The sequence below is a fragment of the Xenopus laevis genome, chromosome 2S (genome assembly GCF_017654675.1).
Source record: "Xenopus laevis strain J_2021 chromosome 2S, Xenopus_laevis_v10.1, whole genome shotgun sequence".
Taxonomy (NCBI): Eukaryota; Metazoa; Chordata; class Amphibia; order Anura; family Pipidae; genus Xenopus; species Xenopus laevis.
Window position 1 is genome coordinate 76437151 of NC_054374.1, and position 65889 is coordinate 76503039.

At 37.8% G+C, this 65889-nt stretch overlaps 3 protein-coding genes across 4 annotated transcripts; all 3 read left to right on the plus strand.

Moving 5' to 3' along the window:
• The first annotated feature begins 6203 nt into the window (after nt 1–6203).
• On the plus strand, nt 6204–8253 carry LOC121400601. 2 transcript variants are annotated; one of them, XM_041584015.1, is made up of 3 exons: nt 6204–6629; nt 6708–6751; nt 6816–8253. In XM_041584015.1, the coding sequence occupies exons 1-3, from the start codon at nt 6591–6593 to the stop codon at nt 8125–8127; spliced, it is 1395 nt and encodes a 464-aa protein (XP_041439949.1). In that variant the 5' UTR covers nt 6204–6590; the 3' UTR covers nt 8128–8253. The 2 variants fall into 2 exon arrangements, with proteins under 2 accessions (XP_041439949.1, XP_041439948.1); XM_041584014.1 differs by having other exon boundaries at nt 6204–6751.
• Nucleotides 8254–29212: 20959 nt separating this feature from the next.
• snip1.S (Smad nuclear interacting protein 1 S homeolog) lies at nt 29213–37183 on the plus strand. The gene is given in 4 exon segments (NM_001093245.1): nt 29213–29424; nt 31273–31384; nt 33241–33794; nt 36307–37183. Coding segments are annotated over 4 exon segments (1104 nt in total). The 5' UTR covers nt 29213–29251; the 3' UTR covers nt 36572–37183.
• A 9673-nt stretch (nt 37184–46856) lies between these two features.
• Nucleotides 46857–56386, plus strand: meaf6.S (MYST/Esa1-associated factor 6 S homeolog; the record flags this gene model as incomplete). Its single annotated transcript, NM_001096556.1, is given in 5 exon segments — nt 46857–46953; nt 52114–52229; nt 52757–52844; nt 53725–53770; nt 54306–56386. Coding segments are annotated over 5 exon segments (567 nt in total). The 3' UTR covers nt 54533–56386.
• Nucleotides 56387–65889: the final 9503 nt, after the last annotated feature.

Below are 65889 nucleotides of genomic sequence, written 5' to 3' on the forward strand. Positions count from 1 at the left end.
GGGTTAGAAATATAATTGTTAAAATAATTGTTTAATTGTCCAAGCACATATGCCTTATAAGAGATATTGTGGTGTCAGTGGTGTCAGTGGTTTTGGGCAGTTGCGGTTCCAGACAAAGTGAGAAGCTACTGTCACTACTGTAAATGTTAGAGAAAGTAAGATCTTTCTAGTACTAAAATGTGAAATGATAACTTTCTCTTGTTCCAAAATAAGATGAGTACATTCATTTTCACATATGAAAATTCATATTTCATCAATCAAGTTTTTGTACATGAAAATAAAACGTTGGTTGATGGAGATGGGCAAAAGTATTTGTATGCATGGCAATTGCTGCTACTTTGCCCCAAAACCTAAAATGTGAAAAATAAGTTCTCCCTTATACATAGTTAATCATATAAGTAAATCAATTAGTTTGAAAAGGTGAAACAGGAGCTTACTATCTAAAGAACATCGATGGGGCACTCGTGATCATCCAACCAAGATGGTTACATCCTGATGTAGCTGCCATCCTCTCAGCTATTAAGCCCCACAAAGCACCAAGCAGCACTTTACTAGGTAACCTTGGAGACAAATCAACAGGGGTTCTTTCTCTGTAATCCATATGGTCCACAAATGCCACAAGGGAGAGAAGAAAGGACTGCTAACAGACTTGCAGCGTACCATGAGGAGTGTTGTGTCCTTCCTCAATAGACCACAGGCCACATCCCCCCCCCCCCTTAATGGTGTCTCAAGAAGATTCCTGGCTGGGCCCGGACTTTCAACTGCCAGAGGACAATATTTGAATGACTCCCTTTTGTCAGTGACCTCGACCTCCCCCCATCATGGATAGAAGTCAATTGGTCACTGACAACCATAATAATCATAGTATTTTTGCTTTTCAGGGTTCACTACAAAAAGTGGAAAATAGGAGTCTTGTTTTCTGTTTTATGAATGCTACTACTTATTACTGCATAACAACCCCCCCCCCCCGGGGTCAGGATCCTTGGTAATGCTTCAAATTTTGAGTTTCCAACATGAGCCAACATTTGCCTCAGTTTAAGAAGGCATAATCTACCTTCAGGAAACTAATTTCTCTAAAACGCAATTTCCTAAGTTTTTACACAAAAAAAACGTGTATATGGCTAACAGTGACGCCAAGACAAAGGGAGTTGCTACCGTATCTGTATTAGAGCTGGTTTACCATTACAGGTTGAGGCAAATATGAGGATGCCTGGGTCAGATTCCTGGCTCTAAAAATTAGATTTAATGATGTTAAGTTGATTCTGGTTTCATACTATTCTCCCAACTCAACTCAGTTTAAATTTTTTGAAATGTTAACTGCTTTCCTGTCTAAATCGGCTGAAGGTAATATAATACTTGGAGGTGACTCTAATGTTATATTTGATAAATATTGGGATAGACAGTCAATTAATCTGCCATCTAATGTTGATCTATTGCTTTTTGTATCCCCAAAATTGATACCCAAAAATTATACCAAATGGCGCTTGAATGAGCGCCTACTAAAAACTCCGGAATACTATTTACAACTCAAAACCCTTCTTAAAGACAACTACTTCAATAATATAGGCTCAATACCATCATATGCTACATTATGGGAAGCCCATAAATCGGTTATTAGAGGGCACCTAGTCCAGCTGGGAGCTTATAGGAAAAACTTTACAATGCTGAAATAATAAAACTAACTAAACAGTTTGAGGAATTACTATCTTCCCAAACTGCCAACCCTAGTATTGACCTCACTAGTCAAATTCAGAGGGTCAAGACTGAACTTGATTAAATACTTACATCTGAATCACAATATGCATTACAGTGGACTCAGCAACAGTTTTATTTTCAGTCTAACAAACCGAGTCGACTTTTTGCATAAAGATTAAGAAATAGACTTCATTATCACATCAGGCCAACTTTCCAACGCACTCCCTAAAATTCTGCTAGAGTTCTACAAATTTTATAAACAGCTCTATGTTTCCACAGCCACTATATCTTAAACATAGCTCACCAAGTTTATCAGAAACCTACCTATGCCCAAAGTTTCGGACAGTAACAAATCTATAATGGACTGGGAAAAACTGAAGATAAGGTCAAAACAGCCATACAACACTTTCAACTTTCTAAATCTCCCAGGCCAGATGGGTTCTCTACCCTTTATTATAAAAAATGTTTACATGTGCACATTTTAATTCCTCACCTCACCAAAATGTTCAACCATCTGATAGCTGAAGATAACTTCCCACAACAAAGCCAAGCACAGAATTGCAAAAATTATCACCCCATACTCAATATAGATATAATTATCCTAGCTAAAATATTGGCTGAGCATTTAAATCGGATCCTCCCCTCTGAACTCCATAGAGACCAGATGGGATTTGTCTGTGGAAGACAGGCGGCTGACGCAATCTGAAAACTCACAATCTTGGCAAATCAGGCCCTGAAAAACAGGAACACCATCTATGCTTCTAAACTAGACATAAGGAAGGCATTGACTCTGTTGAATGGCCTTACCTTTACTATATTTACAGCAATGAGGCTTCGGCCCTAAATTCATTACACAAATCAAAGCATTTTATCATAAACCAATAGTTACCAAAGGCCCTCACTCCTCTTCAACTTTCCTTATAGATAGAGGCACAAGATAGGCCTGCCCCCTGATATTTGACCTGGTAATATAACCACTAGCTATAGCAATAAGGGAAGACCCACACATCCATGGACTACAAATGGTTACATACTCTAAATCTGTTCGCAGACAGATCACCAAATGTATATAAAATGTTCTATCTATTTCTGGCCTAGTGACTAATCCCACAAAAACAGAAGCTCTAAATATCAATTTACCTGCGGAGATGGTTAAGCTTTTGGCCATAACTTTGAAGTTCAGTGATGCAATAAGCATATTACTATATTGGGCATAAGATTTCCATATCATACAGCCAATTATACCAGGCTATAACTGGCTGTTGGAAGATTGCAGCAAGTATAATATTTCTTGGGTAGGTAGGATAACCGCAGTGAAGATGACACTCCTCCCGAAATTTCTATATCTGTTTAGAGTGCTCCCTATAAATATCAGCTTAAAGGACCTCAAATATTTTGAAAAACATATCATCTCAGCGAAACCCCCAAGAGTAAACAAGTCAACGCTACAAAGGAGACCCCAGGAAGGAGGTCTGGAACTCCCTAACTTAATAAGTATTTTATAGCATTCCAATTTACTCAGATCCCCTTATTACACCTTCAATATTCGCCTCCATAATGGGTTAAGTAAGAAAATTTTCTGACCCACCCATACTCAGCTGAAGCTTTAATTTGGGCCCCTCCAACTGTACGACCCACAAATACAAAGTCCATGCTTACAACATACACTGACTTAATGGGATCAGAACGCTATATGATATGCTCAGGTATCCCCACATATACCAGTAGCACCAATTACATGAAACCTATTTTTCCTTCCAGGTGTACAAGCCCACTCTTTTGCTTGGTGGTCCTCCAAGAAATTGATTAGAATGACGAAGCTCCTTGCAGAAAGAGGATCCATCGCACTCACTTATCTGATAATTATAATTTACCCAGGACAAAACATTTTAGAGCAGCTCAACTCTCTATACAGTATATAGGTTTAATGGCACTCCCCCACCCGCCTACTTACACTTCAATGACAAGAATTCCCAATATAGATAAGCGGAGCAGCTATTCAACCCAGACAGTCAAAAACAAACTCTATTAGTTAAGTTATATTAGTTTTGTGTTTATTGCTTTACTTTTTCTTTTGTTCTTTCTAAGTTTTATTGGTGATTTTATTTCTGTAACATGATACTTTAACTTCACAAAATCTTCCATGAAACAACAAGTATCCTTCACTCCTACCAGAAGTTGATTACTGGTACACGATACTCAGCAGATTAAAAAGGTACAGAATGTTGCCACAACATATGGAACTGTTAATGTTGTCTAATGGGAAAAAAACCCAGTTAATCAAGAATACTAGTAAGTAATGTTTAGCTAAGATTTGTAAAACTAAATGATGATCACATCTGTCATAAGCTTTGTCAACTTATTTCACTAAATGTTTATGTATCTTTATAATGGCTATGATTGTGAAAAACTTTTAAAATAAAAATATTAAAAAAAAGAGAACAGCGACAATACTAATATGGCCTGAAAACAATAGACAACGACAGTAATGTATTTTTGTCTTCAAACAATGTACACAATAGTTTTTGTGCTGAAGCAGACCCTTTGTGTGAAGTGCTGTCACTGTCTGTGCAGCATTGGGGCTGTATTAGATTTTTTCTATACTAGACCACATCACTGAAAGGGATAACAAATCATTTTAAGTGAACAACAAGTGAAGAAAAAGAGGTAAATTATTCCAATGTGTTTTTGACATGCCTCGAGATCATTTGACTTTAAATAATAACTAATGTCATGAACATTCGAAGCTTTACTTCCTGAATATCCTAATGGGGATATATGTAAATCATGCTGTTTGGCAAAAAAATTAAGTTTTTACATGAAGGTTCAGATTTAGACAATAATGTATTCTAAATGTCATATTTCACAATATTGTTAGAAGATGTGTGTCAGAGTCAACTTGGGATTTACTACTTACTGAAAGCAATGATGATGCTTGTTTCCTGGAAAGTTCTACCCATTTTTTTTTACAAACATTTCAGAATAATTATAGCTTTGTCCAAAATAAAGGAATATAATCATTAACTATATTAGATACTTAGGATACGTTGAGCTTTTTACATTGGAATAGAATTTTGTTTTAATTTTTAGAAAAAACATTGAGCACAGAAACGGAAACAATAGGCGGCCTGAAGTGCGGGTTTAAACATGAATATTCAAATAATAACTAGTGATTCCTTAATAAACAATAGGTATCAGACTTGCTCTTTCTGGGCTTTGGCAATAACACTAGACTAGAATTAGAACTAGTACAAGATATATAGGGAGCCATATATTGTAGAATAAATAGTATAGTAGTGTATAGTGGTCAGCATTGCACCTTTCTTGGATTCAATTTTGACCAAGACACTTTCTGTGTATGTTCTTACTGGTGAAGTTCTCCCACTTAAATGGTGAAGAGCATCATTTACATCAGATCATTAGTCTCAGCTGGACCCTACAGTGTGGAGGAAGAGAGTGATGTTGCAGAGGCTGCTAAAAGTCCAAATAAAAAAGTACTCCATCTCAAACCTGCCGAGTTCATGTAGAAGTAGAAGGTTTTTCCATATCGATTTTAGCTTTTTTGCATGATTTATTGGCCTCCTTGTACCTGATAAACGTTTCAACTGTCCAGGCTAACTTGAAAGCCTTAAAAGTACATCTTGTCTTACCCACCTCAACAGCAACACTGTCATTGAACCAAAAAGGTTTTGTTTTGCAACAATGTTCCATTGAACCCTAGCAACCTGATTGCTGAAACTGCAAACTTGAGAGCTGCTGAATATAAAGTTAAATAACTCAAAAACCACAAATAATAAAACATGAAAACCAATTGCAAATTGTCTCAGAATATCACTCTCTAAACCATACTAAGGGGCAGATTTATTAAAGGTCGAATAGTAAATTCGAATTCCAGTTTGAATTTTCAAAAACAATTTTGGTGTCACAGTTCACACATTTAAATTTTTATCCCCCAATTCGAATGTAAATTAGAATGTGAGATTTATCACATCTCGACCATGGAAATAGTTCTAATTTGAATATTTGCCACCTTCTTGAGGCTGCATGCAAGAGACTACTACTTTGGAGTCTGCAAAACTGGCATCTCCACACATCTGTTTTATGGCACATGCAGCAAATTGCCATGTTTCTCCTCCAAAGGGCTCGGGGTTCGAGCTCCAGCTGGTAACTTTTGGAGGAGGTTACCTTTTAATCCATGGGAGCTCAGAAACCTGCACAATTAGCATCAGAATGTAATAATAGGTTCCTGTAGGGGACCCCCCCCCCTACAGGCCAGCCTTAAGGGTTGGGGCAACCCATTGGCTGAACTATATACAGTATTGCCTAACTATTTACAATTTAAAATATTATATATTTTACCTCATTACACGCTTATAAATATGCGATTCCCTTTACTCTGGCCTTTGACACTATTACTAATATGAAGCAATGGTTTTCACCTGAGGACATCTAGGAAATAATTGCTATTCTCAAAAAAAACTGCTTTTATTCAACTGCATTGGAAAAATCTTTCCTGTCCTTCCGCATGGCAGTAGGCACTAATGGGTTAACTCCCTCGCACAGCGGAAGTACAGGAACCAATAAACCTAATTCCCAACCCCCTTACCCCATCTCTTTTTTTCCTGTCCTCGCATCAGGAAGGATTCCCCTGTGCCGGTGTGGTTCCTCTCTGCCTCACCGAAGCGACCGGTTCACATATAGCCGGTGGAGCCTGGTAGCTGGGCTTTTAGAACGCGGTAAGACGCGGGGTGTGCAGTAAGGCGTTCTGAGTGCAGTAAGTCGGATCCCGCGGTAAGACACTGTGTAGACTCTTGATGATGTCATCTCTAGGCGCCCTTGGCTCTTAAAGCGCCCATTACCTGTTGTACAGCAGGAGCAGGTTTTGTTTGCAGTACATGCAGCAGGAGCCGTTTGCTGGTTGGGAGAGCCTGAATGTAAGCAGTGTTGCAGGCCTACCGGTTGGGGACCTAGGTGAACTGTACAGCTACTTATATTTACTCCTCTTTTTTCAGAGCATGAGTTCTAGGAGCCGGAGATCCCGGTCATCCTCTAGGGGGTAAGTGTATCAGAGAGATGTGTGGTGACTCCTATGTGATGGTAACAAACTCGTTTCTTTGTAGGTCACCTAGAAGGAGGAGTCATCATTCAAGGAAGGCGGTGGAAAAAGAGTGTTCAATATGTGATAATCCAGCGATGCATAACAAAAAAGTATGCCTAATGTGCTGGGAATCTATGTCTGGCAAAAGAGCAGATGATCAATGGAGTGCTATGAGAGACTGGTTTAAGGAGTCTATGTCTAAATCACTGGAGGACCTAGTAGGAACTGTGACAGCTAATGTGATACAGAAAGTGGGTCCCAGTGCCCCAGTAATGGGGAAAGAGAGCCGTGATCCTAAGGTGCCTGCGGAGTGTGAAGCACGTCAGCAGGGGGCAGCAAGGTGTAGCCTTTCGGCTACTTCAGAGGAGGAAGAGGAGCTAATTGTATTGGATGAAGATTCCTCGTTTGATTTGGATCTAATAGAACCTCTAGTAAAAGCTGTCCGGAAAGTATTGGAACTAGAGGACACTGAACAAGAGAAAAAGCAGGACAGAATGTTTAAATCATCAGGAAAGAAAGATCTGGTATTTCCAGTCCACGATGTACTGAAAGATATTATTAAGGAAGAGTGGGCAGTACCAGATAAAAAGTACTCAGAACCTAGACACATGAAGAAGATGTACCCGTATGCGGAGGGGGATGTGAGTCGGTGGACCAACCCCCCCAAAGTGGATGCTGCCATCACAAGGGTGGCTCGTAAGACCACATTGCCAGTGGATGAGGGGGTTTCCTTGAAGGATCCTGTAGAAAGGAGACAGGATACAGTGCTGAGGAAGGCCTATTCAGTTTCGGGGTTACTCTGCAAGCCAGCGGTAGCAGTCACGTGTGTGGCAAAGGCATCCAAAATCTGGCTGCAAGAGATAGAAACTGAGCTGCAGCTTGCTGGAGACAAAGACAAGGTGGGTCACCTAGTGGGTGATATAAAGGTGGCTATTGATTTCATCACGGACGCATCATTGGAGGTGCTGAAATTGGCAGCCAGAAATATGGGGTATGCAGTGGCAGCTAGGAGGATGCTGTGGCTAAAACATTGGCAAGCAGATACCCCTTCCAAGTTCAATCTGTGTGCGCTCCCTTTCGAGGGGGAGTTGCTGTTTGGGCCAAAACTTGACAGTATTATTTCTAAGGCTTCGGCGGGCAAGAGCTCCTTTTTGCCGCAAGAAAGGCGTGTGAGACGTCAGCCAGTCCGTGCAGGCTGGGCGGACAGAATGCCGTTTAAGGATGCCAAGACCTATAGGCCTGGAAAGCAATTTGATAGGCAGCCCTTTTGGAGAAATCGCGGGCAAAATCAGCTCAAAAAAGAGTTCAAGCAGGGAAAGCCTAAATCGTTCTGACGGTGTTCAGGCCCAGCTGCCGCCAGTAGGGGGAAGACTACTTCAATTCCAGGCAGTCTGGGGGAAAACTACGATGGACAGTTGGGTCCGGGAAGTGGTATCCTTAGGTTACCACTTGGAGTTTTCGAAAAAACCAAACAGAAGTTTTTTTGTGGAATCAAAGGTTCCGAAAACGCTGGAAGCTCATCGAGCAATGAATCACATTTTATTAGATCTGTTGGAAAAGGAAGTAATTTTAACAGTGCCGGAAAGCCAGAAGGGACAAGGTATCTATTCTCCGATCTTCCTCAGGAAAAAGGCGTCGGGGGAGTTCCGAGCTATCTTAGATCTCAGAGGATTAAATTCGTTCCTGAAGGTAAAGTCATTCAAAATGGAGACATTGAGTATTATTTCGCAGAACCTACGGGTAAACGATTGGCTAGCAAAGATAGATTTGCGAGATGCATATCTTCATGTCCCTATTCTCTTAAGTCACCAGAGATTCCTCAGGTTCTCGGTAAGGGGGGAGCATTTTCAATACCGAGCACTTCCCTTTGGGCTAGCGTCTTCACCGAGAACCTTTTCAAAAGTTCTGGCTCCAGTCATAGCCGCCCTACGCCTGCAGGGCATACAGATCTTCACCTATTTGGACGACCTGCTGATAAAGGCCTCAAACGAACAACTGCTGAACCAGCAGGTCCAGGTGACCATTACGGTTCTAGAGGAACATGGATGGTTAATAAATTTCCAAAAGTCACAACTGGTCCCGTCACAACGGATGGAGTTCTTGGGGGTTCTAGTGGATACCAAGCAGTCGCGACTATATCTTCCCCCAGGCAAAGTGGAAGACATTATTCGAAGAGTGCAGAGTGTTATCAAATTTCCTTATACCACGGCTCTGATCTGTCAAGAGATAATAGGGAAACTGGTAGCTACGAAGGATGCCGTCAGGTGGGCAATGATTCATCTTCGACAGCTCCAGTTCGGGTTTCTTCAACAGTGGAAAAGAGTTACTCAGTCTCAAATCATTATTCTGTCACGACAAACAGTGAAGAGCCTGGAGTGGTGGCTAAATCCGTTCAATCTTTCTCAGGGCAAGCCAATAGATTGCTCATCGTGGCAGATGGTCACGACGGATGCCAGCAGCCTTGGATGGGGGGCTCATACGGCATGTGTATCAGCACAAGGCATATGGCCACCGGAGGCAGTAACGTGGTCCTCGAACTTCAGGGAACTGAAAGCGGTGTTGCAGGCGCTAGTGAGCTTCAAAAGTCAGCTCAAAGGGACAGCAGTCCTCATTCAGTCAGACAATATAACAACGGTAAAATATATAAAGAAACAAGGAGGGACTCACAGCAGGAAATTGTTGAGTCTGACTTTGGAGATTTTCGAATGGGCAGAGAACAATCTCCTCGACTTGTCAGCAACTTATATTCCTGGTCGTCAGAATATTCTGGCAGATCTGTTGAGTCGGAGGACACTCCACCCAGGGGAGTGGGAGTTGTCGCAGGGGAGTTTCCAAACGTTGGTGAATCGTTGGGGCCTCCCTCAGATAGACCTCATGGCTACATCCAGGAACAGGAAGGTGAGACTGTTCTGCTCCTGGTACCCGGAGAGGCAAGCATTGTGTCAGGATGCTTTCAGTCTGAAGTGGATGTTCAAACTGGCATACATTTTTCCGCCGATCCCGATCATATCAAGGGTATTGAACAAAATTCAGAAAGACAAAGCTACAGTTATAGCAGTAGTGCCATGGTGGCCGAGAAGGCCTTGGTTTGCCCGGTTGTGGGAAATGGCATTGGACAATCCAGTCAAGCTACCCTATCACCAGGGTTCGCTATGCCAAGGCAAAATATTCCACCCAAACCCACAAAAATGGGCTTTGACGGGGTGGCTTTTGAGCGGAAAGAGCTGACAGAGCTTGGGCTCGCAGAAATGACTATTGACACACTGTTGGCAGCTAGAAAGCCATCAACAGAGAATACCTACCATAGAATTTGGGAAAGATTCAGGGAATGGTGTACATTGTCAGGAGATTCATTTACATCACCAACCGAGTCGGCAGTAGTAAATTTTCTGCAGTCAGGCTTAGAGAAGAATCTCAGCTTGGCTACCCTGAAAGTGCAAGTGTCAGCCTTGTCAGCATTGACGAAAGTCAAATGGGCGGAGTATCCATTAGTGACCCGCTTTATTCAAGGAGTCAAACATCTGAAACCGCAAGTGAGACCAATTTTGCCATCATGGGATTTGAATTTGGTTCTTCAGTCTCTCATGACGGAACCATTTGAGCCTCTGGAGTCAATTAGCTTGGACCTCCTGTCAATGAAGACTGCTTTCTTGATAGCGGTAACGTCAGCACGGAGAGTGGGGGAGATACAAGCATTGCTGAGGAAAGAACCATATCTGAAAATGTTACATGATAAAGTAACGTTAAGGCTACCAGAGAAATTCCTCCCGAAAGTGGTATCCTCCTTTCATGCTAGTAAGGAGATTGTGCTGCCGGCTTTCTTCCCTAACCCCGCTACGGAAGAAGAAGTAAACTGGCATAAACTGGATTTGGTGAGGTGTTTGTCAATATACTTGCGAAGAACCGAGGCATTCAAGAGGTGTGATAGTCTCTTTTTGCTATTTAAAGGATCTTCTATGGGCCATCAAGCTTCTAAGCGTGTGATTGCAAGCTGGATAAAAGCTTGTATCAAGAAGGCGTATTTACTCAAAGCTATGCAGGCTCCCCATGTTAAGGCTCACTCCACTAGAGCGGTGGCTGCGTCCTGGGCGTTCGAGGCTCAAGCTACGCCGGAAGAAATTTGCAGTGCAGCTGCATGGTCCTCTATATCTACTTTTGTTCGTTGTTATAAGCTTGATGTTTGTTCCGTAAACAAAGCTGGTTTCGGGCTTAAAGTCCTCTCTTCAGTTCAATTTAATAAATGATTTTCCCGCCCAAAGTCTGTACTGCTTAGTTAATTCCCATTAGTGCCTACTGCCATGCGGAAGGACAGGAAAATGGAAAATTCTATCATACTTACCGTAATTTTCCTTTCCTGGACTGAAGCATGGCAGTAGGCACGACCCACCCCTTCAGTACCTGAGCTCGGACAGGGAAAGAGATGGGGTAAGGGGGTTGGGAATTAGGTTTATTGGTTCCTGTACTTCCGCTGTGCGAGGGAGTTAACCCATTAGTGCCTACTGCCATGCTTCAGTCCAGGAAAGGAAAATTACGGTAAGTATGATAGAATTTTCCATTATTGTATAAATATCCACTGTCATTGTCAAAACCTAAATGTTTTTAACATTCTAATCTAGGGGCAAATGTCCCTTCATCCAATTAAAAACGATTTGCTGAGTCAAATGACAATTAAGTATCCATTACATTTTTATAGAATGGATGAAAAATGTATTTAACACGTAGGGGCAGATTCATTAAGGGTCGAATTTCGAAGTTAAAAATACTTCGAAATTCGACCCTCGAATTGAAATCCTTCGACTTCGAATATCGAAGTCGAAGGATTTAGCGCTAAACATTCGTTCGATCGATCGAAGGATTTTTCGTTCGATCGAACGATTAAATCCTTCGAATCGAACGATTCGAAGGATTTTAATCCAACGATCGAAGGAAAATCCTTCGATCAAAAAAAGGTTAGCAAACCTATGGGGACCTTCCCCATAGGCTAACATTGACTTCGGTAGGTTTTATCTGCCGAAGTAGGGGGTCGAAGTTTTTTTTAAAGGGAAAGTACTTCGACTATCGAATGGTCGAATAGTCGAACGATTTTTCGTTCGAAACGTTCGAATCGAAGTCGAAGGTCGTAGTCGAAGGTCGAAGTAGCCCATTCGATGGTCGAAGTACCCAAAAAATACTTCGAAATTCGAAGTATTTTTCATTCGAATCCTTCACTCGAGCTTAGTGAATGGAAACCCTGTATATATTTTTTCATTCAGATAAGCCTTCAAACGTAACAAAGGCTGATTAACTAATATGCCACAATGCCAAAAGACTAACCAATTTACTTTATATTTACACTGCTCACACACCATACTTTCTGAAGCTATTTCACCCCAGATGTGTTTTGCCAAGTGTAGAATAATCAACAGTACTTCATACAGTTAGGTTTTGTAGTAAAAATCAAACTATTCCTTTATTATATATTATATTATCAGACTATTATATTATATTTATGTAATTTTACCAGCCACTATACCTTCCTTTGCTTTTATAGAGATCCACAGAGATATATTATTTTTAACCTGTACAGTGCAGTTATTTTAGTGCCACATCTCCCAGGTAACATCCATTTTGTTCCTAATGTCAGCCTACAATATCAACATTCAACAAGTTTAAACAACAAAAAAAAAATAATTTAGCCTTAATCCAAGTTGTTTTCATGAACCAGAAGCCAAAGAAAATGTTTTTTGTGTACAAATAATGTTAATATTAAATCATTTCTATACATATCATTTCTATATCATTTAGGGAGGAGCCATAAAATATGGCCCAGATAAGGGAATTTTTGGGGTGGCTTTGTATATGCATATTTGGTATTAACAGTAGTAATGCATCTTTTTATTCCATTAAACATAAAGGGCTGTCAAAAACTATAAATTCAGGCAAACTCACCCATTTAATAAATGGATAAACAATTACAGGAACTGAAATGGAGCAGCATCAAGGTTAAATTCTTACTGCACTGCTGAATTAAACTTTCCTTAAATCTACAGACTCTGCTTGATCTGTGTACACTCTAAGGGGCTGATTTTTTAAACCACGGATTTTTTGGGTCAGGCTTTTTCGACAACAAAAATCCCAAAAAGTTTGACTTTTCCATAATTTATAATGCGACAAAACAATTCTTTTTTTTTGTAACTTATTTTTTATTGATTTTCATAAAAAAAAAAATACAGACATTTCCAATTGTGCCAGTTATCTGTGTTTGCTTACGATTGTACAATACTGCCAATTACATTTTACACATATAACATGTCCGTCTGAATAAAAATCATAGACAGTAGAACAAGTGGGATAAAGGTTAACAGAAAAAAGGAATGAGCCCCATAGAATGGCATTAAGTACACTTGAGGGAGGTGGAATAAGCGGCCCACCTCTTTACATATATGTATCAAAAAATCATTTTTCAGCAATCTTGGGAGTCAGCTCCTTTGAAAACAATTCTAAATATGAAAATACTTCAGCTAAAACCTGTCAAAATCATATAGAAGTCAATGGCAGATGTCCCTTTTACAAGTGGAAGATCTTTCTTTGGTTTGTGGTTTTAGAGGTTTCTGGGACTGGCTGTTGTGTGTTAATAGGAAAAAAGTCGTAGTTCTTGTGTGACAAATCAAAAAGGCAATGTTTTCACAACTTTTCTGCAATTTTTTCCATTTGTGCTTTTTCAGGTTGAATATTTTAATAAGTTTCATGACACTTTTGGCTTTATAGAAAGTGAGTTTAGTCGTGAATTCAAAAAGCTCTAAAATCATTAAAATGAGACTGTTGATAAATAGGTCTCTACAAGTCCTACCCCTACTTCTTTAACCTGACCCTTCCATATTAGGGTTGCTCCACTGTAATTTTGACATTCCACCTATAATGTTTTAAGCATGATGACTGTGGTTCAGCATCCACTACTGTGGTTCAGCAACCTGGAGAGTTAGACCAAGGATGACAAATCAGCCACCCTAAGGTAAAATTACTGTAGGCTAGATGATTGACCTGTTTTAATTGTACAACATTCTCAATTTCCAGTTATTTTGTTATTATACTCAATGGTTGGGGAACATTACTTTTAAATAAATACGTCTGCACTATTTAATATTTTTTCTTTTCATGAATATTGCTTGAACATTTGAGGACATCTTGGACTCAGCATGAGCTTGCTTGATGTGTACTTACTTTGAATGTCTGGTGAGTAGGTAATTTTACTATAGGGTGGCTGATTTATCATCCTTGGTCTAACTCACCTAAAGGGTCTATAGCAGTGATCCCCAACCAGTAGCTCGCGAGCAACATGTTGCTCTCCAACCCCTTGGATGTTGCTCCCAGTGGCCTCAAAGCAGGTGCTTATTTTTTAATTCCAGGCTTGGAATCAACTTTTGATTGCATAAAAACCAGGTGTACTGCTAAATAGAGCCTCTGGGATTCTGCCAGTACACATAGGGGCCGCCTAATAGCCAATCACAGCCTTTATGTGGCCCCCCAGGAACTTTTTGCATGCCCGTGTTGCTCACCAACTCTCTTTATTTTTGAATGTGGCTCACGGGAAAAAAAAGGTTGGGGACCCCTGGTCTATAGTAAATGGCACTTTTTTTAGCAAGTCACACAAAATTAACACAGCACAGTGATTTGCACTTGGCACTTTATTATACATAATTTAGGGTACTGCACCATAGTATCAATTTCACACTTACCTAGAGATCTGTTTTGCATTGGAGAGTCCAGCAGAGTGGACCAGTAAAGGGCAGCTGCAATCTGAAACCTAATACCAATTGAAGATTTTACAGTATAAGTGCTGAATGAACTTTGTTTGTATTGGCAGAGAGAGTTTATTCATAAGAATCTCATTCCCATTGCATCCCAATACAGGTTAGCTCCTGGGTTTTGGAAGAACCTCTATGTGCATATGTTGGTCAGATCCAAGCTACAAACTAGTTATTATTGTAACACAAATCAAACTAACTGTCATACACAAAACACATATAACAAGCAACAACTTTATCATAGCAAGCTCACTATGTTAACAGCAAGATGACTGATATACTACTGTCATTGGGAGAAAAATATTCTCCTGATATTCTCCTTGCACTGAGATTGCTTACAGAGACAGTTTGGCTCAGTAGTGAATATTTCAAGTGGGGAAATGTAATTTTAGGAATAGTGTCTGGATACTTTTGCACTTTTTTCACATATAGGGGCCCATTTACTAAGGGTCGAAGTGAATTTTCGAATTCTATACGTTGAATTTCGAAGTAATTTTTTGGGTAAATTGAAGTACTGTCTCTTTAAAAAACTTCAACTTCGACACTTCGCCACCTTAAACCTGCCGAATTTCTATGTTAGCCTATGGGGACCTCCTAGAACCCATAGCCAACATTTGGCTAAGTTTTTAGAGTTTTTTAAAGTTTTTTTTTTTGAAAATCGTTCGATCGATCAATTAAATCATTCAACTCGAAGGATTTAATCGAACGAACGAACAAACGATTTTACTTCGATCGAATATTCCCATATTCAATCAATAAAAAATTTGACTTTGAATATCGAACTACTACAATTCGATGGTCGAATTTCAAAGTTCTTTTCACTTTGAAATTCGAACCCTCATGTGCCCCTCGGTGTCACAAGATAGCAAATTAAATAGTAAGTGTAACTATACCTGCAACAGGGCCTAACTGTATGAAAATAAGATTAGGTGCATGGCCTTTTACCCAGCAACTATGAAATAGAAAATGTAGGGTTTTAAATATATATTTTTAATTATATTATTATGGGACATGTAGGAGCACTCACCAAAAAAAACACAGCATGCCTGGATGTCTTGGCTGGAAGAATCTTTCAATGGTATAGGAAAAGGAATAAAGGATAGTAAGCGACACAATTTTACTAATTTTTATAAATCATATTCACAAATAACTTTAAAATCATTGCAAACTTGAGCTCCATGATGTATTCATAACAGCAGGTCACGGGGTCGGGTGGGGGGGTTGGTTGGTTTTTAGGGGTCTGCTTTATGGTAGACCATCTTTCCAGGTCTCTTTGAAGATCACATTTTCCATCTGCTCGTTCATTTGCTGTTGTAGACAGATTTGGACACAGAACATTATTGACATTTGGCTACTGAAGCTCTGGGCTGAACAATAAGTTCACAATATAAAACACAACATTTCTAGCCTATAGCTTTTGAGCCTATACTTGCCATATGTCCACTATTGTATATGACTAAAAACGAAAAAATAAAAATAAAGACACATCTATCACATACATCATTTAAATAGTTTTAAAACTGGCATACATAATATCAGTGATCTCCAACCAGTAGATCGTGAGCAACATGTTGCTTTCCAACCCCTTGGATGTTGCTCCTAGTGGCCTCAAAGCCGGAGCTTATTTTTCAATTCCAGGGTTGGAGGCAAGTTTTGGTTGTATAAAAACCAGGTGCACTGCCAAACAGATCCTCAATGTAGGTTGACAAGCCACATACGGGCTACAAAATGGCCAATCACAGCACTTATATTGCACCCCAAGAACATTTTTCATGCTTGTGTTGCTCCCCAACTCCTTTTACTTCTAAATGTTGCTCACGGGTTCAAAAGGTTGGGGATCCCTGCATAATATGAAGAGCCTTTTTCATGTTTTGAGTAGTGTCAGAACTAAGAACTACTAGAATACATATTTTGGGTTTAAAGGTTATAAAAATGTACGGGTATGCTTACTTTAGATAAGCCATACAATATCAGCACATTAGGGAATGAAGCTCTTTTAAAGCTATCTGGAAAAAGATATTAATACTTTCTAATTAAACAGACTGTGAGCTACAACTTAAACCAGCGGACAAATTGCCAGCACAAAGATAATCATTCATTTCGGGCAACCTTGTCCTTCCTAACCCAAAGTCAATCTAATAGTTAACAGTTATCAGGTATATCAGCCTGCAACACATCAGGGAAGTTTTGCTTACTTTTCTGGCAGGCATGTTTAGGACATCCTGGCTAATATGAAGCCTCTCACTTCTGAAGAAGTGAAAGGCATAATCATTTGTTGAATATTTGCAGTGACATTTGGCTTCAGCTAGTGTCTCTCTCATGATTAATTCAACCATATGGAAGTGTAAAGGAAGTGTAAAGTGAGATGTGGTGAACTAAGTTGTAAACATACACACAGTTGAACAGAAACTGAGCTGTGTCCTAAGTAGTTTAAGAAGTACAAAGTGGACATCTCAGTTAAAATATGTGCAAAATGTATAAATAAATCTGACCCCTAAGAGAAGTGTAGTATTGCTAGTATCTTAAGTGATTCTTGGGTTTTGTATATTTCATTGTTAATAGGTTTCCAAGAGTGCACGGGATGAAAATGGTCTAAAGTTGTGGGTGATAAGTAACAAACCATTATCATAAATCATTAGTCTGATGTTCATAGCTCATCCATCATTTTTAGCTGCTTAATATTTCCCCTCTAGTCTGAAAAAAGAGGTGGACCAAAAAAAAGCAGAATATGGAGTATGCAGTCCTACACAGAGCCAGAGAATCCAGGATTTAAACTGGCAACAATTAACTGTGTGTAATAGGTATAAGACTTTAATAGATCTCATTGTATCTAATGCAACCCAATTTCAATAATTCAAGGTAGTATCAAGGATCTGTGAATAACATATTAAAGGGATTCTGTCATGATTTTTATGGTGCAGTTTTTTATTTCTAAATTACACTGTTTACACTGCAAATATCCCAACAAGTATATTTTATTGTTGCAATATTGGTGTGTAGGCAGCCATCTTGGGTCATTTTGCCTAGTCTGTGCTTTCAGAAAGAGCCAATGTTGCACTATGGAACTGCTTTCTGACAGGTTATTGTTTTTCCTACTCAATGTAACTCAAGTCACATTGGGACATGGATTTTTACTATTGAGTGCTGTTCTTATATCTACCAGGGAGCTGTTATCTGGTTATTTTCCCATTGTTCTGCTGATGGGTTGCTGGAGAGGGAATGGAGTGCATGATATCACTCCAACTTACAGTGCAGCAGTAAAGAGTGACTATAGTTTATCAGAGCATAAATCACATGACTGGGGGCACCTGGGCAACTTACAATATGGCTGGTCCCATGTTGGGTTTCAAAATGAAATATAAAAAAATCTGTTTGCTCTTTTCAAAAAAAAGGATTTCAGTGTAGAAGTCTGCTGGAACAGCACTATAAACTGATGCATTTTGGAAAAGAAACATGTTTTCACATGACAGTATCCATTTAACATTTTTAGCTGTTAATTTAAAAACGGTTTGTTTGAGGACTGAATATATACAGTACATTTAAGTAACATTTGTCAATCTAAAGTTTTTACAAAAAAATGCCATGCCTTATCCTACAAGGACACTGAAATACTCAAACAAAAGAAAACATTACCAAAATAAAAAAGTTAGGTTTCAGAGTTAAATGACTGAATCATCTTTACCCAATGCTGTTTACTATACCTATTTTTACAAGCTATTTTTATAACCGCTGTCTTAAGTTTTATTCCCTTCATAATTACAGCACTGTGATACAATACAGAATATGTTTATTTTGCACCATACCCCCATGGGGTTTGCTCTATCCATAACAACCTTTCTTGATATGCCAGAAATCTGGAGATTCCATGAATTTTCTGGACAAATCCAAAACTTACATCAGAAATGGAGCTGTAAAAAATCAAACAGTCTAAATTGATCCAGTTTTTGTTTAATATCACAAATCTGCCATAAATGATTATGCAGAAAGGTGAAGGATATATTCCTTTCCTTGAATCTTAATTGTCTCATTCTTCCTACATGGCACATTCTACTGTCTGAATTACGCAGTTATATATAAAAGTTGAAAAGTGGAATTCTTTGCAAAACAATGATGCTTTCAAGAAACATTATCTTTCCCACACATAAAACTATTTATAGATCAAAAAACTAGAAACCTCATTTCCTTGGGTTTCAAAAGGAAGGTTTTTTTATGTCAAAGCTGACGCCAAATTTTTCAGTGCATAGGTGGGGCATTGGCAGATCTAGAAGACAGAAGGAAGCCATTTCTTTTCAGATCCAGTTGTTTGGAACATCAGTCAAATCAGAGAATAAATGATGCTAGGTAATCCATGTAGAAGGCCAAATTGGAGAAATAGTAAAGAGATTCAGCAACTGCCCTATAATAAACTGAGACTTCAAAAGATTATGCATACAGACTGATCAGTTACTAAATATTGTGCCTAATTTTGAACTAAGATGGAGACTATGTCCAGTAGATAACTCATCGCATGATATACTGGGGGAAAAAAACAATAGAAGCAGTCTCTTCTTGCAATGGAAATAAAGTTTGCCAATGTAATAGAAAAGTCAGAAAAGAACAATATTTTTTGGCATAACAAAAACATGAATGCAAGTAGTTTTATTGTCTTAGAAAATTATGAAATCAATATTCATAATCGCATAAATATAGATTAAAAGACATATATCCAGTTTCCTTACACTCTCTTACTTGAACCTTTCACTTTTGGTGTACAGAGCAGAGACTTACAACTCCTATAGGAACTCTGTAATAGATAGTCCAATTTTTGTACAATTCCCTTATATATTTATACATAGATAGAGACCAAAACTGCAAGGGATATTTTATGTGGGACCCTATCAGCGTTCTGTAAAGTGTAAAGAATCACTCTCTCCTAAAGAATCTATGCCCCTTTTAATCCAGCTCAAGACCTTGTTTATCCTTGAGATTCTGTCTGGCATTGCTTGCTACAGCCAAGTTTATTATACAAGAACTCCAAGGTGCTTCTCCATTATGAATTTGTCTAGTGAGTCCCATAAAAGGTATTGTGGCTTTCATATTTTTACATTTCATTACATGATCTTACTAGCCTAGCCTAGCCGCCCAGCTGCATGGATGTCACGCATCCTGGACAGAATTAATTGGACCAGGGTGTCTGGGACCCACCGGGGCTGGTGTCTGGGGCCCCACACCCCAGTTGCCAGCACTTACACCACCCCCTCCTACCAATATGACCTGCAGACCCACCCAATAATATGTCTACTCATTCCACCACATTACAAATCCTAGCACAAGGTAATTTAATCCCCTATATCTATAACCTGCTTTCCTCCTTAGCACTCCCCCTCCCCACCTGTATTAGAGAATCTGAGAGTCAACCTGCTCCATACATTTCCAGTTCAGAGATATCTTCTTCAGCATCATTACCCAAAATAGAAAATCTGTTGGACAAGCTGTGGACCAGCCCCTTTGCCCTTCCATCCTCTACTTCCTCTCTTAACTGTAACAAACCTGTTATTATCCTCCAGTGTTCATTCTCCATCCTCACTTAACTGGCCCCTGCCAGTGGTTGCTCAGTGAGCCTTCTATCCTCCCATGTTTGCAGGCCCCCTCAATGCTGAAAGCTCCCCCCCCCCTAGATTCTGCAATTCAGATTCCAAGAGTGAAACCTTAAAAATATACCTTGATTTTTTTCACCAAACAACATAAAACATTCATGTAATTGAGCATATAAAGCATATGTTATATTTACATTAATTTAATAATAAACTTACAGTAGCCTACGATTTAATTTGGGATAGCAATGGATCACTGACAAAAAAGACAAATATAATAAAGGTGAAGAAAATCAGTGTGGTAAATATAATTTAATCCCTAAAATAGTAAAGCGTGAAACAGAAATTACATAGTGTTGATGCCATGGTAACCACTTACCTGTGTTAGTAAATATTTGGCTTCAGGGGCCAAATTCTGGGGAAAGTTTGCTTCATAATTGAGAATAGCAACCACTATATGTACTCACTTTAGGAGTTTCTAATGATGTAGAGAGCCCAGACAGGCCACCTAATCAAACCCCTTGGAGTGGCCATACCAAAAAGGAAATGGTTCTCTTGGATGTATTGAGCTTCACTGCTTCAGACAGCCATCTTCGGGGGGTTCCAAAGCTACAACTGTTTTGTACTGTGTTAACTAGCTGGAAAGTTATAGGGTAAAACTTTTGTTATGAAACATACCCTTTACATCACATTTGTTATATTTTATAGCAAAGTTTTACCCTTTAAATGGTCTTAGCAACTGCATTTCATTAATTACTTATTTACATATGAGATTTCTTGTACTGACAATGTATTTATATTAAAATGCTGACTTTGATTAAAGTAATTACACTGTTGTAAGATGCCTGGAAGTATTTTGTGCATCAATAGAGTTGGTGACAGCACACAATTATTTTGTTTGTTGTGTGCTGCAATGAGTTTTAAACCAAAACTGCCTAAAGGTTATGTTGGCCCTTGTTTAAGTGAAATATATTTCAAATTAGAATCAGATTTTATCTTATGTGTTTGAGGTGCTGTATAGCTGATGTGATTAATTTCAGTGGGTCCCGAAAAAATTGTTAGAAAAACTATACATCTGAGTGTGACAAGTATTCTCAACCTCCCTACTCTGGTATCATTATGTTCTTGTTTTGGTAACAAGAAGTCCTATTCTGAAAAGGTTGCGGCATGCTGAATGTTCCAGTTGCAAGTACTAAGGCTAGGGGCAGACGATTGCGAGAATACACTCCTATGCCTGCACCCTGAAGTATTGTCTTCACTCAGGTGCAGGCAGACACAGTGTATTTCACTGCCGAAATGCAACATTTAGCATTTTGTGATTGGATCTGCAGTACCTGGAAAAAAAGAATCAGAGCAATGGGGCAGTGGCTTTTTCCATCTGCGGAGAATCCATTGTTGTATGGTCCTAGCCTTAATCATGTCCATTCCACAAATAGCAGAATATGTTATTCATGATAAATCAGTGCTCTGTCTATGTCACCCCTATAAAATTCCAGGGAATTTTGTCCATCCCTATGCAGTTTAATTGTCTGTGGTCCCTGTAATGGGAGATTTAACAAATGGTATGCTATTGTGACCAGAGTCTTGTTGGCCAGATGATCTCCTTGGCAGTGCCGATATTAGAGAGATAACTGAATAGTCTATGTCTTAAACGAATACTATACAACCCTTTTCATCATGAGTTGAATAAGTAGAACTTTTGCTCAACATACTTTTAGCTTACCGTAGTTATTGTTGTAATTAAGAAATAATTTTGTTTTTGTTATTTCTGGCACTAAACAAGAATATTAAGCCAGTTTCAATTTAAAACATCCCCTTTAACTGCTGTGTGGTTTTTCCTACATATAAATGTGGCCAAAGACACTTAGGGGCAGATTTATCAAGGGTCGAATTTCGAAGTAGAAAAAGCTTCGAAACACAACCATCGAATTGGAATACTTTGACTTCGAATATCGAAGTCGAAGTTTTTTTACATCGAATTTGGCCATTTGCGGTCAAAGTAAAATCGTTTGATCGAACGATGAAATCCTTCAAAGGATTTCATCCATCGAACGAACGATTTTTCTTTGACTTCAAAAAACTTAGAAAACTGCTCTAGAAGGCATAGCACTTCGGCAGGTTTAATTTGGCAAAGTATTGAAGCTACGTTTTTTTAAAGAGAAAGTATTTCAATTATCGAATGGTCGAATATTTGAACTATTTTACTTCGAATCGAATTTGAAGTCGTAGTATCCTATTCGATGGTTGAAGCATCCAAAAAATTACTTCGAATTTCGAATTTTTTTACTTTGAAAATTCCCTCGAATTCACTTCTCAGTTCTTCACACCCTTGATAAATCTGCCCCTAATATGTAGTTTAAGGAAAACTATACCCCCCAAACAATGTAGGTCTCTATAAAAATATATTGCATAAAACAACTCATATGTAAAACCCTGCTTCATGTAAATAAACCATTTTTACAATAATATACTTTTCTAGTAGTATGTGCCATTGGGTAATCATAAAAAGAAAATTATAATTTTAAAAAATAAGGGCCACCCCATGGCTCCTAGGATTCACAGTGTACACAAACATACCAAACAAGCCATATATGTTAGGTCACACGAGCCAATAAATGGACCAAGTTCTGTCTTTTGCTTCCACACTTCTTCCTGTTACAGTTAGAGTTGTAGTATTTCTGGTCAGATAATCTCTGAGACAGCACACAGACCATCACAAAATGGTGGTTCAAGACAAGAGATGTAAAAGAGCAATATTTATTTAAATATATATACCAGTTTGGTAAGATTCTTTAATATGCCACTTAATTTGAAATAAACCTATTGCTTAATATTAAATGTGTGTGTATAGTTTTCTTTTAAATCTGTATCAACATTTTGGGTCTATTTTGGGGAAAAATCTGTTAAACCCTGTAGAAGTAATTACTTTTGTATTTGGGTCATTGGACGTTTTTTTTTTTAGTTACTAACACTGTTAGACTGGATTAGAACTGTGAGCTACACATCCATACCTCCAAACATTTAATAGAGAGAGGGGCAAAAAGATCTGCCGCTCTTAGTAGGAATTGCCAACCATGAGGGGCAATGATGCTTTGTTTGTCTATATCTTCAAGCTGGCAAACTACATCAAAGTCATTACTGGCCAAACAGAGACACATACACTCTCTCATTTTATAGTGTTTTTGTTCCATCAATGTATAATGCAAAATCAGTTTTCCTGATATTGCATTTTCCAAGATTTTACAAAAAATGTTCTAGTCCCCTGGAAGAACACTCAGTTTGTATAAGCTAATTACCTGAGCGCTGGGATAAAAAACGATATAACCACATAAAACTGCTCTCACATGTCTTGCCAAGTGAAAAAAACATACCACCAGATGGTGGTAGAGACCAGATTCCCAGAGAACCAAAATACAACATAAAATGCACATTAGGATGCTTACTTATGTACAAGACATGTTCTACTTGTTTGTAATAAACACTAATTGCCTAACTTGAAAGTACATGTAGGGATACTGTCATGGGACAGTTAATAGTGCTGCTCCAGCACAATTATGCATTGAAATCCATTTCTCAATAGACAGATTTTTTTTATATTTAATTTTGAAATCTGACATGGAGCTAGACATATTGTCAGTTTCCCAGCTGCCCCAAGTCATGTGCTTTGATAAACTTCAGTCACTCTTTACTGCTGTACTGCAAGTTGGGGTGATATCATGCCCCCCCCAGCAGCCTAACAACAGAACAATGGGAAAGTAACTAGACAGCAACTCCCTAACACAAGATAACAGCTACTGGTAGATCTAAGAACAGCACTAAATAGTAAAAATGCAGGTCCCACATTCAGCTACATTGAGTAGGACAAACAACAGCCTGCAGAAAGTGGTTCCATCCTAAAGTGCTGGCATTTTCTGAAAGCACATGACTCGGCAAAATTACCTGTCTACACACCAATATTACAACTAAAAAAATACACTTGCTGGTTCGGGAATGAAATTTTATATTGTAGAATGAATTATTTGCAGTGTAAACAGTGTAATTTAGAAATAAAATAATATTGAACGCACGCATATTGTAATTACTTTCAAACACTCTCCTTTTTTTGGTGTTACTGTTCCTTTAAATGATCGCAAAGTTAAGATACAGTTACAAAGTATTTGATATACAAATGTATTGGATATTTTTAATGTTTAAATTATTTTAAGCAGATCCAAATTACAGAAAGATCCCTTTAGTAAAGATACAGTTCCAAAGTATTTGCCAGACAACAATTGTGGCCAGTGCATCAAAACACAATCACACTTACGCTTTGCAGACACGATTGCTGTAAATTGTAGAAGCCCCTGCAAGTGTGTGCTGCACCCTTTGAGGGGAAACCTGGAGCTACCGCCTGGTCTGGAGGTGGTGGTAGCTCTGAGTTCCTCTCGCAATACATGCAGCAGTGCTCGATTTGGAACAAGAAGGCAGTGGCTGCAAGCGCAACAACCTGGAAGTTCAAGAAGCACATTTTACCGCAAGTGAAATAGGGATTTTATGCAAAACCGACTGCAAGGAAAATCTTTACAACTACAACTGAGTTGTGGTGATAAATGGGCCCTTGCAAATACAGGTATAGAATACATTAACCAGAAACCTGTTCTACAGACAGCTCTGAATTACAGGAAAGCCATCTCCAATAGACTCCATTTTAAACAAAATTTAAAAACAGATTTTTCTCTGTTATTAGAACACAGTACCTTGTACTTGATCCCAAAGAAAAATATAATGTATAATCTTAAAGATAAAACAACCTTTTGGATATTTTTAATGTTTAAATTATTTTAAGCAGATCCAAATTAGAGAAAGATCCCTTATCCGGAAAACCGCATGTCCCGAGCATAATGGATAACAGGTTCTATACCTGTATCAATATCTGGGTAGTTTTTACTGCAGATGCGCCATCTAATGGCGGAATCTGTCACCAAATTAGATTTTATTAGTCATTTGTTTTACAGTGAAGGGAAATGTCAGGTTTGATGCAACGTTACATACAGGACTATATTGCATAGATAACAAACCCAAATGATTTCTTTAAGAAAAGCAGGTCTGAAATGTGTAGCTGTTCTTTATCTCTCCATATACAGGCAGTCCCCAGGTTATGTACGAGATATGGTCTGAAGGTTTGTTCTTAATTTGAATGTAAGTTTAAACATATACATTTACTTATTAAATGCAACAAGACAGATGTTTGTCTTAATATTGTATTTATTTTTACCTTTCTGTGCATATGTATTTTTACTTTTCTGTTCTCTGCAGTAGACAACACATGCCAGAGGGGAATGTGGCAGGTTGTTTATTAAAGCTAAATGATTATAAAGGCCAAGCAAACCACAGTACATTACTGTAATAGCCTCTGTATGTAAGTATGAGTTGTATGTAAGTCAGGTGTATGTTACTCAAAGGACTCCCTGTATTTTTCAGGTCTTAACTATGTTATTTCATCTACGTATATGTTGTGGTATAATTTATATAATTAGTGCCATAATTAATATAATTCTAAGATGGCTGGTATAATTGCTTCCAGTAAATGCTGTCATAATTGAATGTGTCTGTTGAAACTTGCTGTCATTTTTATTGTGGTGCAGTATGTGGACGGAAGAGTTCCACCCTGAATAGTGCATGTCAGCTACCAAGATTAATTCTTTCTTTAAAGGAGAAGGAAAGGCAAAAAACATCACCTATCTACCTCTAATGTACTCCTCAATATCTCCTAAATCGCTAATGTTTTAACTCACCCAATCCTATCGTTTGAAATCCGTCTTGTTTTTCTGGTCGCATTTGTAAAACACAGGTGCCATGTTTGTGAAGTACAGGAAGCTTCCCTCTGCCTCATGCTTCCACATAGCAGCAGGCAGACAACTTTGGAAACCCGCAGTGAGTTATCTGTACACCAGTCTTAAGGTAGAAAAGCATTTATGTTTTGCCTTTCCTTCTCCTTTAATATATTACATTTTTTTGGCATAGTCTACTGTTTGGATTAATTTTATGTTATGCATCAAAATAATACTATTTGATGTAGTGAATTGTCGATTGTTTAGAGAATCAAGCAGTGGTATAACAAATTTTAACTTGAGCTACCATTTTGTGATGTTCAGTGAGCTCCTTCATGAAACCCCTAAAAGGAAAAATGCAGGTTCTAACTGTAACACAGTAAAAGACATAGCTTTCTTTCTTCATTGCTAATATAACCTAGGATGCATGGTCTGAATGTGAACGCAATGCCTCATTCAAACCAGAGGGTAGAGTTTGGTAGTTAAAATTGGAATATCTCAGTATGGATTGTCCACTGGCACACACAATTAGAGATGCATATATTTACAGAAAAGGTGTTATTTATATGAAACAGTGGTTTAAATGTGGGCAGTTATTATATATATATATATATTTGTTATTTTATATAGAGACCTGCAATGTTCAGAAGTATAGTTTTCCTTTAAACTCCAGCATATGTAGACAAAGTTTATGTCTATTGAGATGCAGTAAAGGAATCCATTTTCTTATTTACCATAACTTTGGGCTTGTATCCACTAGAATACAATGTTTGAGAATGTTCAAAACATCAAAATGACATTCCCAAATGACCGGCAGACCCTTAATAAAAGTTCTTTTTGAAATATGTCCATCTCAGAACAGATTATTCCAAGTAGTAAGAATGAATGCTTAGCAGAATACAGGAGGAATCTTGGTCCCATGTAGATAAGGGAACGAAGGATACACTTAATAAGGAATATTTAGTGTTATGACAACAATATATAGTGAATAAAGTACCCCCTCTTGTAAAATATAAGGATATTATGAGTTACCGAGGAGTTTCATGACCATATAAAAACACGAGGCCGTATATATGACCATATATATGACCATATATATGGTCATATATATATATATATATATATATATATATATATATATATATATATATATATATATATATATATATATATATATATATATATATATATATATATATAGTCTGTGTCAAACGACCGCACTCTGAAGACCGGAGTATGATCTTTGTGGGTGCAGGGTCCAAAAAATTCATATAGAGATTTGTGCTTAAGGATCCGCACACCACTGTTTTTCATCAAAGTAAGTGTTTTATTCGGTACATAGATCTATGTACCGAATAAAACACTTACTTTGATGAAAAACAGTGGTGTGCGGATCCTTACGAACAAATATATGGGCATACTTAGTGCCTTTTATTGCATAACTCCAAAGATTTATTCACCCATGATCATCATAAAGTGTTCATAGAGGAAGATTTCCTACAGAACATTATTTTCTAAGCTAAAATTAAAATGTATTCTTGTCATCGGTCCTTTGCTGTTTTACAAACACTTCATACAGACAGGGTTGCCAGGTCTAATTTTCAAAAACAGCCAAAGTCAGCTACAAGACCAGCCCAAAACTAGCCAAGAGGCTAAAAAAAGTAGAACAATTTGTGCAGTGAAAAAGTAAACAAATATACATGAAAATATAGCTTTTTCAAATTTTTCTATAAAGTAAAATGGGACAGATTTGCCCAACACTAGAGGCGTAACTACAGAGAGGGGCCCAGGAGGTATAGGGGCCCCATACAGCCCTAATACATATACAATTTCAATAAATATTAAAAAAAAAACACTTTGATGGCCAGCAGATTTTTGCCCCAAAATTCTCTGAAATTGAGGAAAGTCATCGGAAAATGTGAGAATGCTTTAAGGGGTTGTTCACCTTCCAAACACTTTTTTCAATTCAGTTGTTTTTAGATTGTTCCCCAGAAATAAAGACTTTTTTTTCAACTACTTTCCATTATTTATTTTTTACTGTTTTTCAAAAATCTAAGTTTAAAGTTGAATGTTCCTGTCTCTGGTGTTGAGTCTGGCAGCTCAGTAATTCAGGCACAGACTCTAAACTGTTACAATTTTGCAACATTTAGTTGATACATTTCTCAGCAGCATCTCTGTAGTATTAGCAACTATTGTATCAATTCTAACAGCTACCTGTAATGAAACCCAGAGATTCTGCTCAGTAGGGGCAAAGATAAGAAATGTATCAACTAAATGTATCCATTTAGAACATGTTACAGGGTCGGCGACCCCCCTCCCAGAGCTGCTTCAGAAGGTAAAAAATGACACTTTACACTTCAATATTAGAAAAACGGTGGCACATAGAAAGGAGAAAGTCATTGGAAAAAGTCTGGTGATCTATCTGAAAACAACTAATTGTTTGAAGATCAACGACCTCTTTAAGAGTGAGAGACTAGGGTACAGAGCCCAAAATCTGGGAACTCCTGACTTCTACACAAGTCAGTCCCATTGCATGCTGTCTTACATTAATCTTGGCAGTCTGGAAATTGTTAAACAAAAACTACATTACCCAAAATGCATTGGGAGATGCAGGCTTGGCACATTAGGGCAAGATAAACACTTTGGCTGGTTTCCAAAGTACAAACCAGCCAAAAGCCCAAACTATAGCCCAAATCCGTATCTTGCCTAGTTTGTACTTTCAAACCCCACCTGGGCTTTAAATGAGTAGCCCAATTTGGCTGGAAATCCATCTCTGTACAGAGAAGAAAATGTAAGCAAAACAATGATATCGTATAACTTATTAAGCGCATGTATTTCACAAAACCTAGAAACGCTGCTTCCGCCAGACTACTCATTAACACCACTGTAACGTGAAACCATTCACACTACTTTCTTCCAAAAGCCGGAACTGGAAACCAGCAGCCGTACGGCATGTTGGGAATTGTAGTTTAAAGCCTTAACATTGACGTCGTGGTGACTAGCGCGACAACAACTTTTTTTTTTTTCTTTTTAAGAATTGAAGTTTAATTTGTTCGCGAGTAGTCGATGGAAATTTCGATTTCGACGCGCCGGCGCTACTCTGAAGTGAATTTTGTGACGCTGCTAAAGCGTAGCTGGAAACTACAAGTCCCGAGAATGAATGAGGAAAGGGAATTGTTTCCGGTTCGAAGGTAACGTTTGGGGTAACTTCAGTAGCTTCCGGAGAAGCAAGATTACTTAATTTCTTGGTAGTGCTCGGATTGAGTTTTGCGAAAAGGTAATATTGCCAGTATGAAGGAGGAAGATGATAAACGACGGAAGCAGAGAGCGCACAGCCCAGAGCCAGTCACTATCAAACAGGAGAGGATAAGTCCCGTCAGGCAACACCGCACCCGGCGAACTCCGAGTCCTAGAAGCAGTGATGGGGGATCGCCTCACCGTCACCAGGGGCGCAGGCGTAGCAGGTAATTCCCGCATAGTAGTGCCAGTGTCAAGACAACTTTGTATTTATTCTGGGTTTTTTTTATACAAACAGAGAGCAAAACGTGTTTTAAACAAATGACAATATAAACTACTGTTGTACGCCCCTGGTAAAACTGGTGTGTTTGCTTCAGGAACATCAAAGAAGAAGGAAAGGCTTTGTACATTTGGGGTTGCCAAATGTTAGGCACCCCCAAGTGTTTGTATTGACTTACCTGAAACCCCGGGCCTGTGCTCCTATGAGCAGAAAACTGCACCGGCCCGGGGTTATACCAGTGAGCACCACAAAGCCATCTTCTTCCGTCTTCCTTTTTCCTTCGCGCAGCTGTGCAGTAGAACAAAAAGCTGAACGCAAACTAAAAAGTCGACTATTTTGTTCTACTGCACATGCCTTTGCCCCGGGAAATTTGAAGAAAGAAGAAGATCGCTCCGTGGTGCTCGCTGGAAGAACCCCGGGCTGGTGCAGTTTTCTGCTCATAGGAGCATTTCACGTAAATAAATACAATCACTTGGGGGTGCCTAACATTTGGTACAAAGCCTTTCCTTCTCCTTTAAACACACTGCAGAAATCAATTACCTGATTTCCAGGGAACGTTGGTTTCCTAATTTAAAAATGCCTGATTCAGACAGAACCGCTGGCTCTTTGCTTGAAATGTTCAGAAAATGTTAAATATCCACCTGCTGTAACAGTGTTTATGCAGTTATACAGGGAGTGTGGCCCATCCATGTTCTTTGTGGGATTAAATATTGACACGTTTTACCAGTGGAGATTTTCATTGTTTATCATCCTAGTGAGAAGTTCTTTTCTGATTCAAATCGGTAAATAACTGCTAAGGCTTGGCTGATGGCTTGATTTTAAAGTTAAATATAAAAACTGTTATGCATTGATACATTTTGAAAACCTGTATCCTTTTTAAAGCTATAAAACACAGAAGATTTTATCATTTCAACTTGCCCTGGACCCCCATTATTTCCGTTGCTTCTCATTGTAGACCAGGCAAATTAGGGCAAGTCACATTTTTATTTTATCACAACAGAAGTACACATCATTTTGTTCAAAACATTTAGGGGCACATTTACTAAGTTCGAGTGAAGGATTCGAAGTAAAAAAAAAAAAAAAAACTTTGAATTTCGAATTTTTTTTTTTTTGGTACTACGACCATCGAATAGGCTACTACGATCTTCGACTACGACTTCGATTTGAACTAAAAATCATTCGACTATTTGACCAACGATAGTCGAAGTACTGTATCTTTAAAAAAAACTTTGACTACCTACTTCGCCACTTTAAACCTACCGAGCTACAATGTTAGCCTATGGAGACCTTCCCCATAAGTTTTCTAAGCTTTTTTTTGATCTAAGGAAAATCCTTTGATCGATGGATTAAAATCCTTTGAATCGTTCGATTCAAAAGATTTAATCGTTCGATCAAAGTATTTGCAGTAAATCCTTCAACTTCTTCGATATTCGAAGTCGAAGGATTTTACTTTGAGGGTTGAATATCGAAGGTTAATTAACCCTCGATATTCGACCCTTAGTAAATGTGCCCCTTAGTCTGACATGAGCATTAAAAGCAAAGTATATTGGACTTGGCTTTTTGCTGTTAATATGATTAGCTTCTCAAATAATAGGCAACTGTTTTGCCAAGAAATTCATCATTTGTCACAACTACTTTTCCAGGAACTTTTAGCTTCATGTAATTGTGTCCCTGTCCCCTTATAGGGGCTACTGAACACTTTTTAGTTGAGTTTACTTTACCCTCAAAATGCCACCTTTGTGATGCTAGACTATCAGACCAGTCCATCTAATTTTATATCTAATCTTATTTATAGATCACCTTCACGGAAAAACAAACCATCTTTCAAAAGAAGCAAATCGCCCAAGAATAAAAGACACAGAAGCGACAGTAGGAGTCCACCTCCCTTGGGGGTTAAAATTAAGCAGGTAGTCTGAGAACATATAATTTTTTTTTATATATATATAAATATTTTGTTAAATTGTTGTCACACTTCAGAACCACAATTCAGTTTGCTATGATTCCAATTGATGGTACACCATGTGATTACCATGCATTTTATTTGTGTTTTGTGAGTATTCCTCATTTAATTAGCCCCATGCTTTTTTGGAAGGCTCTGTTTTATATGCATTATAGGAGAACTAAAGCTTAAAGAGAAACTGACATCAGATAATAACCTATCATAACATTGTCTTTGAATGCTATTTATAATTTTGCCATAAAGGTATTTGCCTGATGCGTTTACCTTTCTTACTACCCTGTTCCTCTGTGAGGGAGCTGCCATATTTGTGCAGCAGTAGTCCATTTGCATTCAAAACTCTGACAGGCTGAGAAGGGAACTTCAAGTGACAATTACTTACAAAAGCAGCGAAAATCTGTGACAAACATGTCAACATGACCTATAGGTGACTTTTGATGTAGAATAATATTTTGAAAAGAACATTTTTAGTGTCAGTATCACTTTAACTAAAGAATTGGCCTAGAAATGTTGTATATTATGTTTTGGGCTTCTTTACCAGCCCAAGGCAACAACAGCCTGTGCCTCTGAACAAGCTCCTCATTTTCTTTTCTGTTCATTCACTGCAAATGCTCTGTGCTGCTGTCACTTACTGAGCTTTTGGACTGACTCAAAATATACAGTTCATATAGTATATAAATGTCACAATATAAGGCTGATTAGTAATTTATACAGATAATTACTACATGACAGCACATAAACCTGTACAACCAGAATTTAATAAACGGCCTTGTAGCATCGGCTTATATTTCAGGCCAACCTCATTTTCTGCTTGATAATTTGCAGCAACCCCTAAGCTGCTCAGAGCCCACCGAGCATATGAGTGTCGCAGACACTTTCCAAGATGGTGATCCCCTGCGACAAGTTTGAAGTCCTATTAATTTTTAGGCTTTAATTTTCCCCCCTCTCCCTACTGTAGTTTCACATTAACAGATAACTATTTTAATTTTGTCCTATTCTCATATTTATGATCTTTCTAAAATGTCATCTGATTAATCATATTTGTTGTATTTTCATATAGGGTTTTACATTAATTTGATATACTTACAAGACAGCCAATGGTAATTCATTGTAAGCATAATGCATGCTATAGTCGTGCAACTGCAGAGATGAATTCTTAAAGGGGTGGTTACCCTTTGCTTTAACTTTTAGCATGTTAATAGAATGGCCATTTCTAAGCAACTTTTCAATTGGTCTTCATTATTTATTTTTTATGTTTTTTTTTAATTATTTTCCTTTATCTTCTGACTCTTTCCAGCTTTCAAATGGGGGTCACTGACCCCATCTAAAAACAAATGCTAAGTAAGACTACACATTTATGGTTATTGCTTTTTATTGATCATCTTATTATTTATGCCCTCTCGTATTCATATTCTAGTTTCTTAATCAAAACAGTGCTTGGGTTGCTGGGGTAATTTGGACCCTAGCAAACCGATGTCTAAAATTGCAGACTGGAGTGTTGCTGAATAACTCAAAAACCACAAATAATAAAATAGTAAAAAATCCAATTTCTAGATATGTTGCCCTGATTAAAAACTGTACACTGCTTCCAAGGCCCCTTGTCACCTTACTGAAAAAATAAGTACATGACAGAGCTGCAATTGTCAAAGATTATATAATATGAAACAATAATTATAGTGCTGGACATAAATGAAGATGTGTACATTTCTTAACTGTTGTTTCTCCAGCAGTTTTAAAAATATAATCTACAAACTTGTATAGATATTACAGATGTAGCTCATCTGTGCTTTTTTTTTTTTTTAATAGGAGAAAGTAGAGCACTCTCAAAGGCCATATCGGGACAGACCACACAAAGACAGAGGACAGGAGGATCACAGAAAAAATAGAAACCGAGATCAAACAGATCAGGATCGATACAACCGCCCTCGCCCCAGAGACAGAGAGAGAAATCGAGAGGAACAGAATTTCAGAGATCAGAGAGAAGAAAGGGAATTCTACAATGATCAGAGGAGGGAAAGACGTCAGCGAGATGATCAAGCTGTGGAGGAACAAAATGAAGATGTGAATAATTCCACCGAGGAAGGAAGTTCAAACAAAGAAAAGCCCAATTTTGAACTATCTGGTGCCTTATTGGAGGACACAAATACATTTAGAGGAGTTGTAATTAAGTACAGTGAGCCTCAAGAAGCACGTATTCCAAAGAAGCGATGGCGTTTATACCCATTTAAAAATGATGAGGCCCTCCCTGTTATGTACGTTCATAGACAAAGTGCCTATCTACTGGGCAGGCAAAGGCGCATCGCTGACATTCCTGTAGACCATCCATCTTGCTCCAAGCAACATGCTGTTCTGCAGTATCGGTGAGAACTATAAACTTTCAGATTGGTAAAGTTCTACCCGCTAGTATATTTTGGCACATATTTAAAAATCTTTCTCCATGTCCTGTCCTGCAATGTATTATCTATCCTCCAGGCTAATTGGTTAGTACTTGATATGACAAATGCATTCATCACTAACTGATATAGCTGTGTTCCATTGTGCAAGACTTCATGTATGTGACCATAATATCCAATTGCTTGGCATCCTTGTGCAACAGCCCATGTGTACATTTATTTACACCGACAAGAGGGCATTAGTAAAAGAAGGGAAAGCTAAAAAAGAAAAAATAACGTATGCAGAATCTGCAAGCAGAGTATTTAATTCCTTAAGAGCATGGGAAAGCTCTATAGCATAAATATTATACATGATTTATTTTAATATTTCCATTAAACAGAATTCAGACATAAAATGGAGGTGAGCCAATTGGGTTATTGAGCCCAGCAGTGGCCTGACTTATGTTAAAACATACTGTTATCTGATATAAAAACGGTGGGGTAGATTTATTATACACATGAGCACTAATGATTTATACTGTATCAGCAGCCTGATTTACCAAACTGTTAAATGATTTAACAATTCTCTCCAGGGCTTTTCCAGATTAACTTGCCTTGCATTACATTATATCACATTTTGGAGGGTAACAATTCAGTGGGGTGAGCTAGAACAGCATGACCTTTCAATGCAACAGGAAGGCATTTTGTAAAAGGGGTAAAATTGAAACTGTTGTTGTTCTGGGTTGTTCACCTTTAAGTTAACTTTTAATATGTTCTAAGCAAAATTTCAATACATTTTTTTTTTTTTTTATAGTTTTCAAATTATTTGCTTTCTTCTTCTGATTCTTTTCAGATTTCAAATGGGAGTCACTGACTCTTACTTAAAAGACTAATGCTCTCTAAGGCTATAAATGTATTGTTATTGCTACTTTTTATTACTCGTCTTTCTATTCAGGCCCTCTCCTATTCATATTCCAGTCTCTTATTCAAATTTGTGCATGGTTGCTAGGGCACTTTGGACCCTAGCTACCAGACTTGAATTTGCAGACAGCAGAGCTGCTGAATAAAAAGCTTAATAACTCAAAATCCACAAATTATAAAAAAGGAAAACCAATTGCAAATTGTCTTAGAAAATCACCTTACAGTATACTAGAAGTTAATTTAAAGATGAGCAACCCCTTTAAAGGGGAACTATCGCGAAAATGGAAATTTTATATAAGCTTCCTCGTACTGAAGTAAGACACTTTCTAAATACAATCAATTAAAGGGGTTTTTCACCTTTAAATTAACCTTTAGTATAATGTAGAGAGTATTCTGAGACAATTTGAAATTGTTTTTTATTTTTATAATTTGCAATTAGTTTTATTATCTCAGTTTTTTTAGTTATTTAACTTTTTATTCAGTTGCTCTCCAGTTTGCTATTTTAGCAGTCTGGTTGCTATGGTCCCAATTACCCTAGCAACTATGCATTGATTTGAATAACAGACAAGAATATGAATAGGAGAGGACTTAATAGAAAGACGAGTAATAAAAAGTAGCAATAACAATACATTTGTAGCTTAACAGAGCAATTGTTTTAAGATGGGGTTAGTGACCCCTATTTGAAAGCTCGAAAGAATCAGAAGAAAAAGGCAAATAATTTAAAATCTATACAAAATATATAATGAAGACCAATTGAAAAGTTGCTTAGAATTGGCCATTCTATAACTTACTAAAAATTAACTGAAAGGTGAACCACCCTTTTTAAATATTCTGCATTGTTCATGAAATAATCAAGTTTATATTCACTATTCTTCTCTCAGCATCTGTTTCTCCATTCTGTCTTCATGCAGCAGTTTGGTGTCAGATGAATGATCCAATGAATAAGAGCTCACTCAAAAATAACTGATTTGTGTACAAACACAATCTAACAATAAATGCCTTTTGCACAAATACTGCATGTAGAGAGACAGGATTTCTGGTGATTTAAATAGAGTGAGCTCTAATAAATCTTCTAGGCAAAAGGAGCCCCCCTATAAGATATAATGGATGTAACTGTCAATAAATATCTGACACCCAACTCCTGCATAAAGAGAGAATGAAGAGAAACAAATGCTGAGAGAGTAATAGTGAACATAAACTTGATTTCAGAAACGGTAAATATATTTAGAAAACTTCTTATTTCAGTGTGCTCAAGCTTATATTTGATTTTCATTTTTGCGATAGTGCTCCTTCTGTTTGATCAGGCCCTAACTGAGCTTACAGTTTTGCAATTGTCATCTTATGTGATACACTCCTGCATCCCAGAAGGTTTAGAAGGCTGAAAAGAACAACAGATCTGGAAAATTCTGTATACAGTTAGGGAAGTTTCAGGCATTAGCGTAAGGTTAGAGCATTTTCGCAGGTACTTCTGCTCAAACAATCCACAAAATAATTGTGGGTTGGATGGAGGGTTGGCATAAGACCATGGAGAATTGTCCTAAAAACGAATTCTTATTTTTTTTATGTTACCACTTTTCAGGATGGTTGAGTTCACCAGAGCAAACGGCACAAGTGGACGGCGAGTGAGACCTTACATTATTGATCTTGGTTCTGGCAATGGCACCTACCTAAATAATCAGCGCATTGAACCACAAAGATATTATGAATTAAAAGAAAAAGATGTTTTAAAATTTGGATTCAGCAGCAGAGAGTACGTCGTCTTACATGAAACCTCCGACACATCTGAAGTCGACAAAAAACAAGATGAGGATGAGGACGAGGAAGATGAAGGGACAGACAGTTAGCAAATATATATATACGTATACGTAATTTTGATTTTGTTGGATGTACTTTTATTTTCAGCAAACAGAAAACGTATTTACTAAAATGCAACACCAGTGCTTGCTGTAGTACCAGTTCCTGTTGGAAATTTTTTCAGTTCTTTATTATGAATGGCATAGTACATCTTGTAAAAAAAGAAGCAAAACCAAAAAAAAGTGTACATAATCAAGTATGTCTTACCTTTTTTTCAAAGACTGGAAGGGCACCCACTGTTTGTTTGTGATTTAATACATGTAATGAAATTTGCATGGAACTAGGTTTTTTTTTTTTTTAAAGACAATGGCTTAACAAAAAGGAAGCCATGTGAATCCAAAAACAGTGCATTTTTATAAAGGCTGGGTGACATGTATATTTTCTAAAAGACTAAAAACTGTTAATACAAGTGTTTGCCTTGTATTATAATTCAGCAACAATGGCAATTTAAATGTATTTTATGTATATTTTTGTTCTTCTAAATCAAAAATATTTCGCTGATTCCTGTTCAAGTTTCACAAGCTGAAAATTGTCAATCATGAAAACACCAACTCTAGCCTTTTAGTGCTAGAAGTATCTAAATTAAAGTTTTTTGTCCCTTAGAGGCTCATCTGAATTTCTCATTATTTTCTGAAAACGACATCGAGCAAATCCGCACAGGTTTTTTCCCTTTATTTATCAATACATTTCTCCAAAAGTTTCTTGTGCAGGAACCCCCCCCCCCAAAAATCGTGAAAAAAAAAAACTGTACGAATTTATCATATTTTCCACCTGAAACGAAACCCAGCGCAGATCAAGATATCTTCGAGACTTCCTTCATTGACTTATATGCAACTTCTGCCGTTCTGAGATGCCGGATTTTCCGATTCTGACTTTTTCCATCCTCAAGGTAAAAAAAAATCGTGTTTTTTTTTTTTTTTTTCACAAAAAATTCTGATTTTATAGTAAAAAAAAAAAAACATGAATTTTTCGGTTTTTGCCATTGAGTTTATTAAATAACCCCCTTAGTGTTGTATGTAAAAATAGATTATTGTACACCGTCAGTTTTATTTTCTTTCTGCGAACAAGTTGGGCAGTTTAGCAGGTGTAAAAGTGGTTATATATAATAGAGAGAGAGAGGGGGGGAGGGGAAAAAAAAGAGTTGCGCATACAAATGCCTGGGGTGCACAAAAAGCTCATATAGTAGAACCCCCATTTTACTTCCCTTAATTTTAAGTTTCCCCTCATTTTACATTTTTGTATTTTGGTCCCACCTATATATTATGCACAATACATTTCCCTGATTTTCCATTTTCCTGAATTTTACACCATTTCTTTTCTGGTCCCCTGAAAAACGTAAAATGAGAGTTCTACTGTATACAAAAAGTTTGGTACAGGACTTGCAAAAAAAAAATAAAATAAAAAAAACTGAGTTTATTAATGATTAGTACATAAGAACCAACATTTTGGCCCCTCTACTGGCCATTCATTAGAGAACATACTGCCTTTAATGGACCTTAACAACCAAATAACAGTTTATTGAAAAATCAGATAAGTCATCATGGATTCATTGCAGCTATGTGTTTAACTAATATTGTTTTTAGCTGGTCATATTATGTTAAAGAAGGGAAGCTCAGAAATATAGGAACCTTTTAACTGGCCCCAAGCATTCCAAAAAAAAAAAAAAAAAAACCATTTTCCATACCTGTAGTTGATCTGAACTTGACAACCCACTTAAATTGCTGTACACATATTCTTTGGAAACAACGTAACGAGGGTTGCCACCTGTTGCCTTTGAACCAGGCAACTGGGTTTTTAAATGGGGCTATCTGGTTCAAAACCTCTCACCCATGTTTTGCAGGTTAAAAATAAACGAGCAAAACCTCCCCATCGGAGACATCCTAGCACTGCCCCAATGTCACAGCCCGCCCACATCACTGGATTGCCCATAAGTGTCATTTTACCACCCCCTGATGTCAGAGCCTGCTCCCTTTGTCCGGATTTGAATTAAGACTGGTAGCGACCCTAAAAGTTATCCTGAAACAGAGCCGTCCGAGAAAAGGTGGTATGCGCATTTAACATTTGTTAAAATGTAGCACGCCGTTTAAGAGTTGTGTTAAACATTGATTCTGTATTCTTTTAATAAAAAGTATTTTTGTATTATAAATAAGTTAAGGCCCTTGTAATTGGAAATGTTTGTTGAAATAGGGATTCTAAACTTTGTGTAAACAAACCCATTCCTTTTTCCCCAAGCTGCAGCCTATGGGGTATATTTATCAAAAAGTGAAGTTAGAGGTCGCCACAGTCGTCTAGAGTGAAATTCCACCACTGTCCATTCATTTCTATGGGATTTTTAAGAGTATTTTCAATGGGTGAAAGTTCATCCTCGGATAAATATGCCTTTCAAAATCCCATAGAAATGAACGGAGAGTTGCAGAATTTCACTCCAGAGGACTGTGGCGACCTCTAACTTCACTTTTTAATAAATAGACACCAGTGTCTCTGGAATACTGATAGGAATAGGTATTTTCTCGCAGATTGTTGATTCTGGACTGTCAAATTTTTCAACATGTTTGAATAAGTATTACAGGCTTTCTGATACAGTATATATAGAAGACCAAGTTAATGTGGTACTATCCTACTATACTGCTATCCCCAGAAAATACAAGGCTGTTTCCAAATAAATTGGGAAACTGTAAAATGTAAATAAATATAAGATTGGAATAACATGCAAATCATTTAAATCTATGCTTAAATAGTTAAATGGTATAATAATTGTAGAAAGGTATCTCCAAATTTGCACTCGGTATTGAGTCTATAATTGATCAAATATTACTTAAATTATTCTCAAGGCACCTGATTCAAAATTAAAACCACATACAACAATATAAATTGATTATCTTTAATTACACATCTGCAAAAAACATATATTAATGAAAAAATATATAACTTAAACTTTAAAAAATTGATCAGTATTAATAAAGTGCATTAATTCATGTTAGATTGGATTGTTAGGACTGGTAATCAGTATTATTAAGGATTCATAATAAATTCATGTGAATTTCATAGATTGTATATCAGTGGTTATGAACATGTTAATTCCTTGATTAAGTTGGTTAGTGAATGTCCCAAAAAAAACGAAAAAAAGTCCATCAAAATGGACCGCAATCACTGGGGTCTGCGTCAGCTTCAGACAGTCTCTCTTAAGCGCCGGTTGCAAACATCTGTGGTTTCTGTTTGCAACCGGCGCTTAAAAGAGACTGTCTGAAGCTGACGCAGACCCCAGTGATTGCGGCTTGGAAGAGCACTGTCGGTGGGCATGCGGACGCTTCGCAGGACGGAGAGTGAGATGCGGTGCGTGGTGTTCGCGACCTGAGGCGGTCTACAGCAGCATCCACACTGCGCGGCTTGTGGCGCCGACCACTGGGTGAATCTAACTGCAGTACTTAAAACGCGGTAGCGTATACCGGCACCAGCTTTTGCGCTAGTTCACTAGAAATAGTCATAAGCGCTGCACCCTTTGATCCACTGGGGCCTTCCGAAATCAATATAGGATACCTTTTCAGCAACAGTAATTACTGCCATACATTGTTGCAAGCTGACTGTTTCTCAATCTTCTTGCAGTAAGGGGATTAAATCGATACATTCTAGCCACATAGTGGCAAAAGCAAGGATAATATCAATTTAACGTTCTCTTAGTAAATCCTTTTAACAGATCACTTGGAAATTTTGATGGACTTTTTTTTGTTTTTTTGGGACATTCACTAACCAACTTAATCAAGGAATTAACATGTTCATAACCACTGATATACAATCTATGAAATTCACATGAATTTATTATGAATCCTTAATAATACTGATTACCAGTCCTAACAATCCAATCTAACATGAATTAATGCACTTTATTAATACTGATCAATTTTTTAAAGTTTAAGTTATATATTTTTTCATTAATATATGTTTTTTGCATATGTGTAATTAAAGATAATCAATTTATATTGTTGTATGTGGTTTTAATTTTGAATCAGGTGCCTTGAGAATAATTTAAGTAATATTTGATCAATTATAGACTCAATACCGAGTGCAAATTTGGAGATACCTTTCTACAATTATTATACCATTTAACTATTTAAGCATAGATTTAAATGATTTGCATGTTATTCCAATCTTATATTTATTTACAATTTACAGTTTCCCAATTTATTTGGAAACAGCCTTGTTATTCAAACATGTTGAAAAATTTGACAGTCCGGGATCAACAATCTGCGGGAAAATACCTATTCCTATCAGTATTCCAGAGTCACTGGTGTCTATTTATTAAAAAGTGAAGTTAGACATCGCCACAGTCCTCTGGAGTGAAATTCTGCAACTCTCCATTCATTTCTATGGGATTTTGAAAAGCATGTTTATGGTTTCTTCTTTGCATCATATTTTACCTTGCATTTGTGAATGCAGCAGTGTGTTCACAGACAATAGTTAGGGAAGTTATCCTGAGCCCATGCAGTTATTCTCTCTACAGAATCTTGTTTGTATTTAATGCAGTGCCGCCTGAGGTCCTTAAGATCATGGCCATCCAATGTTGGCTTTCAGCCTTTGGTATATAGAGAGTTCTCTGGATTCCCTTATGTACTGTAGATAATGAAATCCCTGAATTCTTTATAACTTTATACAGTTAAATTTTACACAGTGTCCCAACTTTCCTGGAAATATGGTTGTACTTTTATATTACTGTTATCTGTAACCAGGGCAGCCGTTAGAAATCCCAGGGCCCCGTACAACAAAATTTTTGCCAGCCTCCAAGCCCCGCCCCAGATCACGCTCACTCCACATCACAGTTAAAAGACCACACAGACATCAGCGCTAAAATAGGTAAACCCCCCCACACACACACACAAGTTATAAAAAGCTATTGGGGACCAGGGCCCCCCTATAAGTTAAAAATAAAATAATGGCACCAGGGCCCCCCCCATAAAAGTTTCTTTTAAAAAGCATTGGTGCCAGGGCCCCCCTTACAAGTTAAAAAAACAATTAGGGCCCCAAAGAATATTTTTTTAAAAAAAAATTGGCGCCAGGGCCCCTTTACATGTTAAAAAAAAAAGTTGTGGCCCCAAAGAATATTTTTTTAAAAAACATTGGTGGCAGGGCCTATAGAGTATTAAAATAATACATTGATGACCAGGGGATTAAAAAAACAAAAAAAACACATTGGTGTTCAGAGGAATTGAACTTGTGGCTTCCGGACTTTAACTTTGCCTCCTTTTGTGACATTGGGTCTTTTTTGCCGCTTCAGGACTTCAATTTCAGCTGTTTCCGTGACTTGGGGTCTTTCTACCGCTTCGGGACTTCGGCTGTTTTTGTGGCTTCGGGTCTTTTCGGGACTTGGGTTGTTCTGCTTTTTCGGCATATCGGCTGTTCGGGACTTTGGAAGGAGGTGGCAAAAAAGTTCAACACTGCCAGGGCCCCCTTCAGGCCTGGGCCCGGTACACTTGTAGCCCCTGTGCCACTCTGATGGTGGCCCTACCTGTAACATTGCTTGCTTATTTGAAACATCATTGGTACTTTTTCAATGTTGCTTCTACATTTTAAATTTAGTGTCCTGGATATGGTTTCCAAAACTAATAACTCCTGCCGAAATAATAAAGGTATTTTAAAGATGTACAGAGCAGCAGGATTGTAAATTAATTAGTAAATTAAAAAATAAGTAATTTGCCTGTGCTGAGTGGGTTGCATGTACAAACTTGGGAAGGACCTGTTTATGCAGTGTTACCCATTGATGGTTTTCTCTATGGGTTTCATTTAGCTGTATTAAGATCGACACTTTTATGCCAGACATTGGGGGTGGGGGGGATTTATCAACACTCAGATTCAAACTTATCTGCACAAAAACTCACAAATTTAAATTATATTTTTGAAAAACTCATTGGTATTTATTAGGGGACCTGTCACCCTAAGAAATAATTCCAAATCCTATTTTATGATGTTAGACAAGCACAATAAACTTTAAAAATTATTTAAATCATGTTTCTTTTAGTCTTGTAATTCACAATCACACTAAGACAAGCTTTGCATCATGCCAAATTCTTGTTTATGCACCAGAATGGGGCACCATGCCCATGCACTGGCTACACAATTAGATGGTGAGGAGGAAGGGGGAATGTGGGTAAAGCAGTGACGTCAAAAAAGTACAGAACGTTAAGTGAAAGTAATTTCCTGCTCCAACCCCATGCGAAAGGCATAGTGGAGGGGCAGACAATATATGATTGACAGCTGAGATTTTTAAACACGTTTATAGCAGTTATTGATGTATTAATAAGATAAAGATTTTGGGTTTCATGTTTAATATGAAAAGGACTTGTATTATACAGCTTTTTATGTCTGGGTGACAGATCCCTTTTAAGCACACAAAACTCAAAAAACTCTAATGTAAAACTTCAGCGTCTAAAGCTTGAGAGCTCGTGTAGAAGTCAATTCACCTTTCTTTCCTTCAAGGACAGACCTCAGTCAGACAGAAGTGAATGCTTTGGATTGTTTTTATTTTTCAAGCTTCCTGCGCCCCTCTCTGGTGTGAATGAGGAGAGAAAGGTCATCAGTATAGTAAGTAGAGCTGGGCTAGGGATTAGTCAGGGTGCTTAGGGAAGATTTACTGTGCATGCTTGTGTCCAGGGTTTTGGGAAGATTTACTTTGCATGTGTGTGCGCAGGGCATAGGGAAGATTTACTGTGCATGCTTGTATCCAGGGTTAAGGGAAGATTTACTGTGCATGTGTGTGCCCAGGGTTTAGGGAAGATTTACTGTGCATGCTTGTGTCCAGGGTTTAGGGAACATTTACTGTGCATGTGTGTGCCCAGGGTTTAGGGAAGATTTACTGTGCATGCCTTTACCCAGGGCTTAGGGAAGATATACTGGGCATGTGTGCCCAAACATGGCTTAGGGAAGATTTACTGCGCATGCTTCTGTCCAGGGCTTAGGGAAGACCACCCACACCTGTGAATGCCCCCAGTTTGCATCTGTAGGAACCCTCCTCCACTGCACCTTCAGGCTCGCAATAGCGCAAAGTATTAATTAGTGGTTGAGAGGGGCAACGCCAGACACAAGAGTGTTGAAGGGCAGGGATTCATGGGTGATAATTTCTTCTTGCCAGTCAGAATTTGCATTTAGAATTTTACATTGGAAAACATTGAAGACAGAGGGATGGCCTGGGCACAGCAGGGACATGACTGTGGCTGAAACAACAGTGACTTGATCAGAATGGGGTGACTAAAACCCAGCCCAACAGGATTTGTGTTACTTATCTTAAATAAACCTAGCAGCCTCTTTGCATAACTGGGGCATGGCTTGGAGAAATAAGTGGAATGACTATACTAGCAAGGGTCATTTTGTTCATTGGGGCCCTACTCCACTTATTGGCAAAGCCAACTACTCAGTTTGGGCCTTGCAAACTTAGTGGCAAGTGGCCCAATTATTAATGGTGTTATCCTTGCGTTTGGTGTCTGTTTTCAACATGAACAGCAAAAAGTTCATTTTGGGGGAAAAAAAACATTTATTATTAGTAAAATCACTGATAATGATATCATATGAAAACAATTGTTTGTATTAATTTCAATATTCCAACTAATCTTTTGCTGGGAAGTCAGTCTTCACCCAAATCACTTTGGTGCAAGTGGGCTTAATTTTATGTATACTCAAAACACCTGTGTGGGCACATACCAACTTTTTTCTGTTTAGCCCTTCCAAATATGTCAGCATTATATAAAAAAAACTTTATAATAAAAGAGTTACTTCTATAAGCAACAATGTATTGCTTCTAACATTTTAAAAATGATTTGGATTTTTTAGGCCATGCCTCTAATCTGCACCTTGTTACACCTCAATCCACTCCAATAGAAATCTCTTCCCATTTTTAAATCCAAATTCTCTCCATGTTACCACCATCCGAGCAAAAGTGGGACAATTTTGAAGGATAGGTATTGTATCCTTTATCTTGATAGCTCAGAATTACAGGAAAGCCATCTCCAATAGGGCCCATTTAAACTATTTTTTTTAAAAAAAAAAATATAATAAAACATGAATGTACATTAAAAGTTACCTATTGGTCATGCTGATTGTTTTTGTAAGTAACTTAGTTGAAGTTCCTAAACCTGACTGTTTTGCCAACCTGACTATCCCATCTCAGACTGTCAGTTAAAGGGATACTGTCATTGGAAAAAAAATTTTTTTCAAAATGAATCAGTTAATAGTGCTGCTCCAGCAGAATTTTGCACTGAAATCCATTTCTCAAAAGAGAAATCTGACATGGGGCTAGACATTTTGTCATTTTCCCAGCTGCCGCAAGTCATGTGACTTGGGCTCTGATAAACTTCAATCACTCTTTACTGCTGTACTGCAAGTTGGAGTGATATCACCCCCTCCCTTTTCCTCCCCAGAAGCCAAACAAAAGAACAATGGGAAGGTAACCAGATAACAGCTCCCTAACACAAGATAACAGCTGCCTGGTAGATCTAAGAACAGCACTCAATAGTAAAAACCCATGTCCCACTGAGACACATTCAGCTACATTGAGAAGGAAAAACAGCAGCCTGCCAAAAAGCATTTCTCTCCTAAAGTGCAGGCACAAGTCACATGACCAGGGGCAGCTGGGAAATGGACAAAATGTCTAGCCCCGTGTCAGATTTCAAAATTGAATATAAAAAAATCTGTTAGCTCTTTTGAGAAATGGATTTCAGTGCAGAATTCTGCTTGAGCAGCACTATTAACTGATTCATTTTGAAAAAATTTTTTTTTCCCATGACAGTATCCCTTTAAAGGACATTACCTGTCTGATCACAGGGAGTCAGACAGGTAATGTAAAAGCATTGTCAAATACTTCATGGCAAAATTATAATAAGCATGCAAAGTTTATTTAATGGTAGATGTAAAAAAAATTTAATTTCTGGTGTTATCTTTTTAATAGTAACTAAGCTGCATGAAACCATATTTGTGGGAAAAAAATCCTATTGGGGTTATTTAAAGTTTACATTTTTACTAGATTTAAGGTGGCAGTTGATTTAACCATTATGATCAATGGAAAGATTGTTAGTTTTCAATACAGATGTGTTAGAGCTGAATCGTCAGATATACAGGTAGAAACAATAGAATTCTACCGCTAGCTTAAGATTCAGCGCTAACAGTGTTCAAAGGCGCCCAATGAAAATTTTCCGGCCAGCCCGACCGATGAGCCAGCTGATATCCAAATCTCCTGTCAATATCGTTCAGCTCGTCTCCCGCCATACGTGTACCAAATATCTTACATATATTATTGGTGCATCTATATCCACCTAAGGTATGGTGATACAAATGACAAAAAGATCACTTATATGAAAAAACCCAGGTCCCGAGCTTTCAGGATAACAGCAGGTCTCAAAATGCACACATTGGAAAACACAAAAGAATACAGGGGGTCATTTACTAAAATCCAAACATTTCTCAGTTTTCTTAAAACCACTTTAGACCAAACTCCCGTGCGCATTTTTAATGTATTGATCAATACATTTACTCGAAAAAATCTGATGAGGGAAAAGACTCGATAACATTGTGAATAAAAGAATCGTACAATTATTTTCTGATGACACTTAAAAATGTTCTCAAATATTTTCAGATTATCGCCCGAAAAACATGTATTCTTCGGATTATTTTATGAAACCCAGAGCAGGTCACCATATCTCCCAATTGTAAACGGGACATCTGCCATTGACTTCTACATGAATTCTGCAGGTTCGAGTTGGAGTACTTTTTTATTCAGACTTTTAGTAGCCTCGGGTTTAATACATTTTGAAAAATTCGATTTTTATTTTTCCTAAGAAATTTTTTTTTTTCTCCTTTTGAACACCGACCAGAAAAAATAGGACTTTAATAAATAACCACCTAAATGTTGTCCCTTGCCCTGTGAAGCATTTATTTATAAGTGTATAAAATAAAGATTGCAAACCTCCCAAGTGCAGACAATAAAACAGAGTTGCCTTAGTTAGGAAAACGAATAGAACTACCTAAAATCCATTCTGGGGCTTAGAAATGATAAAAACAAAAGAAGTAGGAGTCCAAGTCTATAATAACAATTGTGCTTTAAACCTGTAGCAATTTAATTTGTTAAAACACTATATCTGGAAATAATCTGCTGCCCGGCCGTTACAATGGTAATTCTTTTAGTTTACATTCATACTCCGGCTACAACGGCATTTCAGGCAGCACGCACTGTAAGAAGTAGGCCAGGCCTTATTTATTCCTTCCTCTCCTCGCTGAGACCCTCCCTGTCCTCTCCTCCTCCATCATGGCGATGCATAACAAGGCCACGCCGACTCAGATCCCGGATACGCGCCGAGAACTGGCCGAGCTAGTAAAAAGGAAACAAGAATTGGCAGTAAGTTAAAACGAGACTTCAATTCGCTTATTTTTTGTAGCCAATGTCTTCTGAAAAACATTCTATTTTCGGTTTAATGCAGGCCTCCCTGTTTTCAGCCAAATATCGCAGGAAACCGGCGCAGCAAATATGCGCAGGCCTTTGTGTCCGTAACGTATTTTCCGTAATCGGCATTTGTGAATAGCTCAGTGTTTACGTTTTCTACGTAATCACGCAGCCGTTTGTTGGGGCTGCGCCACTAGCGTAACCATCACCGCTACGACAACGTGTTCATATTTGCGGATTTTTTTTTAGCTTGATTTACGCTATCGGCATGTTTTTATATACAATATTTTCTCGACATGTAAATCCTGTTATTTCAGTTAACGCTTTCCCCTAACAGAGCTTATGTCGTTTAAACCTGGCTGCGCAGCCGCTATTAGGTTGCAGCTCTGGCGGGAAAAAACAAATATTGCCCTCGGTGATGTCGTTTAAAACCAATCGAAACATTTAAATGCTGTTAATTAAGTTTGCTGGCATTTGTTTTCCCTGTATTTATGTCGGGTGTTTGTAGCTCGGAGAAAGGCCTAATGGTCCGGCCTGGGCTATGACGTCACCAGTTCTTATTTACAAAAGCGGCAAAGCATATCCATAGCGACCAATCGCATGATCTGCTTTCAGTTTCTACCTCGAACTCTAGGCACTAAAGCTATTGGCACTTGCTTTCTATGAATTTCTGCACTCCGTGGCTTAGCTTTATGTAACTGGGCCCCACAGCAAATTATTTTTCAGGCCCCCAAAATGTCTAGAGGTTCACTAGTTTTATCAGTGTTTATTGAAATTGTATATGAATGAGGGCCTCGTGGGGCCCCTGTACCTTCTGGGCCCCCTTGCTTCCTCTGCACTTAAGCCACTGTCTGTACTGTTGAATAGTCTTTCTTTAGTACCATTAGATTGCTACAGGGCACAATAATTCAAGGAAGAGGAGCTTTGTTAGATGTTTGAGGGGCTCATACAGTTGCACTAAGCACCGCTGCCTGTTTCCAAAACACAAATTATACTGGTACAACATGGTGACTGCAAGTGGGGCAAAGCCCTTGTGTGATTATTTAGCCCAAAAAAAGTAATGTTTTGGGGCACGCCCCTTTCTTGCACTAAATAAAAGCACAGCACTTCTGGTGTCATTTGTTTTCTGAAGCCGTCTACAGGTTCAGTCACCTCCTGGAGATCACTATTATAAAATGGAATTATGGGGCCAGGGGTGGGAGTAGTGCTGTATTGCAGGGAAAAAACACAGTAATTGCACTTAGTCCACTGCATCAGATCATACATGTCCTGTAAGTTTTAGAAAACCAGTTCCCACCACTTCATACCTCCAATATCGGTGTTAGAACGTGTAGTGGGACTGCTATTGAGTTTCAGGTTAAATGTAGTTGATGTATCACTTTGAATTGTGTCCATTTCTTTTAGATATAAAAAAAAGCTTTGGTGATTAGACTTTCATTTCAAATAAACTGAACTGAAATTGAGTTCCTGGTTATTCTTGATCATTCTTTAGGGCTCTTACACATGAGCGTTCTGACCTGCGCTCCCCTGCGTTCCGTTTTTTGGCGTTCAGCCGCAGGGGAGTGCAGGAATAGACGCAAGTCATTATTTGAAATGGGGCTGTACTCACTCAGGCGCGTGTAGGCGCCGAACGCAAGTTCAGACGCAACATGCTGCATTTTCCTGCGTTCGGCGCCTACACGCGCCTGAGTGAGTACAGCCCCTTTTCAAATAATGACTTGCGTCTATTCCTGCGCTCCCCTGCGGCTGAACGCCAAAAAACGGAACGCAGGGGAGCGCAGGTCAGAACGCTCATGTGTAAGAGCCCTTATAAGTGTAAGACCACATTAGGGATTTGACTGGGGTAACCATGATTGCTCTGCAGTGAGACTGTTAACCCACTAAACTGGACCACAATTAGGGATGAAAGCAGACCAGGGTTGTGCTGCTGGTAATTAAAGGAACAGTAACACCAAAATATGTAAGTGTTTTAAAGTAATGAAAATATCATGTACTGTTGCCGTGCACTGGTAAAACTGATGTGTTTGCTTCAGAAACACTACTATAGTTCATATAAACAAGCTGTTGTGGAGCAATGGCGGTAATTGAAAAACGGCTATATGGCACAGGTTAACTAATGGACAACAGATAACACCATTAAACAGACAGATTATCTGCTATCTGCTGTGTAACTTGAGCTTTTTCTCCTTTGAATGGCTGCCCCCATTGCTGCACAGCAGCTTATTTATATAAACAATAGTCGTTTTTAAGCAAACGCAGCAGTTTTACCATGCAGGGCAACAGTGTGTTATATTTTCGTTACTTTAAAACACTTTTTTTTGACGTTACTGTTCCTTTAAATCCTTCTACTTTTCAAACTGTGTCTGAGTTTTCAGTCACCGTCTCCTGGTCTTGTACAGTAACAGTCTAGTCACCCACTTCCCATGTTTTTTTCCCCTTGAATTGAATAGAATCTTTTGTGAACTCACTTGGAGCACTTAAAGTTCAGTGTAAAAATAAAAACTGGTTAAATAGATAGGCTGTGCAAAATAAAAAATGTTTCCAGTATAGTTAGTTAGCCAAAACTGTAATTTATAAAATCTGGAGTGACTGGGTGTATAAGAACAGAGCACTGCTTTGTGGCTCTCTAACTCTGAGTTAGTTAGCGACTTCAAGGGGGGCCACATGGGACATAACTGTTCAGTGAGTTTGCAATTGATCCTTAGCATGCAGCTCAGATACAAAAGCAACATTTTGACCCATGTGCCCCCCCTCAAGTCACTGATTGGTCACTGCCTGGTAACCAATTAATGGAAACCAAGAGAGCTGCAAATCAAAAAGTAGTGTTCTGGCTATTATGTTAGACATCCAGTCACTCCAGCCTTTATATATTAAATTTTTTGCCAACTGTATTGAAAACATTTTTTATTTTGCACATCTTATCTATTTACCCAGTTTTTATTTTTATACTGAACAATTCCTTTATAACATACACGAACTATTAAGCACCTATTGCCACAGTATGGCCAGTAGAAGTTTGAATTTATATGCCAACTTTGATGCTGTTAATCAAGCAGAATTTGTTAGAACGTGTAGTGGGACTGCTATTGAGTTTCAGGTTAAATGTAGTTGATGTATCACTTTGAATTGTGTCCATTTCTTTTAGATATAAAAAAAAGCTTTGGTGATTAGACTTTCATTTCAAATAAACTGAACTGAAATTGAGTTCCTGGTTATTCTTGATCATTCTTTAGGGCTCTTACACATGAGCGTTCTGACCTGCGCTCCCCTGCGTTCCGTTTTTTGGCGTTCAGCCGCAGGGGAGTGCAGGAATAGACGCAAGTCATTATTTGAAATGGGGCTGTACTCACTCAGGCGCGTGTAGGCGCCGAACGCAAGTTCAGACGCAACATGCTGCATTTTTCCTGCGTTCGGCGCCTACACGCGCCTGAGTGAGTACAGCCCCTTTTCAAATAATGACTTGCGTCTATTCCTGCGCTCCCCTGCGGCTGAACGCCAAAAAACGGAACGCAGGGGAGCGCAGGTCAGAACGCTCATGTGTAAGAGCCCTTATAAGTGTAAGACCACATTAGGGGATTTGACTGGGGTAACCATGATTGCTCTGCAGTGAGACTGTTAACCCACTAAACTGGACCACAATTAGGGATGAAAGCAGACCAGGGTTGTGCTGCTGGTAATTAAAGGAACAGTAACACCAAAATATGTAAGTGTTTTAAAGTAATGAAAATATCATGTACTGTTGCCGTGCACTGGTAAAACTGATGTGTTTGCTTCAGAAACACTACTATAGTTCATATAAACAAGCTGTTGTGGAGCAATGGCGGTAATTGAAAAACGGCTATATGGCACAGGTTAACTAATGGATAACAGATAACACCATTAAACAGACAGATTATCTGCTATCTGCTGTGTAACTTGAGCTTTTTCTCCTTTGAATGGCTGCCCCCATTGCTGCACAGCAGCTTATTTATATAAACAATAGTCGTTTTTAAGCAAACGCAGCAGTTTTACCATGCAGGGCAACAGTGTGTTATATTTTCGTTACTTTAAAACACTTTTTTTTGACGTTACTGTTCCTTTAAATCCTTCTACTTTTCAAACTGTGTCTGAGTTTTCAGTCACCGTCTCCTGGTCTTGTACAGTAACAGTCTAGTCACCCACTTCCCATGTTTTTTTCCCCTTGAATTGAATAGAATCTTTTGTGAACTCACTTGGAGCACTTAAAGTTCAGTGTAAAAATAAAAACTGGTTAAATAGATAGGCTGTGCAAAATAAAAAATGTTTCCAGTATAGTTAGTTAGCCAAAACTGTAATTTATAAAATCTGGAGTGACTGGGTGTATAAGAACAGAGCACTGCTTTGTGGCTCTCTAACTCTGAGTTAGTTAGCGACTTCAAGGGGGGCCACATGGGACATAACTGTTCAGTGAGTTTGCAATTGATCATTAGCATGCAGCTCAGATACAAAAGCAACATTTTGACCCATGTGCCCCCCCTCAAGTCACTGATTGGTCACTGCCTGGTAACCAATTAATGGAAACCAAGAGAGCTGCAAATCAAAAAGTAGTGTTCTGGCTATTATGTTAGACATCCAGTCACTCCAGCCTTTATATATTAAATTTTTTGCCAACTGTATTGAAAACATTTTTTATTTTGCACATCTTATCTATTTACCCAGTTTTTATTTTTATACTGAACAATTCCTTTATAACATACACGAACTATTAAGCACCTATTGCCACAGTATGGCCAGTAGAAGTTTGAATTTATATGCCAACTTTGATGCTGTTAATCAAGCAGAATTTGTTGTCCAGATTATTAAAAGCAACTTTGCAAGTCTTTCAAGCATTTTAAATTTTCCTGATATTTTCCCATTTTTTAAAAGTTTCTTAGTTGCAAAAAAAAGTAAACTGTCTTTAGAATAACCTTGTCTTATAATATTTATGTTGTCTTAAAATCAATTTCCATGTTGGAAGGAAGTTTAAACTTCCATTAGAACAATGTCTGTGTTAAAATGGGTCCCTTTAGCCAATACAACTGCAATATCCTACTTATATCCAAGCTGTTCTAATATTGTGTTCATAAATATTTTGGATTTATCTGTTTATGTCCATAGGAGACTCTTGCAAATTTAGAGCGGCAGATCTATGCTTTTGAAGGAAGTTACTTGGAAGACACACAAATGTATGGTAACATTATCAGAGGTTGGGACCGTTACCTAACAAATCAAAAGTAAGTGTGGATTAGTAAAAGTTATCCTCTGTATTTGTTAACCCTGTATACACATCACTTTAGATATTTGATGAAGAGATTATCTGATCACTGATTCACTGGCTGTGACCAGACTACAGTGTATCGTATAAGGGAACAATACGGTCTCCCACAATACTAAATTCACTGCTGTAACTGCTAAAGGGCTAGTTCCACTTAATGAAACAAAACAATCTGGTATTTATGGTGGATGCTAAATCTTACTTAATTTTAATTAAACACGACCCCCATTATTGAGAAACAGAAAACATCCCTCAACCATTTAGATACCACTGTAGTTTAAAATATTACAGTCACTCTTCCTCAAGATGGCCATGCATGGCATGTCTTTTCATACAATTTTGTGTTTATTGTATCTATTGTATGGCTGCCAATAGCCATATATATATTGTGGCAGGCCATGCTGGATGATTGTGACAAATAATTTTTTGGGGAAAAGTGCTACAGTTTTATGAGTATATAAAAATGGTAATATTTTCCTGTTTCAGAAACTCAAACAGTAAGAATGATAGGAGGAACAGAAAGTTCAAAGAAGCAGAACGACTTTTTAGCAAATCTTCAGTCACATCAGCAGCTGTAAGTACAGCTTCAGAAAGCTTTGTACAAGTTAATTGTGAATGATTTATTAAATCTTGAGTCATCTGTTCTTTGGTTTGAAGAGGGTTGTTTGGACATCTGTGGACTTGAAATACCAGGGCCTTTTTTGAATCCCAGTCCAGACCTGCTGCCATAGCTGGTGCATTAATATAAGAGAGATGCTAGTTTATGCACAGTTTTTAATGACTACTGTACAATTGTTCCAGCACAAGTGTATTTGATATGTGTCCGTTTCTTTCTATACACTTTTAAAGTAATCTGCAATCTTTGGCATATTGACATTTATGGGGTTAATTTTTTAAAGTCTGATTTTTTTTGGTTGTTGTTGGAGTTTTAAAGGGCAAAACACTTTTTTTTTCGGAGAGAAAAAAACCTAGAATTTTTAGGGATTTATTAAACCACAAGGCTGTTAAAAGTCCGAATAAAAACGTACTCCATCCCAAACCTGCCAAGGTCATGTAGAAGTCAATGGCAGATGTCCGTTTACAATTGGAATATATCATGATCTGTGCTGAGTTTTGAGCAGCGTTTTCTGGCAGCAAATCAGAAAAAATCATACAATTCGGATTTTTTTCACGTTTATTTTCCCCGCACCAGATTTTGGTCAAAGTGATTTTCAGTAAATAGTGAGAATTTTTCAGATTTGAAAAATAAATGGACCTTTTATTTGATAACCAGTATGATTGTGGGCCAGATTATATTCAAATGATGACCTGAAAGTCTTTGCTTTGGATAGCCACATGGAGGTGTCCCCAATTTGACCACCTATTCTTTCTAACTTTCCAGATATCAAGTTCTTTCTTTAACTGCTCTTGAAATTCGATTTGCTTAATAACAACAATTTCTGTTTACACTTTAGGCTGTCAGTTCATTGGCAGGTGTTCAAGACCAGCTCATTGAGAAACGTGAGTTATGGCTTTTATCTTTGCTTTGTACATGACTACACATGAGATGAGCTCATAATTGTTAATTATTTACAGATTCCATCTTGCATAGAACCTTCTTTTTCTCTTTGTCTTTCCAAAGTTTTTTTTATATCCCATCCTACTCAGACATGATCTCATAGCTTAAAGTATACTGTGAGCTGGATAGCAATATCAGGGATTCTAAGGGACCGTTGGTTATTAAATTTGTTGTCTGGCTCTCCAGGACTAATGGCTCAAATGATGCAGTAGGGTCAAGTAAAAGAGCACCTGCAATGGACTCCTTTAGGTGTGGCTCCAGTCTAACAGTTTTTTGAGAAAAATACAGATAGATAAGAAAGATACTGTACATTATTTGGAGGAAGAATTGTGGCGCTTGTACTTCATTTCATCTTATGTTAATGTTGTTATGTACCCCCTCTATACCAATAATGCATTAACTGAAGATATAGAATTTTATTTTTTCATTTCTGAGGATTTTTAACTGTATCTTATGTGGTCTTGCTCTGCTTTTTAGGGGAACCAGGCAGTGGAACAGAGAGCGACAACTCCCCAGATTTCCAGAACCAAGAAAATGAGCCTAGCCAAGATGATACAGAGGATTTAGATGGTTCCCTGTCTGGTGTTAAACCTCAAAAAGCAGCTTCTTCAGCCAATTCTGGTGGCCATCACAGCAGTCACAAGAAACGCAAGAATAAAAATAGGCACAGGTTGGCCGACAAATTGCTTAGATCTGTTATTTGATGAAACTGTATTGTATGAATGGGCAACAGTAATTTTTAGAAATATTCTTTGCATCCCTAAAGAAAATCTTTTGAGGTGTTACTGGCTCAGCATGTAAGCATTTTTTTAAAGAATTAGGTCTGCTGAGACCCCGGTGCAGGTATAGTTAGCTGAACACTGATAAAAATTCTAACACTGATAACTGCTTGTTTTCTGGAGGGAAGAGATATATAAAATTACCAACATTGCTAACGCCTTGCATTAAGCACAATTCAGTTTGTGGTAGTGGACGAGTTGATTTAGATAATGTCCAAATGGCTTATCTTTTTATGCTGCCCTGTCCACGTTAAACCTATTTATTTTCCCCCGGGATCAGTGCTTTGCTCTTTGTATTGCCATGACCATTTATATGCTGTTGATCATTCCCCTGAAAGCAATGCCTAATTCTTGCTTGCCATCTTCTGTCTACTTGTTAACTACAAATCTTCTATTCTACTGTGATACAAATTGCCCCATGTGAATAATCCTCGCATCACTGTACAGGATTACCTGTTGACTTCCATGTACATAGGTAAAAAGTGTTTTATCCTTGCAGTGATTCATAGCCCCAGAGAGTACAAGACCAAATTCTTAAAGTGGCTATCCTCCCATTCACTTGTATGGCAGTTGCTAAAGGACACATATCAAAAAATTAGGTGTTTTCTCTTGTTACGCGTAAAAATGTGAAAGTACTGTATGTATATGCGCAAGTATTTTCTGAAACTTGAATAGTCGGGATTTATTGAAGAAAAACTTTGCTAGAAAAAACCTGGCCATTAGAAGTGAACGGAAATTCTTTCTAACAAATTTATTTTCCCTGTTTATAAAATCATTTGGGATTTTTATCCCCGTTGAGCAGCCTAGTTGAAAATTAATGGAACAGTGTGATTCTTGTGCATGAGTTTTTTTGTTCTGCTGTGACAACAAATATTCTCTCTTTTGAGGGGATAAAAAAGCGATTGAGAAAAAAAGTTGCACACTGTTGTTTTGTGGGGGGTTTTCCATCAATTTCAACATTTAATAATCCGCCCTTCTTGAGTCGATTGCCATACAGATGAATTTGGAGTCAATTTTGAGAGTTTTTATTATTGTTGGGAAATTGCTTGTGTGCTGTTGCCTTAGGGAGATCCTTTTTATACATATAATTGTGGTTATGGATTTAGAACATCTAGACAATTCTATTTTTATGCACCTGCTATCACAATTATGGGGAGAGCAAGCTAGGCATTATGTATGCTATAAGTTTCCATGTCTCCTAAATAAACTGAAACTGTGTAGTTATTGTGAAATTGTACAATATGACATGGCAGAAATTTCCCAAGAAAAAGTGAATTCATTATATTTTTTGGAAAACAATTGTTGACTAGCTTTAAACTGCAGAAGGCTAATTAAATAGTAATTCTCTCATTGTTTTGTTTTCTCAAGAAAAATGTTTTACAATAAAATTTGAACTGTGTTGGGTTTTTTTTCTTCAAATTTATCTAAAAATGTGTTAACTATACTCGCAAGTTTTAAACAAAAACAAAAAAACAGAAAACCATTTTTAAAGTCTGAGCTAAGCAATGCAACATTTTTACAAAATTGAAGCCATTTAACTAAAAAACAGCGTTAATTTTTTTCTTTGGGAATGAGGGCAGTTATAAGCTAAAATGGTTGCTTAATTCTGTTAAACTGTGGAGCTAAGCTTCCTTGCAGCAGTAGTAGTGTAATAATCTGCTTTTTTTGTTTTCATTTCTGATACTTTCCTTACCTGAATTGGTGTGCGCTTTTAAACCAAAATATGTGATTCTTCTGTATTAACTCCTAATCACCTAATTAAACTAATCAGTGCATTAATTCCTATTGCTTTCTTTCTTTTTTTTTTCTTTTCTTGTTTTAAATGCTTCCCTCAGTCCATCAGGCATGTATGATTATGACTTCGAGTAAGTGTTATTACTTTGTGTATTTGTCTGTCTAGAAAACCATAACACTGTATTAAAGGAGAAGGAAAGGCTTCTTGCACTTAGGGGTGCCAATTGTTAGGCACCCCTAAGTGATTGTATTTACTTACCTGAACCCCTGGGGCCAGTGCTCCTATCTGTAGAAAACTGCACCAGCCTGGGGTTATACCAGTGAGCACCACAGAGCAATCCTCTTTTGGCTTCTTCTGTCTTCCCACGGTTGCGCATGTGCAGTACAGCGAAAAAGCCGAACTTTAACTAAAAAGTCAGCTATTTCGTTCTACTGCACATGCATCTGCCCAGGGAAATTTGAAGAAAGAAGAAGCTGGAAGATAATATATGGCTTTCTTGGCCATATTTCAATTTTAGGGTTTATTTCTCCTCTAAGCCATTTTTAGCTTTGAAATAAGATTTCTACATTTACTACAAATGCATCCAATTTACCATATGTATCTTTCTATGTTGTCTTGCACAATGGTGCTTAATTTTTTGGTTAAGAAGCTTGGTAAACAACATTTAAGGTTATTTCAATGTTTTCAGTGAATATACAGAGTCCATAGCTACAGCTAAGCCTAGATAAACCACAGTGATTTCTCAGCGTTTGTTTTATTAAGCCTAAAAAGTGACTATATTTAATTTTGCAACTGCTGCAGGTATTTATGCTCACCACTTTAAAAAACATCTTCGTAGGAAAACTGACCTTCCAACAAAAGGGTTAAAACCATATACGTCTAAAAATGCATTTAGATGATAACTAGAGCCCCTTGACAGTTGTTTTCCTGTTAGTATTCATGAGGCTTCTGTACTGCTTCCCAGATTTAGAGAAGTCTGCAAAAAGTCAGGCTATGCCTTCCTTATCTCAGTGGCTCACCTTCCAGGGGGTCTACTCCCCAACATTATGCATATTCTCTATATGACATTGGTGAATGTCTTTTGGCTAAGTGCTCCACAGTTATTTTGTCTTGCAGCACTAAATAGATGGGACAGAAGTTCCTGTCTTAAAGGGGTTGTTCAACTTCGAGTTAACTTTTATTATGTTATAGAAAAGGCCATTTCTAAGCACTTTTTTTAATAGATTTTCATTATTTTTTATAGTTTTTGAATCATCTACCTTTTTCTTCTGAATCATTCCAAATGGGATGACCCCATCTAAAAATGCAATGCTCTGTAAGGCTACACATTGATTATTTCTGATTTTTATTCATCATCTTTCTATTCAGACCCTCTCCTATTCATATTCCAGTCTCTTATGCAAAGCAGTGCATGGTTGTTAATGGAATTTGGATCCTAGCAACCAAACTGGAGAGATGCTAAATAACTCAAAAGCTACAAATAATAAAAAAAAAATGTAGACCAATTGCAAACTATCATATCACTCTCTACATCATACTAAAAATTAACATAAAGGTGAACAACCCCTTTAAAATTTGAGTTGGTTCTGCCAAGAGCATAAGTTATAGGAGCACTATAGCTTTGTGTAATTTGAATAAGACTGGTGTGATAATACAGGTATGGGATTCATTATCCGGAAACCCATTATTCAGAAAGCTCCGAATTACAGAAAAGCCATCTCCTGTAAACTCCATTTTATCTAAATAATCCACATTTTTAAAAATGATTTCCTTTTTCACTGTAATAATAAAACAGTAGCTTGTACTTGATCTAAACTAAGATATAATTTATCCTTATTGGAAGCAGAACCAGCCTATTGGGTTCATTTAGGCACAGGTTTATTTTATGTGAGTCCAGATAAAAACTCACCCACGTTCTATTCATTCATATGGGATTTTTGGAAGGCTATTTATCAAATGGTGAGTTCCATTTTTCACCCATTGATAAATATCCTTCTAAAAATCCCATAGGAATGAAAAGAACGTGGGTGAGTTTTTATTTATTAAACTCTGAACTTGCATTTTGATAAATCTGGCCCTTTATGTTTACATGATTTTCTAATAGACTTAAGGTATGAAGATGCAAATTACAGAAAGATCTGTTATCTGGAAAAGCCAAGATCCGCGCATTCTGGTCTTATACCTGTATATGATTTTGAAAATGCAAAATTGTGCTGCACAAGTACGTTTGTCATTTTATATGACAGGATTGCTTAGGAGTTACAGTGATGTCAACCGGAAATCGTTGTCTCCTTAGATTCAAGTGGTGTGTATAGTGGTATTAATTCTTATTGTGATTTTTTTTTTCTCTCCTTTCCCTTTTAGGATTGATCTTAAACTGAACAAAAAACCTAGATCTGTGAGTATGATACATCTACCTAACTTAAAGCTAATTTTCATTCACATTTTATGAAAGCCAACCTGTAGTACTGATTCCTCTCCCTCCAACTTCAATTTACATTATTAAATTCCTCTCTATATAAGTGAATGCAGTCTCTTTTATAAGTTGTATTGGATCTAACTGTCAATGAACATCTGCTGCATGAAGAGAAACATGCTGAGAGAGGAATAGTGAAGTGTAACTTGATTATTTCAGAAATGGCACAGAATTTTTAACTGATTGTATTTAGAAAGTTTCTTACTTCAGTATGAGGAAGCTTATATTACATTTTCGCCATAGTTCCCTTTAAAGTGACCCTGACAATTAAAATAAGTATGGTCCATTTAAACGTGCACACAAAATCTTTGTGTTTAGAGTGCTAGGCTATGTAAGAGTTTAAAGCAAGCCAAACGCATAGTTTATTTTTGAGCCTTGTAAGTCCACTTCTCTGCTGTAATGGCTTTCTTACTGACAGTTACCAGGAAAACTACACATTGCTGGCAGCGGGTAACATCAGAAAACAATAGCAACATTGTTTTTGTTTAGAAAATTGATATATTCCTGTTTATGCTAAAAGGAGAATTCAACCTGTAACATAAAAAAAACCCTACCCTACGTAGACACCCCCCCAGCCTACCTGTTAACCGGGGCAAATGCCCCTAACTTTTTACTTACCCCTTGGTGCAAATTCTGTCCTTCGGAGTTCACGGCAGCCATCTTCTTTTCTTTGTTAAACTTCGGAGGTAAAAACTTTGTTAAACTTCGGGAAGTAAAATGTTAGGGGCATTCGCCCAGGGTACCAGGTAGGCTCGGGGGGGGGGAGGATGGGGGGGTCTACGTAGAGTAGGTGGGTAGGGTTTTTTTATGTTATGGGTTGAATTCTCCTTTAATTTGTGGTTGTGTGTGTGCTGGATTATGTATATGAAATTTTAATATATAAAATTTTTGTTCAATTTCAGGACTATTAAAACGTATTAAGAACTTATCCTCCAGCTGCATTAAGGATGCATCCCCTAAGGAATCTTAACATCCACATCGCAAGTTGTCTGTCCATTTGAGGCAACAAGGACTTTGTACAGGGTTTTTTTTTTCTTGAATTATGATTTAGTGACCTACATAAAACTTTGAATCTAGAACAGACTGTGACACCCTTTATTAATTACTGTTCAAAAGTGGAATGACCTATGGCTAAAACATAATGAAACATTGACATTTCAGAATTTTACATGGTTTTCATAAAATATTAATGCATATTTACGGAATGTTCAAGATTAACTCCCGCAAGCAGTGCACTTTTTTATGTCTTCTTAAAAACGTCATGTTTGTTGCATATAGTATTAATATAAGCTTCTTCATCAGAACTGTCCATGTTTTCTTAATATGGGGAGCTAATTATCCATTAAATACTACGTGTGATATAGTAATGTTCTACAAAGAATTCTGTAGAACTCATGGGTCATTAGAATCCCTTAGAGGACCACATCTGATCCTGACACCTCCTGGCAGACAGTTCTGTACATAATTATTTTCAATATCCTCTTTGCAAATATTTATTTTGTTACATGTTGTCTGACTTTTGCAATGTTTTCAACATCTTAATTAGCATGAGGTTAAAACTGTACATTTTAACTGACCGTAATATCATGACGTGCAAAGACGCTTCAGAGCTAATATTCGTTAGGGCTGTTTTTGAATGGCTACACTTTAATGCCACCAAAGTTGTCAAAATGGTTGCATTCAGATGTCTGACAGATTTGATCATTCAGGGGCATTACTACAATATTTTTTTCATTTCTTCCATGGGCCCAAAATCATTCAATTCCCCAATTGTGGTGAGTTAAGGGGACACACAGGGTGTCTAATAAATCTATCTCTTCCTGCATCTGCCAATGCATTAACAGTGTTCCTTCCATTAACCAATTTGCCTTGATAACTGCTTCATGGCCATTTGCATTATCTAGCCTATGCTCTGATCAGTGACCTTATGACATAGTCTGATATACTATTTGTTCCATTAAACTGCAGAAAACACACTCTTCTGAAAGATTCAAAATATCCTCATCATGTCTGCATGTCAGTGTTGCTGTTTGAGCAATGCATTTTGGGTGAGAGGTTAGCAATTTTTACCTCCTAAATAAACAGAAGGCTATGGACACGCAGGTTGTTGTCAGCCTGCATATTTTTGCAGGCTGAGATCAGTTCCCCATCTGCATTGATTTGAATCCCATCAGCCTGTGTGTGGTCACACACAGGCTGAGCTTAGCCCAAATGCTGACCTTAGTTTCCAATCAGGACGATCGGATTCATATCAACGGAGCAGGGGCACTGAGCAGATCTGCTTCTCTCAGCCTACAAAAATACACAGGCTGACAATAGCCTGTGTGTCCATAGCCTTAAGTCATCACTACTGGGCGTCCCCAGGATTCTTGCTTGTGGGTTGGTTGTGAGTGGGAAGCATTTTTAGATCAATTGCAAATGGGGCAAGAGCTGTTTTTTTAGCATGGCAGGCTGCACTGTCAATCACCCACAATTGCTCCCCATTGATTAATATGGCAATTAACAGAATTTGCTTGTCTCTTGCAGACCTGGCCTGCAGCATTTCTAAATTCTAGATGCCTGACATCTGATTTCAAGCAATCCCCATGGCAGAGAATATAGGAGATTTGACTCCACCTTCTCAACTACTAAAAATTGCTTGCCACAAATTGCCCAAATGTCCCATTCTGTTAAAGATATGTAATATGGTTTTAAGTAGTGTGCCATATATCTATTTACCAAAAATTAAAAAAAACAGCATTCTCCCTTTTTTGCAAATAAATAACTTGTTTTTCTAAATAACATTTCTTCATTTCTGTACAATCTCAGTCTGTGTTCAAACCTTTAGGGTGGTGGCAGACAGGGAGACTAGTCGCCCAGTGACAAATCTTCTCTACTTCAGGCGTCTAATCTCCCTGAAATGCCTTCCCGCCGGCAAGAATGGGAATCGCCGATGGGATGACATGCGTATCGCTTCGGAATTCCAAAGTTGGAAAACAAAGCGCTACTTATGCCATCCTGCCAGCAATTCCCATTCTTGCCAGCGGGAAGGCATTGGGGGAGATTAGTCAACCACAGTAGAGAAGATTAGTAGCGACTAATCACCCCATCTGCCACCACCCTTAGCCTCATATCAGGCTGTGTGTGTTTATTGTATGCAAAATGTAGCCAATGTTGAGTAAAATCAAAGCAAATTTCATAGGAAATTTTCATATTACATTACATTTCCACATTAAATGCAAACTTAAGTATAGGTGCAACAAACCTGCCCTAAGGCTTTACTTCCATTGTCATGTTGCATATGATGCATGTTTTTATTTATTGCAGATTGACATTTTAAAGAGCAAATATGCTTATCAATGTAAAATATGATCTGACATCACACAAACCATTTTAAAATAATTCCCTGGATTAGGCATTTCACTGGTCAGGTTAGACGCCAGTTGCTGCAATCTACTCAATACATTGACCTTTACAGGAAAGCACTGGCTAGGGAGGATGGTCCAATTTTAGCATCAAGGTCAGTTGGATTGTAATCAAGCTAATAAAAATGACAATTTGCACGTGGCCTAAGATGAGGGTTACACAAACTATATAGTAGATAATTAGGCTGTCCTGAGTTTTGTATAAGCTAATAGACTGAAAATCAGAATGTTAGAAAATGTTCTTGATTGGTCCATCAGAGTTTACAGAGCTAATCTCCTTTTTTTACGTTTGTGTAATTCAGCCCTACAGTTTTGTTTCTAGGAATATGATCAGATCTATATTTGATAACTAAAATGTACCCTGGCTTACATTTTGCACTACCTTTTAATCTGAATTACTCTTACCCATTATCAGTCAATTTCTTGGGTTAAACAGCTTCAAATATATTGCTGAATTCCTCATTTTCTGTTCATATGGAACAGAAAAAAAGGGTAGAATTATTCTAGTGTACAGTATATGAAAAACAGTGGGAGCTGTACTTTTTTGGGAAATGAGCTTTCTCATTTTGCAATACACACAGGCATTTACATGTTCTGGAAATCATTTAAACATTATACCTAACTAGGTAATATAGCATATTTTAGTGATAAGTCTCTTAAATAATTGTCCTATAAAGTGTGCTGTATGAATTTTTGTATAACTCTGCTGTTGAAATACAAGTTTGCATAGACAGAGGAACTAAGATGCAGTCGTTTAATTTCTGTTGAAGGATTTTACATTTCTTCTGTGTATTTTTGTGGATTTGTACATATTTTTTTATACAGTTTTATTTTATATTTTATTTTTTTGTTTTAGAATTGTAGATCCACTTACCCCTTGGTTTAAACTGCCCCCCCCCATCATTTATTGACTGAACTGTTCATGTTGAAATTTCATGTTCATGTTGAATTTTGTGAAATATTCCACTTGGCAGTAAACTATTTTAACAGTAAACTTGTATCATGTGTCTCTGTCCCTAAAATGATTGGGAGAATACACTTTTATTTTGGAGAAAAATGTCGTCCACCCTCTGCATTAAGGTGCCCATACACGTGGAGATCGGCTCCTTTGGTGATTTCGCTAAACGAGCAGATCTCTCCCCGATATATGCCCACATTGAGGTGGGCGATATCGGGCTTATCCGATTGTGGGCCCTAGAGACCAACGATTGGATCATAATATGGGTGGTTGAATCGCTGGACCTCATCAACAAACAGATGCGGGCACGATCTGACGGGATTTAACCCTGCCGGATCATCATTTGCCCGACTTTCGGCCAGAATCAGATATCGATTGGGGAAGCCCGTCAGAGTGTCCCACACATGGGCCAATAAGCCACCGACTCGGTCTGTCGACAGTGTATGGCCAGCTTTAGCATTCATTCAGGTGTCTGTCCCCTGTTTAAGTCAAACTGAATTTGAATATTTTGCCTTTTGGTTTTACTGTTCATTTGAAGAAAAACTGTAGACATGCTGGATATAAGTTTCTCAACAGTGCTGGTTGTTCATTAGCTTATAAAAATGTTGATTTATTACTTATTCAGCCACAGTTCAAATAATTTCAAGGGCAGTAAAATTATCATTCCAAATCATATCCTAAGTTTGATGGTCAAATAATGTTTAAGGGAGTATTTTGAAGAGCTATTAAGCATTGCTCAAAAAAAATCTCTCCCTACCCAGCATTCAGGTTAGTCCCCCATAGGAGGGGACAGCCCCGCTCATATAGGGTACTCCATGGAAATGAACAATTAAAGAGTGAGCCATGCATTCTTGCCCCGGACTCCTGCTGTTATGTGTACAAAAAGAGAACTACTTACTTCACCGGCTATATTTAAGCTGTGGGGGGGGGGGGAAAAACACTGTACTACACTGAGTTTAATCACATTTAGCTGTTTACTGAATGTGTAGCTGCATGCTCATAAACTCTCCTTCCAAGATTTCAGCTTCAATAGCTCCACTGTAATAACAAGTATCTATTACAAGAACTTTCACTCTGCTTGGATAAAATTGGTGATCTCTTTTTTATGCTGACCAATAAGTAGCCATGTAAATTTCCTTACAGCATTTAAGACCCCTACCAAAAGTAAAGGAATTGCCCTATCTTGTAACCTCCTCTGTCAATTAAATCCGGATAAGAAACCAAGAACTTAAACCATAAAACTGATGTACCATTGGTATAAAAATATATCTGTTGCATTTCCACCACCTTTCATATATTGTCGAGATGCCAAAGAGAAGTGATCACCATGTTCCATACTGCCCTCTTGCAAAAACCTTTGATCCTAGACCTCAGATTGATTCACCAATCTGCAAGTCCCATCCTAACCCTCTCCCCAGCTTTAGCATTACTAAGTATATTCCCACAGAAAGTAAACAAAAATTAAAGTGTACCATTTTCCACATTAATTGTTTTAAGTAGATTTAAGTCTGGTGAGAAAAAACCCACGCTCCCCACCATGATGGGAATAAAAGCTGAAACAACAAGGAATGCATTTTGTGGACAAAGTTTGACCAATATACGCTTAGGACTATTGTAGACTTTAAGTCCTGGAGAAGTCAATTTTCCTTTAACCTTCCCTCAATTATACCGGTTACTTTTGATACTATGGTACATTTTTGCAAATTGTATTCTTACAACTTACCAAGAAGTTTGATCTCCCATTTTGACTCTCCATTTCACTCTTTCCTTCACTACTTCTCTCTCTAAAATTCCTGCTAAACTGTAAAATATGAGAAAATTGTTAATGAAAAATGGCGGTAAAAATATTATGGAGTAAAATATTTAAGACAGAAAAATGCCAAATTAGGAAGCCTGTTTACTCCAGTTCCAGATTTTTTTTACCACCCATCATAATTTTTTTTTTTTTAACATTAAAAAAGTTAATTGTTTTCACTAGTTCGCCATCTAAAAGCTACCGAACTCGATGTTAGCCTATGGGGAAGGTCCCCATAGGCTTGGCTAACTTTTTTTGATCGAAGGATATTCCTTCGATCGTTGGATTAAAATCCTTCGAATCGTTCGATTCAAAGGATTTTATCGTTCGATATTCGAAGTCGAAGGATTTTATTTCTAGTCGAATATCGAGGGTTAATTAACCCCTCAATATTCGACCCTTAGTGAATCGGCCCCTTAATGATATCCAATATAGGGAGCTGCTGACTAGAGATAGGTGAATGAGTGTTTAGCTTCTCCGAAAATTTGCCAAAATGCATTGAAGTCTATGGGCATAAGTTTTTTTTATTGTTGAACGATGTGACGCGTCACATTTTTTTGTGCGACAATTTTTTTCACCCATTGGAGTCTGTCTGTCATTTTTGCAGCGAAACTTGGACAAATTTTTTGACTATAAATCCATGAATAATTACTGTTGTAGGGTTGTTGAACCTCTGTTCTAATACTGTAATTTCAGTATATAAAATACAGCATTTCCACTCATGTTAATTTGATATGCTTTTGTTACAAAGAATGGCTAGTAGGTAACATGATGTTAGGCACCACCCCGGGAACTAAATTTTCCCTGGGTGAAAAAAATGCATTGGCCCAGCAATCTTTCTAAGGAAGTGCTGCACTGACATATTACTACTTATTCCAGGGAATACAGTGGTAAATGTAGATACAAAAATGTAT

Coding starts and splice junctions, on each gene's coding strand:
- LOC121400601 (XM_041584014.1), top strand. CDS start 6,591: ATGCAGCAGGAGCCGTTTGCTGGTTGGGAGAGCCTGAATGTAAGCAGT. Junction 6,752..6,815: donor TCCCGGTCATCCTCTAGGGG/GTAAGTGTATCA, acceptor GTTTCTTTGTAG/GTCACCTAGAAGGAGGAGTC.